The sequence below is a fragment of the Silene latifolia genome, chromosome 2 (genome assembly GCF_048544455.1).
Source record: "Silene latifolia isolate original U9 population chromosome 2, ASM4854445v1, whole genome shotgun sequence".
Classification (NCBI taxonomy): Eukaryota; Viridiplantae; Streptophyta; class Magnoliopsida; order Caryophyllales; family Caryophyllaceae; genus Silene; species Silene latifolia.
This window is the reverse complement of record NC_133527.1, coordinates 83,040,916-83,113,004: the sequence shown is the minus strand read 5'-3', so window position 1 is coordinate 83,113,004 and position 72,089 is coordinate 83,040,916. Positions and strand designations below refer to the sequence as shown.

Here is a 72,089-nt window from a genome sequence, read left to right as displayed (position 1 = left end):
CCACTCGAGGAGTAATGAACTGGAAATGCGTGGCCACGCTCGGAAGGTATCTATGGTAGATAACTCCGGTCAATCAGTTATTCTCCAGATCGAGGAACCCACTCTCGATATGATCACTTGCAAGTATGACCCGAAATACACCTTGCATTGAGTGGGAGATAGTAATAGGACAAAAGAATTGGTGACGCACACTTGTCGAGGACAAGTGGGAGATTGTTGGAATATGTGTCCTCCGACAATAGTGCGATCACAACTGTCGATCATGATGATCACATGTTTAAGTCTTATTTTAAGAATACATGTGGGATGTAATATTTTACAGTCAACTGGTCCACACATATCGGTAATGATTGGCTGACTAGAGTTTGACATTACTGTCGTGCGACGGTGGTGATCAGTTGATCCCCTTAGGTCATACCTAAAGGGTAATACTCTTAATTGAATATTTAATTGATCGTATGACGATACGGGTTAATTAAATTACTTAAAATTGACGGACGATTTTGGAGGTGATATTTACGTGTCTCATTATAATTTGATTAAATAAGATACGATCTAAGTAATCGAATTGTTTTATTGCTTAGATGAAATTATTGTTTACGGAAACAAATTGAAACGGAATGAATAAATTATTATAAATACAGAATATTGTAGTTTATAATTCGGAAACACTTTTTGGTACAAGTAATTATGAATTACTAGGTTAAATTTTATAAGTGACATATTTTATTAATATGTTGATTTTTAATTGTTAAAAATACATTTTATACACATAATGTCTTGGAACATGTTACATGTGACAAATTGACAAAATAATGTGTAAAATGGACTTTCCATTTTACACAATATGTACCGAAAATAAGGAGGAGTATTATACTTAATTATGTTAATTATGTTGAGTGGAAAGCATAATCATAATACCTAGCTAGTAGCCTTGCATACCTATGTTTTCTTGAGAAGAATATCTTGTCCATGCATTGGCTCTCTCTCCTTCTCCCAACCGGTTTTCAAGAGCCTTATGGAGAGTTTTTCTCCATCAATTATTCATTCATATTTTTACATAATATTTCTAGTGTAAGAAATATAAAAACTCTCTAGAAAACTAGAGAAATAAACACTCCAAAATTCACCTTCTCTGAAGCGAAATTATGAGACCAATATTAATATTTTGGGTCAATTTTTAGTAAGATTATTATTATTCTTGATCTAATAATATTAATCTATTAAGGGGTTATCTTGGGTATTCACTTTTGAAAAAGATTCTATACTTGAATCTATGTTCATCAATTTTAGGAGTGCTCAAGAACTAACAAGAAGGAGATCTTGTTGGTGCCCTTTTAATCCGAAAATCATATGGTGAAAAAACGATTTCTTCACTTATCTATTTTAGTTTGCATGCATAAGATTTGTAATTAATTTTATGACTAAATTGATTAGAACATATATGAATATGTTATGCAATGAGATATAGATTTCTAACACCGAGGTGGGCCAACGTCGGACGAGGCAGTCACCAGCTAGCGAGGGCACCCCAGTGTGCTGAGAAATGGGAAGGCCGACATCTCATTTGGGCAGCAGAGAGTCACCTGTCTTATAGGACGATGAAGAGCATGGTAAATGTCAAACTCGTCACTCTCTCATCATCTTTCTTTACTCATTTATTTGTCGTTTCATTTCTCTTTCACTTCGAGCTAAAGATAGCTTTGCGTCGAATCGATATAGGAGGCTGGGAACATGAGGTCCTTTTCTTGCTACACGACGATGATGGAGGCTTACAGGAGACTGTCAGAGGAGGAGCAGGCCATCATCGAGCTTGGAGCTTTCGGAGGCTTGGTGGGAGCGTGGAGGGAGATCACGGGAAGGAATCTTCGGGCTAACCTTTGCCTGATTCGAGCCTTCCTTGATCGGTACAGGGACACGACCTCGACCTTTCACATGACTTTTGGCGAGGTCGGGGTCACGTTGGAGGACTACGGCATGATTTCTGGTCTTCCGTGTGGAGTGGAGGCTGTGGTGTGGCCATCGACGACCATGAGGGTGGACTCGGCCGAGGCCAAGAGGCTGATCGGCTGGAACCTAGTGGCGAGTGCTGCTACGGTTCCCGGGTTAGTACCGAGCTCCTACGTCAGGGATTACTTTGCGGGTAAGACCCCGACGGTGGTGACGATGGATGGGAGGGAGGTGGCTCCTCCTCCTTGTACTGCAGAGCAGAGGGCTCGTATGTGGCTCTGGTGGTTCTTGTCTTTACGCTACCTTGGAGACAAGGGGGAGAGGCTGACGACGAAGCTTCTTCCCTTCGTTTTTGACCTGAGTGACCTAGGTCGTTGGAACTGGGTCACTCCTGGCTTTGCGGTCCTCACTCGCTACATGAGGGCCATGGTTCGTCCTGAGCTACTGGAGAAGGGGACTTCTCCTGCTACCGTCGGTCCTGGACTGCTGTTGGAGGTATGAACTTTCATTTCGTATTATGAAAGATCATTTATCCTTCTTATCAAATCGTGAAAGATCGTCATTTATTATCTTGTTTTGCAGGCGTAGGTGTACTCCTACTTTCCGGGCTTCGCCCCCAAGAGGACGGAGCCTGGGCCGAGAGCTTATCCGATTGTGAGGGATTGGGTGATGTGTCATAGGAAGAGCCAGCGCTCTTCTTACGATGTCTGTCAACGGGGCGTGAATGCCCTGAAGCTGAGTGACGTAAGTACTTTTTTTAATCACTTTTCATTCATTTGTTTATTCATTACTTCTTTTAGAAGCGATCATAATAATGACCTCCTGTTTACTTATCTTAGTGGGTGCCCAAGCGTTGGGTTGACTACCTTGACGCCCCTCCTTTCGTGGCTGAGGTCCTTCGACCTAGGAGTTCGAGTCGGTTGTTGTTGAGGACGTCGATGGATCCAGTGTGGTATTTGGGCTAGCGCTTGACATGTCAGTGCTCTCGTGGTGCTTTCACGGTTCCCATCGATCCTCCTCGGAAGATGTTTAGGGAGCCTTCTGACACTGAGAGGGAGGCTGACCAAGTAGATGTCGGTTGTGACGCTCTTCTTCTTCCTAGTGAGGAGTACTCCACATTCATTCGCCAGAGGCTGGCGCACTGGTCTGTCGTGGTAAGTGCTTCATTTTCCCTTTTTTTTGTTGACTTTGATAAAATGATGAATGATCATCTAATAAAGACTTCATTTGAATTTTCAGGAGGTTGAGGAGGCGGGCGTCGAGCCCCCAGCGTACCCCGAGACCCTCGAGTATACCGACGCAGCGGGGATGACGACGATCTCCGAGCTTCGCGACTTCGGCGAGGCGGTGACAAATGCTGGCCTAGAGGAGTGGCAGCACTTGGTTAGGAGGGTAAGCTCCCGATTCAGTTGGATTTTGCTGTTGTATAAGAATACATTTGTCCATCTTATTGAAAACCTTTGTTTATTGAAATGCAGGTGGCGCCATCTCGGTATGTGGCATTGTGGAGTGTGGCAAACCGGCTACGGGCTACTACCATTGAGGCACTTGCTGGTGGTCGAGGACGACAGGTATGAACCTTTCGTTTTACTTCATTTTAAATTTTTGTTGTTTTCTTGTATTTGAAATGATTGAAATGAGGCATTTCTTGGTCATTTGTAGAGGGAGCGTGACCTGGAACGTGAGCTAGCGCAGTCCCATGAGGAGACGACCCGCCTGCTGAGGGATTTGGAGGTTAGATACGCCGAGATTGCCGCTCTCGAGGCCAGGGTCACCGAGCGAGGTGGCGACCAGGAGTAGTTGCCTTTATTTTTGTTGTTTCTGTTGTTGGCGTCGGCTGTACTGTACACATTTTGTACATTTAGGACTAAATTTTGGACTTGTTTTGGACTTGTTTTGGGCAGGAGCCCCCAGTTTGATGTACATATAACATTTTGGTTTTATATATGATGGCCTGAGTGCCTTTACTGCTGGGTTGTATGTTCGTCCCTGCAGGTTAGCTTTGAACAGGTTTGGTAGATGACGGTTTACGCTGTCATGCTGCCGAAATTTACATAGAAACTGCACATAGAACACATATTGTAAATATGGCTTAAACTAGCGCAAAACAAAGAAAAAACCTAAAAAAATGCAAAGACTTGCCCAGAAACGAGCGAAAATTTAAAAAGAAATGACCGGACGGTCGGGAGGGCTACCCCCTAAAAAAACGAAAAAAAGGAAATGTACAAGTTTGAAATGAAATGTGAAACGAGAGTGAAATGATTCCCCCAAAAAAGAAAAGAAAATGAAATGGGTAAGTGTGCTTATTTGACAAAAATGTCGATTTCGTCTCAAAAAGCGTGCTCGGAAAATTAGGAAACATAAAATATGGTAATTTGACGGAATTACCAAAATAATAGTCTATTAGGTATAGGAAATTATATCAAGGGGAATTAGGAAAGATCCAACACGGAAAAATCACAGAAACCCTCTGAGGAAGAGGCGTAGCACGAGCTGCGATCCTTCGAAGAGGCGCATCAGGTGCTGCGCCATTTCCCCAGTTCGCGAGTTCTGACGGATTTTAGGAAACAACTTTTAGTATAAATATAGACGTCGAGGGAGCTTTTATTCACATAACTCTTCCGTCCTTCTTTCGTCTATTATATAAAACTCTCCTATTACATAGAAAAATTTACAAATCATGGATGCCTTGGAAAACCGTCTCAAATATTGAACAAATGAATTTACAAACGTCGAGAAGCATGATATGGGTGCTTTCAATTTGGGGTTAATATTGAGTTTGAAACTGGTGAAGGTTGTAAAACCATTCTTGGATGCTTGCCTCGAATATTGGGACCCTAATTTCCACGTCTTTGCCTTCCCTAGAGGCGATATCTGCCCTTTTCCCGAGGAAATTGCCGCAATCGGAGGATGGGACCCAGAAAATATGCCTGCTATACCCTCTAGCTCTCAAGGATATAAAAGAAAGTTTAGAGATTTACTTGGACTGACTAAAGCTGAGGTTGACCGTCTTGTAACGTCAAAAGGAGTCCGTATGCTCGATTTTATTGATCAATTTATAAATAGAGAAGACCCTTCTATCTCTTATGTGGCGAGGCGTAGGGCATTCGTGTTTTGTCTACTGCATGGTTATGTCCTCAAAGGGCATGTTGACAAGGAAATGAGAGGAGATCCTCGTTACTTGAGCTTAATTGAGCAAATGGAGCTCCGCAAGAGCCCAGCTTGTCTGTGCCTAGGAGAGATCATTTTGGGGCTGGATAACAGGAAAGCCAACCGTGAGCTTCCTATTTTGGGAAGTCCCATCATTTTGCAGGTAAGAATGCAACCTTTCTTTTTCCTTTGTTTTTTTCTTCTTTTTTTTTGGTTTCGTTTTTTTTTTTGGATATTAATTCCCGTCTTTGGTAGGTTTGGCTCATGGAGCGTCTACGGTTGATCGAGCCCCCAGCTAATGTACCCGGATATCATGCTAGGTCGATTGCAATGAGGACCAGGCTCTATATAGTTGACTTCACTCGGGTTTGCAACTATTGGGAGAACAAGCTGAAGAATGAAGGTGGTCCCCTGATCAGATGGGTTGTGCCATGGTGGCATCTCAAGTCAGTTACTGGAGTGTCATCTTTAGATCCTACTCGATCGGTACGCATTCCTGGCTTGGAATTCATGGTATGCATCTTCCTGGAGACACTGATGAGGCAGGTGGGCCTTAAACATAGGATTCCTAAGCTTGATAATGTTCCTCAGACTGCAGTGGCACATTTTGCCGAGAGTCGTAGAGAGTGGGCCCTCAAATGGGCTCAGAGAAACATGTGGTTCTTACATCCTTCTATTAGTTCATTGAGGGTATCAGATTCCTATTTGAAGTGGAGGAAGGCTACCACTCCCGAGGAGCGCGAGAAATTTAGGAAGCGTGAGCCTGTTGACTACAAGATCCGTGAGGTAGCAAAGGAGAACCAGAAACATTTGACTGAGGGGGAGGAAGTAGCCGGATTCCCAGTAGTTCATCCGTCGAAGAAACTGAAGACTTATCCTGCCGCAGAGATGGTTGTTGATCGAAATGGTAAAGCTAGACCGTGAGAGAGACCTTTGGTGATTAGGTCTGAGATAGCACAGGAGCGTCCGGCTCGTGGTCGAGCTAAAAAGTATGATAAAAACGACAAAGGCAAGGGAAAGATGGAAGAGTAGCCTAAGTCGTAGTATTATTTATTAATATTATAATTATTTGTAATAGATGGTGGGGTTTTTAGAATCCTAGCCTTTTTATTGTTAGCATTTTTATTTATGTGGCGTACTATTATTAAATGAATAAAAGGTTTATTAATTATGAAACTATTGTGATTTCCCTTTTATTATTCTTGTCGAATTTCAAATGCAAATGCAGATGTCCTTCTATTTACATTTAAAATAATGGGTTGTATCCTGTGAAGGATTGCCTACGTATTCATTTTAAAAATGAAATCAAACCCTTGCGCGTAGTTCGAGTAAATGTAAAAGAATAATTGTTCTAAGCAAGAGCTTATAGCGAACTAGAAATTGAGCATGAGCCTTACTTACTCCTAAAACACAATTCGATTAATTTGATGATATGAGGATGACAAATCGTCAAAATGCAAGAACAAGGTGACATGAGCTCTATTTCATCGGGCCAGGGGCCGTTTTTATTTTGTGTCGAATGAGCGACACGTGGGTGTTACGCGTGGCGCGTTCTTTTGTCCCATTCTAGGCATAATATCGTTTTAGTTGGTCGAGGTTTGTTGGGTTAGCAAATTCGTTCCCATCTAGGTCTGTGATTCGAACCGCACCCCCGGGAGAATGGACTTGACCAAGAACGGTCTGGCCTAGTTGGGTTTGAACTTTCTTCGTGGATGGACAGGTAGAAGAGCTCTAACTGATTTGAGGACTAAATCTCCTTCTTTGATGTTTCTAGGCTTAACCCTTTTGTTGAAGGCTCGTTTGATACATGCCTGATATGTTTGCACATTATGTAATGCGTGCAATCTTCGTTCATCCAAGAGGATGAGTTCTTCATATCTATCTTTCTTCCGATCGGCTTCTGGCATTTGACTTTCGAGTAGAATGCGTAAGGATGGGATTTCTAGCTCAACTGGTTGCACAACTTCCATGCCGTAAGTCAAATAGAAAGGAGTAGCCCAGTGGGCGTCCTAAAGGATGTGCGATATCCCCATAGGGCGAATGGTATCTTACTTGGCCAATCTCGATAATTATCGATCATTTTCTTGAGGATTATGACAACATTCTTGTTGGCTGCCTCCACTGCACCATTAGTTTTTGGTCTGTGTGGCGAGGAATGGTGGTGTTTGATTTTGTACTTGGCTAGCAATTGTTCAGTCTCAGCCTGGAAATGTGACCCATTATCACTGATGATCTCATGTGGACAACCATATCGACAAATGATATTGGTTTGTATGAACTTTGCCACATTTTTGGCTGTGAGACTAGTGTAAGATGCTGCTTCTACCCATTTGGTGAAATAGTCGATAGCCACCAAAATGAAACAGTGACCTCCCGTTCCGGCTGGGGTGATCTTCCTGATGATGTCGATTCCCCAAGCAGAAAATGGCCAAGGAGATGTCATGGTGTAGAGTAGTGAAGGAGGGACGTGTTGCACATTACCGAAGATTTGGCAGTTGTGACAATGTCTGACATATATGATGTAATCGAATTCCATTGTGGTCCAGTAATATCCCAGGCACGTGATTTTCTTTGCCATCATTGGTCCACTCATGTGAGGGCCACATTCTCCATCATGTACTTCTTCCATCACTTTCTGTGCCTGTGAATGATCAAGGCAACGCAAGACTACACTAAGAGGTGTTCTTTTATACAATTCTCCTTACATAAGGACATATTGAGAGGCGAGTAGGCGTATAGCACGTTGTCCTCTCATATCCATATCCGGCGAATAGGTGCCATTGAGCTTGAAGTTTAGAATAGCTTGAAACCAAGGTTCCCCTGGGCTATCTTCTTCATCTGTGATTTGGTGCACATAGGCTGGTTCTGACCGTCGTTTCGATGCATAAAGGCATTTCTACCATATCGTCTGGCATGTTAATCAGAGATGCAAGTTTTGCAAGAGCATCTGCAAACTGATTTTCTTCTCGAGGTAGGTGTAGATAAGTCACTTGATCGAAGAATTTGGCAACTTGATCTATCCTGGCCTGATAGGGTTCTATACTTTCACTTCGAATTTTCCAAGATCCCGTAATTTGGTTTATGATCAAAGATAAATCTCCGTGAACTCAGAGATTCTTGATGCCTAAGCCTACTGCTGCTTGTAGCCCAATGAGGCAAGCTTCGTATTCTGCTGGGTTATTTGTCACCTCGAAGTCGAGTTTGACAGAGAGTGGTGTATGCTCACCTTCCGGAGAAATGAGCAATACTCCTATTCCAAATCCCCTTTGATTGGATGCTCCATCAAAATAAAGGTCCCAAGAGTCTACATTGGTTTGGAGTATATCCTTATCTGGAAATGACCATGTGTCTACTGCTTGGGTGTCGTTGATGGGATTATTTGCAAAGAATTCGGCGACGACGCACCCTTTTATAACCTTCAGAGGTACGTATTTGAGATTGAACTCTAAGAGCATTAAGGCCCATCTTGCCAAGCGTCCGTTGAGAACGGGTTTTTCGAAGAGGTATTTGACAGGATCCACTTTGGAGTACACCTTGACGGAGTAGCTAAGCATGTAATGGCGTAGCTTCTTTGTTGCCCACACAAGAGTGAGGCATGTCTTTCCGAGTGGTGTGTATTTGCATTCATATTCCAAGAACTTCTTACTAAGGTAGTAGATAACTCTCTCTTCTTTTCCGACGGTTTGTGCTAGCATAGCCCCCATAGCTGTTTCAGTCACTGTGAGATATAAACTAAGAGGTTGATCTCGTTGAGGAGGCATGAGCACTGGTGGTTTGGCCAGTATCTCCTTGATTTTGTCGAACGCCTTTTGACAGTCGTCATCCTATATGGTGTGATCCGTTTTCTTTAATTTTTTGAGGATGGGTTCACAGATCATGGTAAGTTTCGATATGAATCGACTTATATATTGCACCTTGCCTAAAAATTTCCTAACCTCCTTTTCTGTCTGAGGTTGTGGCATTTCGATTAGAGCTTTGATTTTGGAAGGGTCGATTTTTATTCCTCGATGACTAACGAAATATCCCAGAAGCTTGCCTGATGTTACTCCGAATGCACATTTCTGAGGATTGAGCATTTTGTTGTACTTTCGTAGTCTTAGGAAGAATTTGCGAAGGTTATCAATGTGCCCACCTCTATCCTTGGACTTGACAATCATATCGTCTACGTACACCTCTACTTCTTTATGCATCATGTCATGTAGGAGCGTGGTTGCAGTGCGTTGATACGTAGCTTTAGCATTGATTAATCCGAATGGCATAACAGTGTAGCAATAGGTGCCCCATTGAGTAACAAAGGCAGTCTTATGCATGTCTTCTATCGCCATCTTGATCTGATTATATCCCGCGTACCCATCCATAAAGGATAACAACGCATGATATGCCGTATTGTCCACCAATATGTCGATATGTGGTAGAGGAAAGTCGTCCTTGGGACTCGCTTTGTTTAAGTCTCTGAAATCAACACAAAACGGATTCTCCCATCCTTTTTGGGTACGGGTACTATGTTGGCTACCCAGTCTGAATACTCGGAAACTTTGATGAACCCGGCTTTGAACTGTTTATCGACTTCTTATTTGATCTTAAGAGCCCATTCTGTCCTCATTCGACGAAGCTTCTGTTTTATAGGTTTGAAACCTGGTTTGATTGGAATTCTGTGTTCTGCAATATCCCTGTCGATCCCTGTCATGTCTTTGTAGGACCATGAAAAAACGTCTTTGAACTCGTGCAGGAGGTCTATGAAACTAGCCCTTTCGGTTGGGCTCAAGGTTGTCCCTATCCTAAGTTCTTGGGGTTCTAGTTCGGTTCCTACGTTAATGGGTTCAGTGTTCTCATAACTGGTGCCCTTTCCCCCTCTTGTAATATTTCTTTAGCTATGTAGGGAGGTAGTTCGATCGAATCTGGGTCTGGGTCATCCTCATCATCATCGTAAATAGAATTGCATTCAGAATAACACAAAGAGTAAGTAGAATCTGATTTATTCATATTAAATTTTGAAAAGAGTTGAAACAAAGAAGCCATCTGTTCAGTAGTCAGTGGCGGCAAAGGGACAGCTGTTGGGACATTTCCCAAACTACTGTTACTACTTGATACTATGCTAGGAGAAACAAGGGGATTTGGAGTAACGACAGGAGGAGACTCTCTAGGGACTTCTCTAGACTCCGACTCTGATTCCGACTCCGACTCCGACTCTGACTTGAATTCGTGGTCTTCTGGTTCTCCTTTGAATATCTCTCCTTCTCCAGTGGTGACCTTGAAGAGTCTTCCTTGGTTGGTTGTCCATTTGATCGATTTTCTCCATCCTTTTTGCTGATTTGAACGGGTTTCGGTGATTAACGCGGCAGGGTTGAAATGGTCGTCTTGAAGTATCATGGTAATGATCTAGTCATGCGCAGCTCTAACAACTCGATCTTCTCCAAACAGAAGGCTAACGGCCTGTTCGTCTAAGCAAGGTGCTTGACGAGTCTTGACGGTAGGAACCGTTTCTGAAGGAATGAAGTAGCAATCGTGAAAGATCTCGATTCTAGCTAGCTGCCTTCCTTTGTAGTGCCAAGGTTCGGGGAACCCATGAAAGTATTCTTGACTCCCTTCTCTAACGAAGTATCCATTTAGGGTAGGGAGGTAGGGTCGCATTTGGATTCACACTTTCTTACGGTTTTGAAACTGTGTGAGCATTTCTAGAGCTTCTTCTTTCGTGGGTTTGTATCCCAATCCTAATGGTATCCGTTGAGAGTTTTCTTCTTTGTAAGGTGCAAAGGTATTTCTATGGACAGGATTCAATGGCATTCCCGGGAAGTATCCCTGAGACTTGAGTATATGGTTGACCACTAGATTGGAGTAGGGATTGAAGTACAAGGGTGGCAGTTCACTTTCTACAAGGTTTATGCTATGGAAGTCCCCAACCTCGTATACTGGATCTGTAACTACTTGGTTGCTTGACATCTTTTCTATCACTGTCTTAATAGGTGACGAAGTGATCGTCACTACTTTGCCATCTATTGGAATCTTGATTTTCTGGTGGAGGGTGGATGTTACCGCTTTGGAAGCGTGAATCCAAGGCCTTCCCAGAAGTATGTTGAATGATGCTTCGATATCCACTATTTGAAAGTTAACCTTTCGCTCAATCGGTCCTGTGGCTATGGTGAGATTGACTAGTCCTACTACCTTATGTCGTGTACCGTCGTATGCGCGAACACCTTGGTTGGTAGGGGTCCAATCCGACTCTTTCATGCCCAACTTATATGCTGTTTTTAATGGTATGACGTTGACCGCAGAGCCATCATCTACCAAAGTCATCGGCACATTCTTCTTTAAACAAATGACAGTAATGTGTAGGGCCAGGTTATGAGTAGCGCCGAAAGGTGGCAAATCCTCATCCGAGAAAGTAACTGGGTTACTTAGCTTAGTTGAATCATGGAAAACCAAGTTGACTACGTCATCAGGTGTAGCGTTGTGTGCCACATTTAATTTAGCCAAGGCTTGCAGCAAAGCTTGGCGATGAGGGAATGAATTTGCAACTAGTTGCCAGACTGAAAGATCAGCCTTTGTCTTTTGTAATTGCTTTAGCAAGTGGTCAGTACACGTATCTTCGCCATTATTTGGTGTGACGACGTTGGTGTTAGTAACTGGACCATTAGCTTTGGGACCATTCTGAGAGACATTTTGATACGGACGTCCTGAACGAGTAAGGTGGTCTATATCTTAATCTTCACCATTTTTGACTATGTCCTCACTAATCTTGACTTGGTAGTGCTCGGTGAGGTATTCATCCTCATCGTCATCGGCCCATATTCCGTTGATAGTAGCAAACTCCCTCAACCTGATGATTTCGGCTTCTAAGTGGATTATTTGATCGATTAGGCCATCAACCACAGTTACCACTTCTTGCATCATAGAACTTCGGGAAAGATTTAGTGGCTGGTCGGTCCGCTTTGAGCTTAGATTTCGGTTACTTGTGATTAGAAGCACCTAAACCAAAACAATATTTATAACTTCACAAACAACTCTACTACTAGTAAAGAGGCAAGTAAAGGTCGGATCCCAAGGGACGGGTATTGATGTAGGATTTTCGATTGCAAGTAGTGGTGTTTAGGGGTGTCTCAATTTGGGTTGAGATAAGAAGATCACTAAACTAAATAACAATAAAAGTAAACAAGCAAGATGACTAAAATGAGATGTAAACAATTGATTAAAAGCACTAAGGTGTCATGGGTTCATAGAGGATTCATGGGAATTGATCATACAAACATATTCTCAAATTATAAGCAAACAATTATTGTTGTGATAGGATCGAGTTGGTTTATATCTTACAATCCTAGGAAGGTTTGGGTCCCGGAGCCGAATCGATTAGATTGTACAACACCTACAAGTCGAATTAATCCTCCCTACTCAACTATATGCATGGTCTAATGAGACTCAAGTTGGTTTATGTCTTACAAGTCTCATTGAAAAGGTAAGTGATGGGTAAAAAATGCGAGGGTTCATAGGCTCGCATTTCATCAAATATAACATGTGCATATTTTGAGATCACAACAAGCAAGCAAATAAATTATGTGAACATATTAAATTAAGCATGAATCATCCCCCATGTTGGTTTCCCCTATTTCCCCATTAACCATAGTTAAGGAAACTACTCACTCATTATCAAGTTTGACATGTTAACAAGGTTGTCAATGATATTAACAAAGCAAAACATGATGAATAAATGAACATGATTAACAATAATTAAAAAGGGATTAAGAAAATTATACCTAATGATGATTCGAAAATAATAATGCAAAGAATAATAGAAGTACTTGATGATTGATGGAAGGTTGTCAATCTCCCAATAAACCAAAATAATCTTCAATTACCCAAAATAAAAGATGAACAATAGAGAAATTAAGGAAATGAGATTTGTATTAATACTTGATTAGAAGTTATTACAAGATTAAAGAGAGATTAGAATAATATAAACTACACTAAAGATTGATAAGAAGAACATGATAATCTAATTAGACTAATGGGGTATTTATAGTGGGGATTAGTTGCACAAATTAGAGTTACTAAGGGCTTAAATGACGATTAAGTCCTTGAGGAATTGCTCCCCTCAAGAAAAGATGCGGGTCTCCTTTTAGCTAGTTTTCCAAAAATATGCGCATCTCGAATGAAGAAAGAAGGGGACGTGTTGCTCTGGAGGACAATCCGAGCGTCCAAAAGGTCGCGACGAGCGGATTGTGTAGCTTCTGGATGAGCGGCTTGGCAGCTTGGACGAGCGGCCTGTGGAGCTTCTAGACGAGCGGCCTGTCAGCTTGGACGAGCGGCCTGTGGAGCTTCTGGACGAGCGTCCTGATAGGTGAGATGCTCAGATCTTAGTTCAGCTTGCCATTTCTTCTTTTCTTCTTTTCTTTTTCCAACAATCCTCCGGGATTTTGTCGGGGATGCAAGATCTTCTTCATCATTGCCCATCTACTACATTATGTACAAAGGCCTTCTAGTCTTGTCTTCTCTTTGATGCTTGGTCATTAGATTCGATCAATTTAGCTCTATTTTGCCATAAAATGCAAGGTTTGCACTCCTCTCCTACCAAGGAAACAAAACCTCAAAGAATATGCAAAACAAAGGACTAAAGATAGTAAATGACCCAAATATGCACTAAAAAGCATAGGAACGAAGCGAATTCGGGGACTAAATATGCTCAAATATTGATCACATCAAATATCCCCAAACCGAACCTTTGATCGTCCCGAGTAAAGAGGTGACAAAACTAGGACCCTTATTTAAACTATCCTACTAATATAACCGATATGAGACAATTAGCGGGTCTCACTCCGCCCCTTCAACTCATAACAAGACAACCATGAGGTAGGATGCCTTCTTGCAAGGCAAGGTGGGTTTTGCCAAAATGGCGACACATCCAATCATTAAAGCACACAAAATAAGTAATGGATGCATCTACAAAAGAATAGCCACTTTCCTCATCTAAGTGGCGGAAATTATCTAAAGGGGAAGCAATTCAAGGGTACACACTCCTTCATAGATATGGTTTCTTTAAACTACTAAGCCTAGAAGGATACCAATAAATCACCTCCAAGTTGTGTCAAGCTAGGGTACCTTTGTCCTCAATCGTTAAATGCTTTTGTCAAGAATAGACTCCCTATGGTGTTAGAAACATTGGAGGATCGCGGAATTCCCCTTCTTGCCTAGACAAGAAGAAGGGTCGTCCCCTCTCTACCATGCACAAAAATGAATACGATGGATAAAAGGATCAATAGTATTTGAGTTTCATGTGGGAGTTTGCTTTTGTTGTTGTTTTTCCCCCAAATTGTTTTTGGCATTTGACATTTGAGAACGCTTTCTTTTTGCCATTTCTTTTGATTTTTGGCATTTCAATACTTGACAATTTTCAACTTTTGCATTTTCTTTTGAACATTTTCAAAGTCACCCAATTAGTAACGAGGGTGCCTTATATTTGAAGCATAGGAGTCTATTTTTGCTTCTCTTTCCTTTTGATGCATTTGCAAACTTTTTGGCTTTTCATTTCATTTCTCAAATTTGAACAATTTTTGTTCCCATTCCCTTTGATGACAAAATGTATGGTAGAACATGGATGAATGATGGTTCCATGGTTTCAAGAGTCACCTTGGAATAAACGGTAGCCAAGGAGTTATCACACCACAAGGTACTCTTGACTAGGCCTTAATCCATTGGTCAAAGGATAATAGCATGACACATCCTAGGGTGTTTTACAAGTATTCTAACAAGAAAAGTCTTAAGAATAAAAAGCATCTACTAGGGCCTATGTACACTTGTCAAGCTTCCCAAATAGACGGTTTCACAAAATTTTTCCTAAATGCAACTATATGCCATGATGGAACTAACATATATACATTCTAATGCATATGCTTCTACCAACTAGTATGCTAAATAATCTAAATGCAAGTCCTAAATTCACATTGTTTATACCGCATCAATCAAAATGAAGGCACATAGTCATTAACATAAAGAGGAAAAAGGAGATTGGAAAGATCATACCATGCGGTCTTCAATATCCTCATGTCTCGGATGTGGCGTAGTCAATCAATGTAAACAAGGATGAACAAACACAATATATACAAAACAATATATACAAGACTATACTACAAAGGAAATGAACTTGTTTTTGGATTTTCAATTTTTCAAATTTTTTGGATTTTTCTAAATTTTGGATTTTTTTAGATTTTGAATAAAAGTCAATTTAGAATTTCCCATCCCCACACTAGTATGGGCATTGTCCTCAATGGCCAATACGATAGGAAATTATGGAATGAAAATGCATGATTTCTAAACTAAATGCAAACTATACTAAGCTACACTACATGATGCATGTGTTTTTGTTATGGCGGAGAGCATAATTTAAATTAGCTCCTAATGCATATGCATGGACTTCTCCAAACCAAAATAGACATTATTGTTGGAGTAAGTGTCCTCCGACAATAATGCGATCACAATTGTCGATCATATTGATCGCATATTTAAATCTCATTAAAAGAATACGGAAGGGATGATACATTATGTATATAGTCAACTGGTCCACACATATCGATAATGATTGGATGGCTAGAGTTTGACATTACTGTCGTGCGACGGTGGTGATCAGTTGATCCCTTGAGGTCACACCTAAAGGACGATTCCCTTAATTGAAAAGGTTAATTAATTGTATGACGATACAGATTAATTAAGTCCTTCAAATTGAACAAATTATTATAAGAGAGAAAAATGACATCTTATTATAATGTGATTAAATGAGATTTTATTTAGTAATTTAAGAAGTTATATTACAAAAATTAATCGTTGTTTGCGAAACACGCGAGATGAGAATGATAAGTTAGTTATAATTACAAGATGTTGTGAATTACGCTAACTAGTAATTAAATGACCATTTTATGAGAAAGTAATTTTAAATTACTAGTCAATTTGTTAAATATGATTTATTTAATTTGTAAATGATATTTAATTTGTTAAATATGCATTTTAAATTAAAACATGACATAAGACATGTCACATGTCATATGACATACAATTGTACAATTGGCAAAAATAAAATGGACTCCATATTACAACATATAAACCGAAATTAGGTGGCATGCTTAGAAGTTTTGTCTTTTTTCATTTGTCTTATTCATTTGTCCATGACACTTGATAGTGACATGACTATGGAAAAAGACTTACACATTTGTCTTGTGAAGACAAAAAGAAAAAAAAAAAAAATGGTCATAAGACCATACAATGCCACCGGTTTTAGGAGGGGATTTTGAGAGAGTTTTTCTCAATTTTTATCATTCTTCTTATGTTTAATAAAAACAATACCTTCTCTCTCTTGTTCATCATAAAATCAAGTTTGATGAATCTAATTTGTATGAATCAATTAATAATAATACTAGTAGTAGTATATGAGTATTAGTAATTAATTTTAAGGTAAACCACATTACAAATATCTAGTACATGTTAGTTTGTGGGATTAAGGGATAGTCTTGGGTGCTACTAATTGGAGGGCTTCTATTTTGAAGTCATGAATGTTCATCCAATATTGGAAAGCTCAAGAACTAACAAGAAGGAGATCTTGTAGGTGCCCATTTGACCGAAATTTTAATGGTGAGAAATTGATTTTCTTATCTCTTCTTATTTAGTTTGCATGCATAAGATTTAAGTTAATTTTATGACTAAATTAATTTGAAACATATATGAATATGTACAGAAAAGAGATATAGATTTCCAACAAGCGGTATCAAGAGCTTTGGTTGTTTGCATGCAAATCGGCTATAGTTTTTCCGAGTTATACGATTAACATATAAAACTCATAAATTTGTGTTATTATGATATATCACGAAATAATTTATGCATGTTAAAGTTTCTGATCCTAAAATGTATTTAGGATATTTTGGTTAATTTATGGATTTTTATTGTTCATTTTATTTAATATTGGCATTAAAATGTGATTTTTATGATAAAAATGTCATTTTTGGACGAAAATTAGCTAAACTTTGAATTTTCCAGTGGTTTTTGGATATGTTTTCACATATATTATTTTTAGATGATCTGGAAATTTTCAGAATTTTTGGAGTTCTTATGCTCGAAATATGGATTTTTCATGATAAAAATCGGATTTAGATGAAAAATAGGAATATGAGATAAATTTCGAATCTGGTCATAGAAATTTAGTATGTTATCACATGGAATTTTACAAGATGTGTGTAAAATAATAGGCTATATTGAAGTCTTCATGCATGATTTATAGATTTTTGATGAAAATAGCATAAATAGTGACTTAATTAGTGAACAATTGCTAAGACATACTTCATGACTAAGGAAAAACGTCACATGTTGCATTTTATTATCTTTTTCAGATCTAAAATTGAAAAGTTGATGAATATAATTTTTCTCATGTTTTTATGATTATAATTGATAAATTCGATAAACCGCAACATAGTTTTTCCGATAATTTTACGAAATTTTAACCTAAGTTTTTGAATATTATGAGTGTCATGGTATTTTTACAGAATTCTCATAAGTTTAAATTTTGAATTTTGAATTTATTTGAAATTTTTGTGATTTATTTGAAGTTTATAGCATTTTATTGTAATTTTTGGTCCATTAATGAACAATTTTAAGAAATATCAGTTCATTATAGTCAAATAGTTAGTGGAGACTAATTTTGAGTCCTAAGTTGGTTAGGGTAATTAACTTGTGCATAAATATGATTTTATGTAATTTATTGTGATTCTAAAAGGTTGAATCACGCAAATCCGTAATAACCGTTTAATATATGATATTGGCTCCTTAAAGGTGATTTAGCATAACATTGGGCATGTTCATACATATTATAATGCTGCATTTTATATATGATTGTCATAATTTTATTTTATGTAATTTTTGAATTATGTAATTTTACTTAGTATGACCTTAGTTTTTAATTGATATTACCCGAAATGTATGGGAATATCGATTCGGTTGTAATTTATTGTGATCTCGTATCACCGTTTTGTAATTTAATAGATTTATTTTATTTTAATTACAAGTGTATAATAGGAAATTATGCAATTTGTTATATAATTTAATTATTTCGGAGTTCCTTGAAGACGGTGTCACTCAAGAAGGCGATTCATAAAGACGTTGTTACCTCGAGATGTGTGCCAAAAACCGAAGTTCAAGGGACCAATGGAGTTGGTTTCCGAATATGTAATAGTTAATTAGATTTTCTATTTTAGGAAGGCCATACTAGGATTTATTTTATGTTTGCATTTTATTTATATGTTGCATGCATCGCTAAATCGCAATAACTAACACATGCATTATCTTTTTAATCGAGTTTATCGACCGTGTCAATTAGAATTATTGTAGTTCACCGCTTTAGTTCACTTAAAACGTGATAGATAATAAATTGACATGACCTCTCGCTAAAACAATTAATTGAGACATAGCCTTACCAAATAGTAGAAACCATGAAAACCTATTTCGCGAGGGAGTGCACTCGGCCCTACCGGGGTACAAACCTTGTTACGTAGGGGAAGTGGGTGATAAATGTCTATCCACCGAATTCATGTTGATAAGGGATGAATCGGCCCTACCGTGCGCAAGGTGATGTGGATTTGGATCATGGACACATTTATTCGAAATTTGGATTGAGCTCAACGGAAGTATTCGTGACCGTAGTCGCATGTGTTCCGGGCTAAAGATAAATGTTAATGTAATTTTATCGACCAAGAGTTCTAAAAGTAGAATCGATTAAAGAGTTAATCCACCGAGTTATATTGATAAGGGATGAATCGGCCCTACCGTGCCCAAGTTAATATGAATTTGGATCTTGGAATCATTTATAATAGTTGGGTAGAGGTCACTATATAAATGTTTTACTTGTTAAATTATTTACAAGTATTATTAAAACGATAAATGTTAGTTTTCATCATTCCGTTGTCGTATTGTTCTATTTCTTTACCTCAATTCATATACGATATCATTTCGTTTTTGATTCAAATCTCCATTAAACATCATAACTAAAGACAAATATGAATTTGCTTCTAAAACCTCAAATGAACCATTGCTAAGGATCTCTTGTAAAGAGTATAGGTTAAATTTATTCATTATCAAACAAGTTTTTGATTCTTGACTAACACATCTACTTGCAATGGATTGTTTTTCATATACTTAATTGAATTAAGTACCTTGAAGCGATAAATTATTTTGGTAATTAGATTTGTTAGAATTCGTAATTAACCAAAATAACGCAACCACTTCAATGAAAGTTTTAAGACTAAAACGATAAATTGAAGAGTAGTCTTCATAGAATTAAATTTTTGCTTCTCTAAGCAAAGATTCATTGAAATAAGTGGGAGCATTCTCTTAAACCGTTAAGAAAAGGGTGAGGTTTAAAGAGGTAAAATTAGAATGGAATTGATACAAGGTTATGATAAAAGTAAAGTTATTGAGAATAACGATACTAAACCTATCAATCCCGACCGATAAAGTTTCCATTGTCTTAAATGTTGGACACAAGAAAGGAAACTACCCCAAATTATTGAAGAATCAACAAGTTAGTTGTGGGACATCTAATGGGATCTTCTTCTTTAAATGTTTATTTGATTGACATAAATTTTGCTAGAACTACTTCGTCAATATTAGAAACCAGTGGAGGTTTTCATCATTGTGTTCGATACATAAGATGATTATAATATGACGACTAGCATCAAATAATATCGAGAGATAGAGTCATTAAGTAATCAATCTAGTTTTGGGTTTATAGTTGTACTTAATTATGACTATTAAGTACATAAACTCTAAATAAGAATATATACTTGTTAAGATACAAAAGAGGTTTCACTTTTGTGACCCTATACACCACGATTTGATGTATGGCTAGCCCATTATCAAGGTGAGCATATTCTAAACCAAACTAGAATGATATATCATGTAGATGATGCAAGACTCAAATTAGTAACCCAAGATTGAACCTTAGATTCTGGAATGATGAACGCAAAGAGTTATCGAGTACTCTTGAAACCATTAGATCTTATGGTATATGCGTATCTTGTATTCAAAGCAAGATGTCTCGTGCCTTTTGGTTGAAAAGGAGATCGAGGTTGTAAATCATTGATCCAAAATAGGTTGATCATTTTCTTTTACCAACGATTTAGGTTGACACTAATGTGTTCACTTAATAAGGTAAATAGAGAAATCTTTGAAGAAGTTCAAAAGTTCAAAGAAGCACGATTTAGTGGTGATGGGATTATCAAAGTGAAGACTTTGATATAAGCCAAAGGAAATGTGATATAGTATCAGAAGTTAATCTCTCTTAGCACGCATTATGGAATAATGTGTGGTTGGATAAGAAATCAAACGCTATTCGATATGGTTTGGACTTCAATCAAGTTACTTTGAGTTACTTGATCCTTTTGGGGATTTTATCATTTTGTCTAAATTATATTTCCCACTAAATCTAAAACGAATCATATGAGATATGAAATGGTAGGGTATCATACTTGTAAGTTTTCAAAAGAAACAAATGCTCATTTTTCCTTATTATAATCACGAGTACAACGGGGTTGTGGCTCGTGAAGTTGTCTTTCTAAAATACTAGTTTATTTCTAGAAGACAGAGTGGGAGAAATTATTCAAAGAGCCACAAAAAAGAGCCACAAAGAATGTTATGTCACAAGAAACTGGTCTTTCTTGGCTACATGAGACGTTTTGTATAAAACGTTGTTTCTTCAAAACCTAGGAGGTTAAAGTCATCACTTGTTGAAGATGATGAATTAGTGTTACTTTTAGAAAGTAAAGAGCTTATAACTTACAAAAGAAATCGTTTGATTCAAGTTGATTACTTCTGGAAAGTAATGAACATATGACTTACATGAGAGTGTTTAAGTCACAACTCAATACAAGGCTTAGAGCCATGAAAATCCAAAATAAAAAGGCTTGATTAGTGACAAAGGGTTTTTGCACTAATAAAGAGAGATTTCAAAGCAAGATTGGTGGCAAAGATTTTTGCACTGGTTGAAATGCTTAAGTCTATTTGGATTTTCTTAGGGATTGTGTTTCATTATTATGAAATACATAGCGAGTGAATCTAAAACCCACTTCTTCAATTAGAAGGAATGTATTCAATACATGTCTTGAGTTTTGTAGATTCTTGCAATCCTAAGATAATGTGAAACTTAAGAGAGGGTCATAAGTATGACATCAATGAGTTGGAATCAATGATTTGATCATGGTATAAAAATTTTCCCGATAAGTCGAGAAGTTGTGTTTATACATGAAGTTTAGTGGGAGTTACGGAATTTTTAATTAGTCTTATATGTGGATGACATATTGATCATTGAGAATGATTTAAGACTTTTGGAGTATTATAATACATCTTTAATATCCGGATTTATGAAGATAAATCTACATGATATTAGCGTCAAATAAGAAGTCTTATGTTAATACGATTCATGATTAGTTCAATCAAATTGAACATATTTGATTGATTCCATTTGCTTCCGCTGCCGAATCAATTAAATAGGAAATGATGTATAACACTTCATATACTTTGAGTATGATGAATTGTTTCAAAATCGAATTCAAGTAATAATTACCTAGTAGCCATATAGATTACCCTTAAGTGCTTACAGAAGCATTAAGGATGTAAAGCAAAGTGTTTTTGATGCAATTTTGTGTAAGGGTGTTACACAAGTGACAATTGACAATTGAGATTGCGCATGGTTTCCGACAAAACCATAATCAAAACACATTAGGATGGTTAAGATACCATTGTCGCTATGTTATTTAAGAAATAGATTTTCTAGAATCGTTCTAGGCAATAAAGAACAATGAGAAATGTTTACAACGGAAATTGAGTACACTTGCAATCATGAGATGTGCAAGAGGATGAGTCCTGCACACTGTGAAAACTGTGGGAGCTATTCTTAGGCTAAAGTGCCTATGTCTTGATTGGATCTCGACACGTACACAGAAAGTTTTGTAATACAAATGTATACATTACAAAGGAAAACGAGTATGTAGTAAGGTTGAGTAAGGTACAAGAAGTTGATAAAACCTACTAACCAAAGCCTTCTCATAGGCTTAACATGATGAGTCATGTCATTTCAATTGAATTGAAATGAACAACTACATACAAGATCAAATTTGATTATAGAACATGAAATAGTAATTAGGCATTGACTATTCATATGTGATAATCGAGATTGTCGTTCAAGTTTTATTTTAAAACTCTTTTATTATACTTTTTTACATCCAAACGGGTTGTAAAGAGAACATTGAACCCCGTAAAAGTGAACCCGGATTAACATAGTATTCGCCCATAGTCACTTATATGAGGTGACGTCTTGAAGTGACTAGAGTGTGATGCGATTGATAGCAAGTTCAAGTGCCATAGAGTCATGTGAGATGACTAGTCGATCACATAGGCAGACTATATGGGACACTCTATCGGGCAGTGACCGCTTATAAAGTTCTGGTAATTTTTATATAGCCTGCTCGTGGCGAGAGCTACTATAATATTCTAATGAGTCGATTCTTTTGACTAAAGACTGTTCGCCTAAGATGTCACAGTTTCAGATTAGCTTTGATTTATGTTACTACGACCTTCGTAAATGGGGTCAAATGGGCATATTTTGGGTTATGATGGTTGTGGCTAGTCGAAGGGAATAAGTGCGATAGGAATTGTCCACCCCTTTGTCAGGGTTAAAACAATATCTCAGGGCCACTCGAGGAGTAATGAACTGGAAATGCGTGGCCACGCTCGGATGGTATCTATGGTATATAACTCCGGTCAATCAGTTATTCTCCATATCGAGGAAACCACTCTCGATATGATCACTTGCAAGTACGACCCGAAAGACACCTTGTATTGAGTGGGAGATAGTAATAGGACAAGAGAATTGGTGACGCACACTTGTCGAGGACAAGTGGGAGATTGTTGGAGTAAGTGTCCTCCGATAATAATGCGATCACAATTGTCGATCATATTGATCGCATATTTAAATCTCAATTAAAGAATACGGAAGGGATGATACGTTATATATATATATAGTCAACTGGTCCACACATATCGGTAATGATTGGCTGGCTAGAGTTTGACATTACTGTCGTGCGACGGTGGTGATCAGTTGATTCCTTGAGGTCACACCTAAAGGACAATTCCCTTAATTGAAAAGGTTAATTAATTGTATGACGATACAGATTAATTAATTCCTTAAAATTGAACAAATTATAATAAGCACTACTACAAATGAGCACTTGGGCCACGGCTAAATTCGTGGCGCAAGTACTAAATTTCCGTGGCTAAATCATTTTGCCACGGGAATACCTTCCGTGGCGCAAGTGGCCATGGCAAAGGGATAGCCACTGGAAAAACAAGAACGTGGCTATTATTGAATTTTTGGCCACGGATTCTCTCGTGGCTAATAACTCCCATGGCCAAAGAAATTTCCCGTGGCGAAAAAATAATTCCCGTGGCAAACAATATATATGAAAATTAAATAAATAAAACGTAAAATAATTTTTTTATTTTTCACAATGGGTATTTTATCATATACGGAACCGTGACAATCTAGGTAATTGTTTCGCTAGTTAACTTGATTCATTTGAACGTTATTTCGTTTGACGAGTCATGCATTTGTGAGCATCGGAGAGGCTTCCCAGGAGGTCACCCATCCCAACACTACTCTCACCTGAGCACGCTTAACCGTAGAGTTATTTTGATGTGTCACCGAAATTGAATGTTACCTTTGTTGATATAATTAGCACTTTGAATCCTTTTAAATTTATTTTTTTTCTTTCAAATCTTACCTTTAGTACTATTTAATTACATAAATGTTAAATGTTTTACAATTTTTGCGGGAAAAACATTATTTTGGCTGAAACAATTAAATTTTCGACATTAACCTCCTGATTAATGATTTTGACATCATTTTTTTTGCCCAAGTCAGTAAACCATTTTCTCCAAAAAGTAAAATTAATTGTGTTTCCCTAACATTTTTTATTTCTTTTCGTTATCGACATACTTATTTTCATTTCTCATGTACTCATTTTTTCGTATATTTTTCTTCGCAAATTCTATTGTATAACCGTTGTACCTGCGATATGAAAAATGAGACCATTTTTTGGTAAAATAATGACCGCTTTTTATAATTAAAGGTCTTTTTTCCCCAAAGTGATCACTATTAACCAAAAAATGGTCACTTTTTTAACCAAAAACCACGAAAAAGATTATTGTACAAAAGAATCGCTTATTTTCCCAAACTGATTTCTCTTTGTTATGATTTATCGTTTCTTTTCTTTCACATTATTTGCACATGTGAATTTAAATTATTATAATTTATATTTTTTTCCATGTGATGCGCTCATTTTCAATGAAAAAAAATTTCCAAATTTTTTTTCTCAGCAAGTTAAATTTTATGTAAATTTTTCACGGTACCCTCGAATTTTGACAGATTACGTATAGTACCCTTTTTTTAAAGTTTTTACATATGCTACCTCTGTATTTACGTTTTTCAGTCTCAGAATACCCTTTGACAAACTTTCTGTATTTACGTTTTTCAGTCTCAGAATACCCTTTGACAAACTTCCTTCATAACGCCGCTACTCATATGCCTTGTGACGCCTTTTTTTGTTATCTAATACACTATCAATTCATCATCTAATAATACCTAAATCCTTATTTTGTCTAATAAACTAACATTTAGTACCTAAATAATATAACAATAACAACATAACATGCACAATTACTCATCAAATTACTAATAAGAGTAAAGACGTTATGACGAAATTTCCCCAAAGAGTATTCTGAGAATGAAAAAGGTAAACACAAGGGCAATATATGTAGAAACTTAAAATAAGGGGTACCATGCGTAATCTGGCAAAGTTCGAGGGTACCATGGGAAATTTCCGTAAATTTTATATCAAATTCAAATTTTTCTATAAATATCTTATAAATAAAGTTGGAAATAAAATTTTGAATGAAATAGTTTAACAATATATTAATTTTGGATTTTCAAAGATAGATGGTAAATAACTTTTTTATTCAATTTGATATGCTATATCTTTAAATGTGATACGATCATTTAAGATTGTTATTCAATATTATAAAGTTTAATTTAAAAAAGTAAAAGAAATTCACGACTTTAATAAATAGAGTATATATTAAAACAATTTTTTTAAAATTATCAATAATTTGAAAAACCTACAAAACATAAATGTGATCTGTAAAAAATCAAAAAAAGAGACGATAAACTTTTCTTTGCTTGCATATAAGTTTATAAAATTTTAAAATTTCTTATTAAATTAAATAAAACAATAAAAAATATTAATTAAATAAATCAAAGTGTTTCTAAATTTTTATATTCAAATGTATTTTCATATTATTATATTTGATTAAATTTCATTCAGATTTAAGTCGGAAAAGATACTCGCCACGGGTTTTGTTGTTCGTGGCTAAAAAAATATTTGCCACGGAACAATTCGTGACTAAATAAAATTTCGCCACGGGTGTGACATATGCCGTGACTAAAATGATTATTTGCCATGGGTGTAGTCTAATTCGTGGCGGAAGTGACTTTTTGCCACGGGAAAAGTTATCCCGTGGCATAAATTTTTTTCCAAAATAATGAATAAGTTTTTCCCGTGGCTAACCAACATTTAGCCACGAATTATGAGTTCCCGTGGCATAATTCGTGGCGCAAGTGATGATTTGTTGTAGTGAAGAGAGAAAAATGACATCTTATTATAATGTGATTAAATGAGATTTTATTTAGTAATTTAAGAAGTTATATTACTAAAATTAATCGTTGTTTGCGAAACACGCGAGATGAGAATGATAAGTTAGTTATAATTACAAGATGTTGTGAATTATGCTAACTAGTAATTAAATGACCATTTTATGAGAAAGTAATTTTAAATTACTAGTCAATTTGTTAAATATGATTTATTTAATTTGTAAATGATATTTAATTTGTTAAATATGCATTTTAAATTAAAACATGACATAAGACATGTCACATGTCACATGACATACAATTGTACAATTGACAAAAATAAAATGGACTCCATATTACAACATATAAACCGAAATTAGGTGGCATGCTTAGAAGTTTTGTCTTTTTCCATTTGTCTTATTCATTTGTCCATGACACTTGATAGTGACATGACTATGGAAAAAGACATACACATTTGTCTTGTGAAGACAAAAAGAAAATAAAAAAAATGGTCATAAGACCATACAATGCCACCGGTTTTAGGAGGGGATTTTGAGAGAGTTTTTCTCAATTTTTATCATTCTTCTTATGTTTAATAAAAACAATACCTTCTCTCTCTTGTTCATCATAAAATCAAGTTTGATGAATCTAATTTGTATGAATCAATTACTAATAATACTAGTAGTAGTATATGAGTATTAGTAATCAATTTTAAGGTAAACCACATTACAAATATCTAGTACATTTTAGTTTGTGGGATTAAGGGATAGTCTTGGGTGCTACTAATTGGAGGGCTTCTATTTTGAAGTCATGAATGTTCATCCAATAATGGAAAGCTCAAGAACTAACAAGAAGGAGATCTTGTTGGTGCCCATTTGACCAAAATTTTAATGGTGAGAAATTGATTTTCTTATCTCTTCTTATTTAGTTTTCATGCATAAGATTTAAGTTAATTTTATGACTAAATTAATTTGAAACATATATGAATATGTAAAGAAAAGAGATATAGATTTCCAATAATTATTTCGAATGTCATGAATTTTGGGGGAGTTTATGCACATGGAATACAATGCATGAAACTAAAGATTGTCATTTTGGATTTTACAACTCGGGAACAATAATAATGAACACCTTAATGAAGCCAAGGTGCTAGTCCTCCAATGTTGCTAGGACTCCACAAAATGATCAAGATAAAATTAAAAACAAGAGAGGTAGACAAACCATAAGGGAGGTGTAAGAATGTAGGAACCTCCAAAGTTTGCTAATCCTCACCCATCGTATCATCATCATCATCATCATCATCTCTTGAGGCATCATCAACCTCCATAGATGTGGAATCATGTCCACTCTCACTTTCACTTGCTTGTTCTTCCTCACTTTCCTCTTCCTCTTCTTGGACTTCTTCTTCTTGAACCTCTTCTTCTTCTCCTTCTTGTTCACCACCCTCTTCAACAACCATCTCCTCTCCACCCGGTCTACCACTACTAGGAATGCTAGGAAAGAATACTTCCTTATCCGCCAAACTAGGCAAAGGATACGACGGATCAAGAAGTCCTTGCCTAGCTAGATGTAGGAGGGACGGATATTGGGCCTTGTAAGCATCCACTCTATCATTGTAAGCTTGGTTATGCATTTCCTTTATGAGTAGAGTCAAGTAATCATTTCCCACTTCGACATCTTTGGGTTTGAACTCGTGGTATTCAAATGGGTAAGGTGAGGTGATAATGGAGGAGGAGGGCTCGGCAATTTTGCCCCTTTGTTGTTGAATGATATACTCGGTCTCTTCGGAGAGTGGGAGAAGGTAGTTCGGCCGTTGAACATTCAATCGACAAATTTTGGAAGGCAAGGTGAAGGATCTAGCTTCATTTGTTAACCACCCATATTTGTTGTCAAGAGTGTCGTGCTTGACCCACTTAAACTTGTGAATCATGGTGTCCATATCAACAAGATGGCCTCCTTTAACCGACACATAAGTGTTGTTTTTATTAAAATCCCGGTTAAAATGCTTACCCAAATGGGTAACTAGTCCTCCATTGACAATAAAGGCGGTGCCTTCTTTGCCACAATCGACATTAAGCCATCGTTCAACCAAAAGTCTTAGAGCATTGTATGGCTTGGTAAATTCCCTCCCAGTATTCAAGGCCGACTCAAGAAGAATACAATCGAGTTTGGTAAGATGATTTGTGCCATTTCTAGCTATCAAAATATTCCCAGTGACCTTATGCCATGCTCTAATGCCCGGATGGTGGACTAAGAGAGCACGACAATCATGAAAGCATATGAATTTCTTTCCGGAAATTGCCATCCAAAGAGGAGTGGGGTCATACATGATAGGAGTCTTTGTATATTCCGGGTTATCACTAAGGCCTAATATCTTACCCAATTCACCATAAGTTATGCGTCTATCAACATTTTCAAGACGAAACTCAATGTTGCTTCGAGTCTCCACCCTTGTGACTTTCAAAGAACTTAAAAATTCCAAGGTGAGGGAGGGGTATGTCAATTATTTCATTGTAAACAATTTACCCGACCCCATAGACTCAAAGAAGGTTTTGGTTTGTTCAAGAACACCCAACTTTGACAATGCATCTTCACAAATAAACTTAGTAGGCATGATGGTTTTCTTAGCAAAGAGAATAAATTTCTCCCTATGAGAGTCGGAAGTGAAAATTACCTCCGGATAATTGGATAATTGTTTAATGACCGGAGTTGTTGATGTTGTTCCATAGGGGGATATTGTTGTTGAACCTCCAACCTTGCCTCATGGACTACCAAAGCCTTTGACAATTGTTTTGCTTGAAGAGCTAGTTGCCTTTTGGAAAGTGTCTTCTTTTGGGGTGCCTTGTTGCCTCCTTTAGTTCTTGCCATTCTCCTTTGCTTGATTACACCAATGAAAGATTGAAATCTTCAATTTTTAGTGATACCCAAATCGATTTAGGATGAAAAGAATGTTGCTTTGTATCCTAAAAATCGACTCAAAACTTGAAGATTTTTGTGTTTGAATCACTTGTTGTTGCAAAAGGAGTGATTAATTTTTATTTTGAGGAAGTTTGGATTTGATTTGGTTGAGTTTGGTTGAGGAAATTTGATTTTGTTGATGGAGAGGATGAGGGTTTTGAGGTTTTTGGGTTTTGGGTAGTGTTTGTATGTTTGAAGAAATGAGAATGAATGGGAGAAGAGGGCTTTAAAAGACCCGTTATATTTGAAAAGGCAGTGGAAGACGAGCGGACCAGGTGTCGGGACGCTCGAATTCTTCAAAATTTGGCTCAGGAAAAGACGCCACAGGACGAACGTCTTTCTGGAAAGACGAGCGGATTCTTTGTGGAGGGACGAGCGTCTTTCTTGCTGGACGCTCGGATTCCTTTACAGAGGAAATCCCAAAATTTTTGCAGCAAAAAGACGAGCGTCTTTCTTGGAGGATGACCGTCCAGAATAAGACGAGCGGATTCTCTGCTGAGATGCTCAGATTCATTGTCAGACCAGCTTTTTTATTTCTGCAGCTCTACCAGACGAGCGTCTGGTGACTTGGACGCTCGGGTTTCTTCAGGACGAGCGGATTGTCCTTTTGGCCGCTCGGATTCTTCCCTGACCACATGGATTCAGGTCCATCCGTGGGTACTTCATAACCCATGTCATTTTTATTCTTCAATTCTGGTCGGGAGTAAAATATTTTCGGTAACTTGTCGTTAGGAGCACCTAGACCAAAACAAAATTTATAGCTTCACAAACAACTCTACAATTAGTAAAGAGGCAAGTAAAGGCTGGATCCCAAGGGACGGGAATTGAGATGAGATTTCTATTGCAACTAGTGGTGTCTTAGGGGTGTCACAATTTAGGTTGATGTAGAAGGTCACTAAACTAAATAGCAATAAAAGTAAACAAGCAAGATGAATTAAAAAGGGTTGTAAACAATTGATAAAAAGCACTAGGGTATCATGGGGTCATAGGGGATTCATGGGAATTGATCATACAAACATGTTCTCAAATTATAAGCAATCAATTATTGTTGTGATGGATTGAGTTGGGTTATATCTTACAATCCTAGGAAAGTTTGGGTCCCGGAGCCGAATCGATTAGATTGTACAACACCTACAAGTCGACTTAGTCTTCCCTACTCAACAACATGCATGGTCTAATGAGACTCGAGTTGGTTTATGTCTTACAAGTCTCATTGAAAAGATAGGTGATGGGTAAAAAATGCAAGGATTCATAGGCTCGCATTTCATCAAACATAACATGTGCATGAGTTGAGATCATAACAAGCAAGCAAATAAACCATGAAAGCATATTAATTTAAGCATGAATCATTCCCCATGTTGGTTTCCCCTAATTACCCATTAACCCTAGCTATGGAACTACTCACTCATTATCATATTGAACATGCTAGCAAGGTTGTCAATCATACCAACAAAGTGAAACATGATGAACAAATGAAAGTAATTAGCAATAATTAAAAAGGGATTAAGAGAATTATACCTACTAATGATTCCAATAATAAAGCAAAGAATAAAAGAAGTACTTGATGCTTGATTGAGAGGTTGTCAATCTCCCAATAATAACCCAAATAATCTTCAATTACCCAAAATAAAGGATGAACAAAAGAGAGATTAAGGAAATAAAACTTGTATTAAAACTTGATTAATTGTTGATTACAAAACTAAAGAGAGATTTGATTGATATTAACTACTCTAAGAAATTGATAAGAAGAACATGCTCTTCTAATTAGACTAATGGGGTATTTATAGTGGGGATTAGGTGTAGGAATTAGGGTTAACTAAGGGCTTAAATGACGATTAAGTCCCTACTTAGGGAAACGCCGGTATTTTTGGAAGGATGGGCATCTTTCTTTGAAGCTTGAAAAACGAAGTTGTGCTGCCTTGGAATCCGTGCGTCTTAGGCTCGGGACGGCCGGATTCGTGAGTTGCTGCCCGAGCGTCTTTGGGAGAAGACGGGCGTCTTCTGGTTGCTGCTGCCCGGGCGTCTTTGGGAGAAGATGCGCGGATTGTGGCTTGGCGGACGGGCGTCTTCTTGAGAAGACGCACGGATTGTCATGCAGCGTGCTTTCTTCTTCTTTTTTTCCCTTTTCTTCATAAAATCCTTAGGGATTTCCTCGGGGAGGCAAGGATCTTTTCTCATCATTGCCCATCTACTAAAGTATGTATAAAGGCCTTCTAATCTTGTCTCTCCTTGATGCTTGGTCATTGAATTCAATCAATTTAGTCTCGTTTTGCCACGAAAATGCAAGGTTTGCACTCCTTTCCTACCAAGGACACAAAACCTCAAAGAATATGCAAAACAAAGAACTAAAGACAATAAATGACCCAAATATGCACTAAAAAGCATGGGAACAAGGCTAATTCGGGGACTAAATATGCTCTAATTATGGTCACATCAAATATCCCCAAACCGAACCTTTGCTCGTCCCGAGTAAAGAAGTGACAAAGACTAGGACCATTATTTAAACTAACCTAATAACATAGCCGATATGAGACAATTAGCAGGTCTCACTCCGCCCCCTTCAACTCACAACAAGACAACCATGAGGTAGGATGCCTTCTTGCAAGGCAAGGTGGTGCTTGCCAAAATGGCGACACATCGAAACATTAAGCACACAAAAACAAATAATGGATGCATCTACAAAAGAATAGCCACTTTCCTCATCTAAGTGGCGAAAATTATCTACACGAGAAGCAATTCAAGGGTACATACTCCTTCATAGATGCAATTTGTTCAAACTACTAAGCCTAGAAGGATACCAATAAATCACCTCCAAATTGTGTCAAGCTAGGGTACCTTTGTCCTCAATCGTTAAATTCTTTTGTCAAGAATAGACTCCTTATGGTGTTAGAAACACTGGAGGATCGCGGAATTCCCCCTCTTGCCTAGACAAGAAGAAGGGTCGTCCCCTCTCTACCATGCACAAAAATGGATACGATGGATAAAGGGATCAATAGACATTTGAGTTTTACTTTGGGAGTTTGCTTTCATTTTTGTTCCCCCCCCCCAATTTCATGTGGCATATAACATTTGAGAACACTTTCTTTTGCCATTTCTTTTGATTTTTGGCATTTCAACACTTGACAACTTTGTTTGCATTTCTTTTGAACATTTTCAAAGTCACCCCATATGTAGTGAGGGTGGCTTATATTTGAAGCTTTAGGAGTTCTATTTTTGCTCCTTTTTTCATTTGATGCATTTTTGCAAACTTTCTTTCACTTTTCATTTCATTGAACTCAAATTGATTTCTTTTTGTGCCCATTCCCTTTGATGACAAAAATATGGTAGAACATGGATGATGGATGGATTGATGCATGGTTTCAAGGGTAACCTTGGAATAAACGGTAGCCAAAGAGTTATGACACCACAAGGTACTCTTGACTAGGCCTTAATCCATGGGTCAAAGGATACTAGCATGACACATCCTAGGGTGTTTTACAAGTATTCTAACAAGCAAAGTCTTAAGAAGAAAAAGAATCTACTAGGGCCTATATACACTTGTCAAGCTTCCCAAGTAAACGGTTTCATAAAATTTTTCTAACATGCAAACTACATGCCATGATGCAACTAACATATAAACATCCTAATGCAAATGATTCTACCAACTAATATGGCATATAAACTAGATGCAAGTCCTAAGTTCACATTGTTATACCGCATCAATCAAAATAAAGCCACATAGTCATTAACATAAAGAGGAAAAAGGAGATTGGAAAGGTCATACCATGCGGTCTTCAATATCCTCATGTCTCGGATGTGGCGTAGTCGATCAATGTGAACAAGGGTAAAACAAACACAATATATACAACAATATATACACGACTACACTACAAAGGAAATGAACTTGTTTTTGGTTTTTCAATTTTTCAAATTTTTATGGTTTTTTTGAAATTTTCAATTTTTTTAGATTTTTGAATAGAAGTTAAGTTAGAATTCCCCATCCCCACACTAATATGGGCATTGTCCTCAATGGCCAAAATGATGGGAAATCATGCAAGCATGATGCATGAATTCTACACTAAATGCAAGCTATACTAATCTACACTACATGATGCATGGGTATTTGTTTATGACGGAGAGGATAATTTAGATTACCTCCCGTTGTGTATGTATGTACTTCCCCAAACCGAGTTAGACATTATTGCTAATGTCCTAAGGTTGGGTGTAGTTCATGCACACACAATGCAATGCATGAAACTAAATTTGTCATTTTGGATTTTCAAAAGTGGGAACAATGAAATAAGAACACCTCAATGGGACCGAGGTGTTAGTCCACTATGTTGCTAGGACTACTCCAATCATGATCAAGATTAAATAATATACAAGTTAACAAAACACAAACTTCTTTTCACGAAAATTGAAACTTAAAGAGAGGAGATGAAGAAACTTCAGTTAAGCTTGTGATGGGTGCCTCTCGCCCGCTCCACCTAGCTATGAAGTAATCCTCTAGAGATCGGCATCATCTCCTTCTAGATCACTATCCCATATCTCCTTTGATGCATCACTCATATTCGGGTCCATGAACTCGTCCTCTTCACTTTCAAGCTCCACCGTGTCCCCTCCGCAAGAATTGTTGCTCCCCTCCTCTTGTCTCCCGTTTGCCCCTTCATTTGCCCTCTCCGAATTGGGGAAAAGTAAGTCTATTTGTGCCCATGAGGGAAATGCTCCCTCATCACTAATCTTTTCCTTTTGAACCATATCGTGGTATTGAGGATAGAGTGCATAGTAATTATCCACGGTGGTTTCGTATTGGCGGAAGTGCAAATCTTGTGGAATTCCCGTGACAAAGTCGTCACGAGGGAGGATGAAGGGGTTGGGATGGTTATATGGTTGATAGGGAAATGGGTAGGGAGCCACTTTGATCTTCTCATCTTGAGATTGTTGCTTTTGTTGTTGTTGTTGATTTGGAGGTGGTGGTGCTTGTCTTGTTTGAGTTGGGTTTGGAGGGATGAGGTAAGATGGGATTGGTGATAAGGGTCCTCTTCTTGGGGAAATCCGTGGTAGGCCGGTCATTGGTAGAAAAATCGGATCACTTCCTTTCATTATCCATTTAATCCGCTTTTCAACCCCCTCAAGGGTTATCCAATGGTGATGAATGAGAAGAAGATATTAATTTATCCTCGTGTTTCCCGAAAGAGGAGCATACTCATTATTCTCATTGAATCTCGGATTGAAATGCTTCGCAAGCCTAGTAATGAGTCCTCCATTTACAATGTGTTTCATCCCATCATCATCACCATTCCTAAACTTTACCCATTTCTCGATTAGCACTAGAGGTGCATTGAAGTGGTACACATTTCTTCCTTGAATATTGAGGTAGGATTCCATAAACACAAGGTCTAGTTGGTTCACGATCGCTGGATCTCGGCGAGCAAAGAGGGTGCCCGAGAGGAATCGATAAGTAAGTCTCAAGATCGGATTTTGAATATGAAAAGCGAGACATTCCTTGTTGTGTATGAAATCCCGGCCGGTCATGGCCCTCCACAAAGGTTCAACACTGTATTTCTTTGGCTTCGATGTCCGGGTAGGCGAAACATCGAGTCCAAGCACATTTGCGAATTCTACAAGGGTCATCATCCTTGAAACATTTTCCAACCTAAATTCTATGCAAATTGTTTTGTTCAAGGTTGTAATCTTCAAAAAGCTCAAAAACTCAAGCACAAGGGATCGATAAGTTTTCTCATACATGTGGAAGAGGGTATAGAGATCAAATACTTCAAAGAGAGCTTCCACTTGGTGATAAATCCCAAGTTTCCTCAAGTTATCATGACATAAAAGCTTAGTAGGGAGAATGTTCTTACTTAGAAGCCGGTGGAAGACTAGTCTTTGCACATCATTGATAAACTCAACATTTGAGAAGTCATCAACTCTTGTAAGATCCACTATTTCTTCATGCTCCCTTCTTAATGTGTTGACATGGGAGGTAGAAGAACTTCCCCTCATCCTTGGTCTCCTCCCATTCCTAAAAGAAGATCTCCTTGGTGCCATTCCTCGATTATTGAGCTAGGAGTTTTGATTTGTTAAAGAATAAAGATGCTCCTTGTGGATTGAGTGTTGCCTTTGAAACCCTAGCAATTTGGGGCTTTTTGAGTTTGTGGGGTAAAAGAGTGATTTGGATGTGCTTTGGAGTCATAAGGAGGTGGGTTTTTATAATACAAGTGGAATGAAGGGTGATGTGTCACAAATTGTGTGGTGGGGTGTAATTAAATTAAGAAAATTCGGGCCGAATTACCGCAGGAAGACGGGCGGATTCGAGGTAAGATGCTCGGATTCCAGCTTATCGGGACGGGCGACTTCAAGTGAAGACGGCCGGATTCTGTCACAGTCATCTTTCCAAAAATTGACGCCACAAAGACGGGCGTCCCGACCGCAAGACGCTCGGATTCTCTGAAGACGAGACAAGCGTCTTTTCTCAAAGACCGACGGATTCTTAGGCAGTGAAATTTCTTGAAATGCACAGGTAGAAAGACAGCCGTCTTTCTGCAAACACGGGCGGATTCTTCAGGACGGGCGTCTTCCCTTCTGAGACGCTCGGATTCTTCTACAGTCCCAAAATTTTCAATTTCTCAGTTTATAAGAATGAACGGATTCTTCCCAGAATGGCCGGATTCTAGCAAGACGGTCGGATTCCAAGGAACACGCACGTGTTCAGAATTCTTCCTTTTACTTCCTTTCCTTTCAAAAAGGCTTCCCCACACTTGAAGATTAGTTCCTTCCTTCATTTAAAATTCGTTAGTGACCCTCCCTCACTTACTCTCGTGAAAAGAGTTTATGTTTATTATTAAAGAAATGCAATAAGATTATAAATACAAGTTAGAGGGTTAGTATATTTACTAGTGGTGGTTTAGGGAGGACTCCACCAAACTCTCCCTTTGATGGTTCTTTCAAGGATGAGGAGGCCCGAGGTAGGTGACCTCGACCTCTCCAATAAACGCTCCTTCATGGTATGGCTTCAACATTTGACCATTGACTTTGAACTTGCTTCCATCTTCCGCCTTTAGTTCAAAATCTCCATATTTTCCAACTTCGGTTATCACTTAGAGACCCATCCATCTAGAGTTCAACTTTCCCGGAAAAAGTCGGTAGCGGGAATTGAATAGAAGGACTTTGTCTCCATTATGCAAGGCCTTTTGTCTAATCCTTTTGTCATGGAGCAATTCCGTCTTTTCTTTGTAGATCTTGGCATTCTCATAGGATTGTAGTCGGAATTCCTCCAACTCTTGAATTTGAATCATCCTCTTTTGACCACTCAATTTGAGATCGAGATTAAGAGCTCGGATTGCCCAAAAAGCTTTGTACTCCAATTCGATTGGCAAGTGACATGCTTTTCCATAGACAAGCTTGTAAGGGGAGGCTCCTATGGGAGTCTTATAGGCCGTCCTATAAGCCCAAAGAGCATCATCAAGCTTTGTGCTCCAATCTTTTCGGGTCTTGTTCACAACTTTCTCAAGGATTTGCTTGATCTCTCTATTTGAAACTTCAACTTGACCGCTTGTTTGAGGATGATATCCCAAGCCGGTTCTATGTTGAACACCATACTTTGTCAAAAGGGATGCAAGTTTCTTCTTATGAAAATGCGTTCCTCCATCACTTATGATTGCTCTAGGAACTCCAAATCTTGGGAAGATTATTTTCTTGAAGAGCTTGGTGACCGTTTTTGCATCATCATTTGGAGTGGCAATTGCCTCCACCCATTTTGAGACGTAGTCTACGGCCACAAGGATGTACTTATTCCCATTGGATGTCACAAAGGGACCTTGGTAATCGATCCCCCAAACATCGAAGATCTCCACCTCTAGAATGCCCCTTTGTGGCATTTCGTTCCTCCAAGAGATATTCCCCGTTCTTTGATAAGCATCGCAATGAATGATGAATTCTCTTGTGTCTTGAAACATTGTAGGCCAATAGAAGCCCGATTGAAGAATTTTTGCAATGGTCCTTCTTGCTCCATGGTGCCCACCGTAGGGTGATGAGTGACACCCTTCCAAGATTCCTTGGACTTCCCATTGAGGGATGCATCTCCGGTAGAGCCCATTACTACACTCCTTGTAGAGGTTTGGGTCATCCCAAAAGTACCTCTTCACTTCGAATAGGAACCTTTTTTTATTGGTTGTGGTTCAAATTTGGAGGGAGTACTCTTCCAACAATATAGTTAGCATAATCGGCAAACCATGGGGTGATGTGCCTTTCAAGTTGTGTTTGAATGGCCATCAAAATATCGTCGGGAAATGAGTCATTGATCGGGGTTTCTCCTTGTTCATCATGAAACCGGATCCTTGGCAAGTGATCCGCCACTACATTCACGGATCCTTTCTTGTCTCTTATTTCCAAGTTAAATTCTTGAAGAAGCAAAATCCATCTCAATAACCTCGGTTTTGCCTCCTTCTTTATCAAGAGATGTCGGAGAGCACGGTGATCCGAAAAGACAATCACCTTGGATCCAAGTAAGTAGGAACGGAATTTGTCTAAAGAATAGACAATGGCAAGAAGCTCCTTCTCGGTGGTATCATAATTCACTTGGGAGGGATCAAGAGTCTTGCTTATATAATAGATGGCATGAAGCGCTCTTCCTACCCGTTGGCCAAGAACCGCTCCAACGGCGTAGTTACTAGCATCACACATAATCTCGAACGGTAGTTCCCAATTTGGAGGTTGAATGATCGGTGCCGAGATTAGTGCTTCCTTGATTCTATTAAAGGCTTCAACACATTCATCAGTGAATTGGAATTGGGCATCTTTAAGCAAGAGTTGAGTGAGGGGTTTTGCTATTTTTGAAAAATCCTTTATGAAACGGCGATAGAAACCCGCGTGACCGAGAAAATTTCTCACCCCTCTAACATTCACGGGAGGTGGGATTTTCTCTATCACCTCAACTTTAGCTTTATCGACCTCGATGCCCTTTTCCGAAATTAAGTGACCCAAAACAATTCCTTCATTGACCATGAAGTGACACTTTTCCCAATTTAAAACAAGACTAACATCTTCACATTTTTGCAACACAAGAGAGAGATTATGCAAACATGAGTCAAAGTCCTTTCCATAAACACTAAAATCATCCATAAAAACTTCCATTATGGTCTCTAGATAATCGGAGAAGACACTCATCATGCATCTTTGGAAAGTGGCGGGGGCATTACATAAACCAAAAGGCATCCTCCTATATGCAAAAGTACCATAAGGGCATGTGAAGGTGGTCTTATGTTGGTCATCCGGGTGTATAGGGATTTGGAAGAATCCCGAGTACCCGTCAAGGTAACAAAAGAATTTGTTGGAGGCTAACCTCTCAAGCATTTGGTCAATGAATGGTTGGGGGAACTGATCCTTTCTTGTTGCGGAATTAAATTTTCGATAGTCAATACACATACGCCAACCGGTGACCATCCTTGTGGGTATTAGCTCATTCTTTTCATTTGTCACTACCATGGTACCTCCTTTCTTAGGTACCACTTGGACGGGGCTAACCCATAAAGAATCCGATATGGGATATATGATTTCCGCATCAAGTAATTTCATAACATCTCCTTTGACAACTTCTTGCATGTGGGGGTTCAATCTTCTTTGAGGTTGAATGGTAGGTCTATGGTCTTCCTCTAGATGAATTCTATGCATGCAAAAATTGGGACTTATCCCCTTAAGGTCATCTAGACTATAACCTATAGCCTTCTCATCTTGTTTCAACACATCAAGCAATTTTCCCAATTGGTTCTCATCAAGTCTATCATTAAAAATCACGGGTTTGGTCTTTGATTCATCAAGGTAAGCATATTTCAAAATTGGGGGAAGGAGTTTTAAAGTAGGAGTTTGTACCTCACTTTCCTCCTTTGGAGTTTCATTGAGAATTTGCTCCATCTCCATTAGGCATTCCATTCTCATAGCATATTCAAATTGTTCTTCATTCTCATCAACCTCATCACATACGAATTCCATGATGGATTCCTCTTGCTCTTGAGCTCGTAAGATGTCTTCTAGGATGGATTGCTCATCTTGTATAGGTTGATATGCTTCCACTAGGATGTTATGCACCAATACGGATTGTGCATGAGTGAGTTCTTTGTTAGCTAGAGCGGCCTCAAAAAGATATACCTCCAATTCCCAATACATATTTTTAGCCTCACTTGCATCCAAGGCTTCCAATGCTTGGATGGGATCTTTGAAGAAAGGTATACTTAAGTGGTCCTCTACAAAACAATCTATAAGGTCCATCTTGCAAAATATCAAACAACTTGAAAGCAATTAGAACAAACCTTGAGGAGTTTTACTTCCCCAAGGCAAAGAAAGACACAACTAATAACAATATAAGAAAATCTAAATCAAGTTAACACCGTCCCTGGCAACGGCGCCATTTTTGGTCGGGAGTAAAATATTTTCGGTAACTTGTCGTTAGGAGCACCTTGACCAAAACACAATTTATAGCTTCACAAACAACTCTACAATTAGTAAAGAGGCAAGTAAAGGTCGGATCCCAAGGGACGGGAATTGAGATGAGATTTCTATTGCAACTAGTGGTGTCTTAGGGGTGTCACAATTTGGGTTGATGTAGAAGGTCACTAAACTAAATAGCAATAAAAGTAAACAAGCAAGATGAATTAAAAAGGGTTGTAAACAATTGATAAAAAGCACTAGGGTATCATGGGGTCATAGGGGATTCATGGGAATTGATCATACAAACATGTTCTCAAATTATAAGCAAGCAATTATTATTGTGATGGATTGAGTTGGGTTATTTCTTACAATCCTAGGAAAGTTTGGGTCCCGGAGCCGAATCGATTAGATTGTACAACACCTACAAGTCGACTTAGTCTTCCCTACTCAACAACATGCATGGTCTAATGAGACTCGATTTAGTTTATGTCTTACAAGTCTCATTGAAAAGATAGGTGATGGGTAAAAAATGCAAGGATTCATAGGCTCGCATTTCATCAAACATAACATGTGCATGAGTTGAGATCATAACAAGCAAGCAAATAAACTATGAAAGCATATTAATTTAAGCATGAATCATTCTCCATGTTGGTTTCCCCTAATTACCCATTAACCCTAGCTATGGAACTACTCACTCATTATCATGTTGAACACGCTAGCAAGGTTGTCAATCATACCAATAAAGTGAAACATGATGAACAAATGAAAGTAATTAGCAATAATTAAAAAGGGATTAAGAGAATTATACCTACTAATGATTCCAATAATAAAGCAAAGAATAAAAGAAGTACTTGATGCTTGATTGAGAGGTTGTCAATCTCCCAATAATAACCCAAATAATCTTCAATTACCCAAAATAAAGGATGAACAAAAGAGAGATTAAGGAAATAAAACTTGTATTAAAACTTGATTAATTATTGATTACAAAACTAAAGAGAGATTTGATTGATATTAACTACTCTAAGAAATTGATAAGAAGAACATGCTCTTCTAATTAGACTAATGGGGTATTTATAGTGGGGATTAGGTGTAGGAATTAAGGTTAACTAAGGGCTTAAATGACGATTAAGTCTCTACTTAGGGAAACGCCGGTATTTTTGGAAGGATGGGCATCTTTCTTTGAAGCTTGAAAAACGAAGTTGTGCTGCCTTGGAATCCGTGCGTCTTAGGCTCGAGACGGCCGGATTCGTGAGTTGCTGCCCGGGCGTCTTTGGGAGAAGACGGGCGTCTTCTGGTTGCTGCTGCCCGGGCGTCTTTGGGAGAAGACGCACGGATTGTGTAACACCCCCATATACAGAGGAGCCTTAACTAGGCCTTCCTTAGCATATAAAGGCGTTACCATCTCGGTTTCCCGAGGATAGTAATAATCAAGTGCCGATAAAAGAACTATTAAATTATATAACAAGACATCTATCCAACTAATGATATAAAAGATACAACTCAAAGACTACTTGCTATAATTATTAAATCTCGTGACAACTCATCCCTGCCCGGACTCCAGCCAGCAACCACATCAACACCTGCTAAGACTGACTGCTCACCATAAGGGATCACGGCAGACACATAAACAAACAAGACAACCACACAAGGTCAGTACTGAGATAAGACACAACCAAGTTAACCACAACTAACAAACCAACATAACACAATCAATCACAAACAGGTACTCCACTCCATCTTCGCCACCGACTGTCCACTAGACCAGCCCTGCCAGTGGGGGACCGCAGCCGTTCCTACCTAAGCCCCGCTCATCATACCGAGCGATAACCCTGTCCTATTAATGTGAACATCCCCTTCCGTGGCGGGTTCCACGAAGGGCGAAACTAGGGCGTGAAGCCACTCCCGCAAGTGACTCCACTCAGCCGAGAACGCATCTCGAGAACCACAGACAAACAATCACAATCACAATCACTACATCGTCTGAACCAACCAATTATACTAATACAGCACAACAACAACGATACAACGATCGACACACTAGACTATCTACAGAAACTGAGTAGGCGAACCTACCTTTACGCAACCGCAACCAATCCACGCCGACACATGTCATAACCAGCAACCAAGCACGGCCTATAAGGGCAAAACAACTATCTATTACTAACAAGCAAACCCTAATCATAACCATGGGAAAAGTGATGACGATTATGACATACCTATAAGGAGAAACCCGGCAAAAGACCACTACCCGACTCAAGCTACGCTCTCCTAAGGCACAAGGACCTTCAAAGGGCATCCATGGAGGTTTTGTGGTGAGGGGAAGGGAAAGGGGCGACTGATGGATGGAAGAAATGAGGCGGAAATGATTTGCGGATTTAACAAAACGCGATATAAAGCCCTCGCTGTAAACTCGATACTCGATCGAGTACCCAACCTACTCGATCGAGTAACCCCCTACTCGATCGAGTAACTAAGCTACTCGATCGAGTAGCCTCTACTCTATCGAGTACCACTCCCAACTCGTAACCCAAGATAACTTTGGTACGTCTTTCTAGGACTATTCTCGCTCCCCAAGGTCGGTCAACACTGGTCAAAGTATCTCCAAAAGGGCGGGTATTACAGATTGTGGCTTGGTGGACGGGCGTCTTCTTGAGAAGACGCACGGATTGTCATGCAGCGTGCTTTCTTCTTCTTTTCTTCCCTTTTCTTCGTAAAATCCTTGGGGATTTCCTCGGGGATGCAAGGAACTTTCCTCATCATTGCCCATCTACTAAAGTATGTACAAAGTCCTTCTAATCTTGTATCTCCTTGATGCTTGGTCATTAAATTCAATCAATTTAGTCTCGTTTTGCCATGAAAATGCAAGGTTTGCACTACTTTCCTACCAAGGACACAAAACCTCAAAGAATATGCAAAACAAAGAACTATAGACAATAAATGACCCAAATATGCACTAAAAAGCATGGGAACAAGGCTAATTCGGGGACTAAATATGCTCTAATTATGGTCACATCAAATTCTCGTGTTCTTCATTGTGGGGGCACTACAAAGGCATGAATAGCCTAAGCAATTGCTATCCCCACATTAAGGTAAAGCACTACACATAAATAAAATCATAAGTCCCTCCCTCACTTCTCTCAAAATGATGAATATCTTGATCAAGGCACAAAAATATAAATCCAAAAATGATAAAAATGCATTTTAATAATTGAAATGCAAGTTAGGGAGTTAGAATATTTACTAATGGTGGTTTAGGGAGGACTCCACCAAACTCTCATCCAATGTGAGATGTCAAGGGGGCATGTTCAAGGTGTTTTTGATGTTACTCAACACCTTGAAGAAGTAGTCGAAAGCTTGCTCATTATCATGATAAAGGTCCTCAATAGATTTTTGCACTTGTTGTTCTCCATGATGGTCTTGGTTCATAGCATTACCAATATAGGGATTGAATATCCCTTCAAACTCATCATCCCAAAGACCACAAACTTCGTCTACTTGATCATTAAAAATTTCTTGAATTGATAGAGACAACTCTCCTTCTTTCTTGTCTTGGCCAATGAGGCCATCTTCTTCACTTGTCATGGGTGAGCTTTTCAAGCTCTCATTGTTGCTATTTCCTTGTTCTTTTGATGAAGCGTCATCCACTTTCTCTTTCCATTGAAATTCCAACTTTTTCCTATCATCCTTCCGGCTAGCGTGATCAACCATAAAACATGGCTCGTGGAATCGTGGAGCTCTCATGGTCTTATCAAGATTGAAAGTGATGGTTTCATCTCCCACTTCAAGGGTGAGCTCTCCATGCTTCACATCGATCACCGCTCCCGCGGTGTGCAAGAAAGGTCTTCCTAAGATAATAGGAATGTTGGAGTCTTCTTCCATGTCAACAATAACGAAATCTACCGGGATGAAGAATTTTCCAATTCTCACAGGAACATCTTCCCATGCCCCTAAAGGTGTATTTGTTGATCTATCCGCCATTTGAAGCGTGATGTTGGTACATTTGAGTTCTCCCATTCCTAGCCTCTTGCTAACCGAATATGGCATGACACTAACACTTGCCCCAAGGTCACATAAAACTTTGTTGATTGTAGTGTCACCAATAGTTCATGGAATGGAGAAACTTCCCGGAACCTTGAGTTTTGGAGGTGAACTCCCTTGAAGGATGGCACTACTCACCTTAGTGAAGGCAATAGTCTCAAGCTTCCGGATTGATTTCTTCTTCGTAAGGATGTCCTTCATGTACTTTGCATAGGCCGAATCGTGATTGATCAATTCCGTGAAAGGAATCGAGACTTCCAAATTCTTTACAATTTCCATGAATTTTTCTAGTTGGTCATCAAACTTAGGCTTAGGTTGACGACTCGAGAATGGAAGTCTAATCACAATGGGCTCCTTCTCTTTGGCTTTTTCTTCACTTTTCTTTGAAACTTCTTGATTGGTGGGCTGTTCTTCCCTAAAGTTTTGCACAACTCTTTCCTTGTCACTAGCTTCCACAACTTCATCCTCAACTTGCTTCTTTGGCCCTTCATATCTCGTACCACTCCTCAAGTGAATGGCACTAACCGTTTCATGTCTTGGGGGATTACTTTGAAGTGGTAATTGCCCCTTTTGTCTTTGAGAGCTTGAAGATGCTAGTTGGGTCATTTGAGTTTCCAACATTTTTGTATGGGCTAGGATGTTGTTGATGGTGATGTCTTTTGCTTGGCTATCTTTTTGCATTTGAGTGAAAAGTTCTTGTTGATTCTTTTGCATTTGGAGGACCGCTTTTTGAACATCAAAACCTTGGTCATTTTTTTGATTGTATGGAGTTTGATTTTGATAACCTTGGTTTTGGTTGTAAAAGGGTCTTCGATTTTGGTTTCTCATGGGAGGTGGGGTGTATGTTGGTTGAGGGTTTTGAACATTTTGGATTTTGTATGAGAGATTTGGATGGAATTTGGTGTTTTCATTGTAATAGTTGGAATAAGGGGTACCACTTTTGTATGCTTGAAAAGCATTCACTTGCTCATTTGTTCCCCTACATTCACTTTGGTCATGTCCCAAAGTTCTACAATTCTCATATATCCCACTTGGGATTGATGAAGATGCCATCATGGCATTAACATGATGCTTTGGTGATTTTGAGGCTTCTTCAAGCTTAGCCATAACCTTGTCAAACTTCAAGTTGATGGTATCAATATGAGCACTAAGTTGAGCACCCAATTGAGTAATAGAATCCACTTCATGCTTTCCTCCTCTAGTAGCCTTGCGAGGTCTACTATATTGTGAATTATGGACCGCCATTTCTTCAATCTTGTTCCAAGTTTGATTATCGTCAACTTTGGTAAACACACCATTTGATCCCATGCTGACAATGTTTCTTGAGTCTTCATAAAGACCATTCCAAAATTGTTGTACCAAGAACCACTCGCTAAGTCCATGATGAGGACATGAGCGACAAGTTCCTTTGAATCTCTCCCAAGCTTCATACAAAGATTCTTCGTCACTTTGCTTAAAACCCGTGATTTGAGCTCTTAGCATGTTAGTCTTTTCCGGAGGGTAGAATTTTTTGTAGAAAGCTAGAGCCAACTTCTTCCAAGAGTCAATTCCAAGAGCGGCCTTATCAAGGCTCTTAACCCATTATTTCACGGTATCAATTAGAGAAAAAGGAAATAAGACCCATCGAATTTGGTCTTGAGTCACTCCGGTTTATGAAATCGCATCACAATAGTCACAAAAAGTCTCCATGTGAGAATGAGGGTCTTCACTAGGCATCCCCCCAAATTGGCTTCTTTCGACTAATTGGATAAATGCGGATTTTGCAATGAAATTTCCGGTTACGTGTTGTGGTGTGGGAGTTCCATTGGGTAGGTTCTCCTCGGTTGGTACGGAATGTGATGAAAAGTTAGGCATTGTGGGGTGATTGTGTGGTTGATTTTGTATTGGATTCTCCTCACCTTCTCTTGCAAAAGGGTTGATGAACTCAATAGTATTTGGTTGAATATCTACAACCTTACCAATACCTCTCATAGTATTTCTAGCAAGTCTTCTATTGGTTGTCAAAGTCCTTTCAATTTCGTGATCAATGGGTAATAAGTTACCTTGTGATCTTCTAGACATGCAAAATATCAAACAACTCGAAAACAATTAGAACAAACCTTTTGGAGTTTTACTTCCCAAGGCAAAGAAAGACACAACTAATAACAATCAAAGAAAATCAAATCAAGTTAACACCGTCCCCGGCAACGGCGCCATTTTTGGTCGGTCCGCTTTGAGCTTAGATTTCGGTTACTTGTCGTTAGGAGCACCTAGACTAAAATAATATTTATAACTTCACAAACAACTCTACTACGAGTAAAAAGTCAAGTAAAGGTCGGATCCCAAGGGACGGGTATTGATGTAGGATTTTCGATTGCAAGTAGTGGTGTCTAGGGGTGTCACAATTTGGGTTGAGATAAGAAGATCACTAAACTAAATAAAAATAAAAGAAAACAAGAAAGATGACTAAAATGAGATGTAAACACTTGATTAAAAGTACTAGGGTGTCATGGGTTCATAGGGGATTCATGGAAGGTTTGGGTCCCGGAGCCGAATTACAATCCTAGGAAGGTTTATATCTTACAATCCTACAATCCTAGGAAGGTTTGGGTCCCGGAGCCGAATCAATTAGATTGTACAACACCTACAAGTCGACTTAATCCTCCATATTGAACTATATGCATGGTCTAATGAGACTCGAGTTGGTTTATGTCTTACAAGTCTCATTGAAAAGGTAAGTGATGGGTAAAAAATGCAAGGATTCATAGGCTCGCATTTCATCAAACATAACATGTGCATAAGTTGAAATCACAACAAGCAAGCAAATAAATTATGTGAACATATTAAATTAAGCATGAATCATCCCCCATGTTGGTTTCCCCTATTTCCCCATTAACCCTAGTTAAGGAAACTACTCACTCATTATCAAGTTTGACACGTTAACAAGGTTGTCAATCATATTAACAAAGCAAAACATGATGAATAAATGAAGATGATTAAATATAATTAAAAAGGGATTAAGAGAATTATACCTAATGATGATTCCAAAATAATAATGCAAAGAATAATAGAAGTACTTGATGATTGATGGAAGGTTGTCAATCTCCCAATAAACCTAAATAATCTTCAATTACCCAAAATAAAAGATGAACAATAGAGAAATTAAGGAAATGAGATTTGTATTAATACTTGATTAGAAGTTTATTACAAGATTAAAGAGAGATTAGAATAATATAAACTACACTAAAGATTGATAAGAAGAACATGATAATCTAATTAGACTAATGGGGTATTTATAGTGGGGATTAGGTGCACAAATAAGGGTTACTAAGGGTTTAAATGACGATTAAGTCCTTGAGGAATCGCTCCTCTTAAGAAAAGATGCGGGTCTCCTTTTAGCTAGTCTTCCAAAAATATGCGCATCTCGAATGAAGACAAAATGGGACGTGTTGCTCTGGAGGACAATCCGAGCGTACAAAAGGTCGGGACGAGCGGATTGTATAGCTTCTGGATGAGTGGCCTGTCAGCTTGGACGAGCAGCCTGTGGAGCTTCTGGACCAGCGTCCCGATAGGTGAGACGCTCGGATCTTAGTTCAGCTTGCCATTTCTTCTTTTCTTCTTTTCTTCTTCCAACAATCCTCCGGGATTTTGTCGGGGATGCAAGGATCTTCTTCATCATTGCCCATCTGCTACATTATGTACAAAGGCCTTCTAGTCTTGTCTTCTCTTTGATGCTTGGTCATTAGATTCGATCAATTTTGCTCTATTTTTCCATGAAAATGCAAGGTTTGCACTCCTCTCCTACCAAGCAAACAACACCTCGAAGAATATGCAAAACAAAGGACTAAAGATAGTAAATGACCTAAATATGCACTAAAAAGCATAGGAACGAAGCTAATTCGGAGACTAAATATGCTCAAATATTGATCACATCAGTGGCGTACTTTCCTTAGGTGTAGTGCTTGGATTGCGGAGGGATGCCACTACATTTTCTAGTTCTGAGACTTGTCTATTCACACTCCTTGCCCATGCAATGAAGTCGGTGATGGTAGGTGAAATGGTGGAGTAACTCCCTTCACCTTCTAATGCATGGATCTCATCTTCGACTGGAGAAATGAGGTGTGAACAATCTAAGGTAGATTCTTTATTTGTAATCATCAGAACTACAAGAGGATTATGAGTATTGTTAGGTTTACCTCCAGGAGGTATGGGTAGGCGACCGTCTTCGATCATATCTTGAAGGAAATGCTTTAGCTTGTAACATTTCTCTGTATCGCGTCCCTTACTTCTATGATATTCGCAGTATGAATTTTCGTCCCAGAACTTGGACTTCTTTTCTGGATCAGGGGTAGGCGCTATGGGTTAGAGCTTACCTTGTTTCATTAACCTCTTCAAAGCATTAGAGTACGTCTCACCAATGTTTCTGAATTTCCTTTGGGGGTTATTCTTCTTTGATGATTCAAGAAGATTAACCCCATCAGTCTTGCTAGTAGAGCCATAAGAACGACTTGTTGAGCCTTGATATCCATGACCTACCGTTTTGGACAAGAGTCCTTTAAGGATTTCATCCTCAATTCTTGTTCCTAGCACAGTTAAGTCTTTGAAGGGCTTAATGTTTTGGTATCTCAAGTGATTTGCATAAATGGACCTTAAATTATCCACGAACGTTTCCACAAGGGTAGCTTCATCTAGACGCTCGACAAGTTGTGTACTACTCTTCCTCCACCTACTTAGGAAGTCGGTGAAGCCTTCTTTCTCATTTTGGGTAAGAACCTTTAAAGTCCGCATATTGACTTGGATTTCAGCATTATCCGCGTATTGCTTAGCGAACTCGATTGCGGCATCATCCCAGGTGGCAATCTTCTTGTGCTCTAGGGAATATAACCATTGCTTAGGAATGGTGTCGAGAGATGAAGGAAATATCCTTAAGAACATCTCGGGTTTGATGCCTTTGATAGACATGTAGTTTTTGAACGCACGAATGTGGTTCAAAGGGTTTTCATGTCCCTTCAATTTCGGGATATCAGTCATGTTGAAGTTGGTTGGTAATTTGGCACTCACGGCCTCATACTTGCGATTGTTTTCCCTATAGATATCGTCTCCTTTTAGGTACATTAATTGCTCCTCCAAGTATTGGAGTCGCTTTTCAGCTTCAGTAAGACCTACTGGAGGGTTGGTTTCTGGTTGTCCAACATAGGGTGGAAGGTTGTCATTCACAACTTCATTAGGAATTTCATCTTCTGCAGGAGGTAGCCTAGTTTCTACCGCAACAATCCGGTTGTCAATAGCATTAAGGCGTTCATAAGCTTGTTCTTGACTTGTTTGGAGACGAGCGAGCGCAACTAGGATTTGATCATTACCATTTTGTGATTGTCCATTGACACTTGCGTGACTAGTTCCAGACATCTTGGAAACTGGATAAGAGATAGATGACGAATCAAAACATGATCAACCATTCTAGCACACTTACTCAAAGAAAAAACTCAAATTGTGAAGTGGGAGTGTGCCACTTGTGTCAAGTGAGGTTTGAAAATGACAAAGTTTTGAAATGTTTGTCCCGATCAACTGTAGTGTATTTGTAGGAGTGTTGACTCGAAGTGAGGTTTTGAAATGGGCTTTTGAGGCCCGACTTTTGACTCGATATTTGGACAGAGTTTCGACTCGTTTTGCGCTAATTTGGGCATTCCTAAAAAATATTTACATTTAGAAAGAGGTTTTTGATTTTACAAAATTCATCATGGTTTTGTTTAGAAAATGGTGATCACATATGATACAAGCATTCAAACAGGCATTATAACGGTATGTTGAGTGCATTTAAAAGGGTTTTTGGTTTAAAGGGTGGGTTGCCATACCGAGCAATCAAACCCGGGTCTGTGGAGAGGTCCGCGCCAAATAAGAGTAAGGCCGATTCCTAGTCCATTCCCTCGTGTAGTGAAGGCCCTTGATACAAATAGGAGTAAGCATCATGGTATGGTTGAAGTCAATCGCTATCCATCCTTAGGCCCAGATAAGAATTTGGACCGTCCAAACGGGACGATTAGTCGAATGGGTTGGGTTGGGCCTAGGAAGGCCGAATAAAATGATCTAGGAAGATCGAGTAATGAAAATCGACAACTGTCTCATATAAATTATTCCTTAACCTTGTTAAACTTTCACCATTGGCAACACGTACTTGTATTACTCCCCAGCGGAGTCGCCAAACTGTGGACACGGGGGGCTCACGGGGTCGCTTAGGAAAACAAGCGTTTGCATTTGTGGAGTCGCCACCAATTTATTATGGAAAATTGGAAACCGTTCTAATACTTCACGTCATGTTAAGACACAAAGTAGTGCCATAGACACCAAGAACTCATCACCCTTAGCATTCTATTTCTAGAATGACTCTCGTGGATGCCAATGAACACGGATGTTCACAGAGATCTGGAGTAAGGGGTGAGCATACGTATTAAGAAGCTCTTTTAATGAACACCTAATCCCGCCCGCCTCGATAGCGGCCTCTACTAATGATTAGGGAAAATCATCTATACTTGATATGTTGTCGATTATATGCATGCAATGCAACATCCATCGTTTTAATCCTAGCATGTGAGAATTAAACTATGTCGGTGAACACGTAATTTAGCACTCATTAATGTCGAAGTAAGGATTTAAGGTTGATTACATGTGAGAACAAGCAAACAATACGATAATAAAGAGTATAATAAATGAAATTCGATAATTAAAATTACAATAATTACAATGATTTGATGATTTACGTCGAAAATACATTTAAAACGGATAATTCGAGAAAAGAAAAAGAAATAAATAAGGTTAGAAAACGGACAGATTAGTAGTGATATTACGGGTAATAGTTGATTAATACGAAAACTAATAAACTAGGTCAAAGCAGAAACGGAAGTTCGGGGACAGAAATCACCCAGGAATAGCCGCAGCAGAGCTGCGTCCCTTGGACGAGGCGCAGTGGTCACTGCGTCTATTCCTGAGGTGAGTTTTGGCTGTGAAGCCAGAACTGCATATCGTTAATGTTCATTGGTGAATTTAATGATCGATTATTGGTGCTCGACTCAAGTGGAAATGATTTAACAGGTTATTTACATATAAATTGGTCATAAAAGCGATAACGAACGAACTTAAATGAATTAGAACTAATTATAGACTAATTATGAGTGAATTAAAGGTTAATAAGAGGCTAATTACAACTAACTTAGGTCAAATTATTCAGACGAAAACGAATTTAAGACGCGATAAACTGATGAAAATATATAAAAGTCGAATCCCAGAGATTTGATATTAATGACTCGAATCTCTAAAATCTGGATTTGATTTTAATGACGAAAACCCGCAAGTATTGATTATAAGGGATTTAAGTCGGGATTTAAAGATGAAAATTATAAATGTTATAATTATAATAATTATGTACGAATGAAAAAGAAGGAAAATAAGAAAGAAGAACGAAAGAAGACGAATTAACAGAAAGGCGAGGACGAAGAAGAAAAGCAGGAACTGCGGCAACCTTAGGAAGAGGTGCAACAGATGATGCGACTCTTCGAAGAGGTGCATCAGTTACTGGGTTTCTTCTCGACGTCTGTCTTCTGTTAATCCGTAAAAATAGGTTTGATAAAAGGGTTCTGTAAATCGGTTTTAAACATGCTTTCGACGTAAACCTTACAATAATTTCTACAATAATAAAACATGAGATTTACACCCTCAGACATACATGTTTGACGAATCGAGATTGACTAAGCTAACGATTAGTGATTGCTCGACTCGAATGTATGATGAAAGTCCCCTCGTAAGAGGAATTAAATTAAATTGATTAAGTTGATTGAGTGGAGTGGGTCAAATTAATCGGTCATGCAAAACGAGGCTGGTACTCAGAAGGATCCGAGCTTACGTGGTCGAAAGTTCAAGCACGTAGACGCCAATAAGCAAAGGGCACGGTCTTCGAATGCAAAGGGAGAAGAGAAGGGCGAACACTCGCGTGAGAAATATGAGGAGCGAAGGTCTCTATTTATACTAATCACACGGAGGAATTAGGGTTACGGTAAAACTGGAAACAAATCTCGAAAAGATTTGAAAATATGTAGAAAAGAGCTGGGGAATAGGCGCATCAGCCACTGCGGCTCTTGGAAGAGGCGCAGCAGGTGCTGCGTCCTTTCCCCAGGAGTTTCCTCCTGCGGAAGAAACATTTTTCGCGTTTCTGTTGTGGAATTGCGGTAGATCTCAACTTCCTTATTGTTTAAAATATAATTTCGGGATATATTTTGTCAAAACATTAAAAGATTAAAATATGGAATAGAAATATCCGGAATATTCCGACTCGCCATTTTAAACGGTTTATTAGAAAAGAAAGACAGTTTTTTACCCGGACTCCAAATGTACTCTAATTACTGTCAAAACGACCGTAACGGTGCGTAGATGACGACCAAGGGGTAGATACAAGTATTTGAGCTATCACTTGACGATAAACTTACGAATTGTGATAAATCGTTCCGTGTACCAAACATGCGGCCCAATCATCACCGGGTGGCTTGCGGGAGGTGCAGAAATGAGGTATCTACACATAGTATTGGCCCCTAGTTGCTTATATGAGGTGACGTCTCCAAGTGACTAGAGTGTGAAGAGATTGATGGCAAGTTCAAGTGCCATAGAGTCATAAGAGATGACTAGTCGATCACATAGGCAGACTGTATGAGACACTCTATCGTGCAGTGACCGCTTATAGAGTTCTGGTAATTCATAAAGCCTGGTCGTGGCAAGAGCTACTATAGTATTCTTATGAGTCAATTCTTTGACTAGAGACTGTTCGCCCAAGGTGGCACTATTTTTGAGTGACTTTGATTTATGCTCTACGACTTTCGTAACTGCGGTCAGATGGACATCTTTTGGGTCATGATGAGCTGTGGCTATTCAAAGGGAATAGTGCGATGGAAATTGTCCACCCCTTTGTTAGGGTTATCTAAAATCTCAGGGCCACTCGAGGAGAAGTGAACTGAAAATGCGTGGCCACGCTCGGAAGGTATCTACGGTAGATTATTCCGGTCAACAGTTATTCTCCAGATCGAGGAAACCACTCTAGATATGATCAAATGCAAGTACGACCTGCAAGATACCTTGCATTGAGTGGGAGATTGTAGTAGGATAAGAGAATTGGTGACGCACACTTGTCTCGGACAAGTGGGAGATTGTTGGAGTAAGTGTCCTCAACAATAGTGCGATCACATTAATAAATCTTATAATAAGAATATGTAAGGGATGATTCAATTATATAGTCAACTGATCAACATTAATCAGTAATGATTGGCTAACTAAAGTTTAACATTACTGTCGTTTGACGGTGGTGATCAGTTGATCCCTTAAGGTTACACCTATAGGACAATTCCCTTAATAGATAAGTTGATTAATTGTATATCGATACAAGTTAATCAATTCCTTAAAATTGAACAATTCATTTGTGAGTGATAATTTTTGTAACTTATTGTAATTTGATTAAATAAGATTTATTTTAGTAATTAAAAGATTTCATTACTAAAAATTCATTGTTGTTTGTGAAACAATTAAATTAAGAATGATTGAATAATTATAATTGCAAAATGTTGTGAATTATATTTATATGACCCATTTTAATAATTTTTTTTTTTTGCAAGAAAAACAAGCCGTATATTCATCCATATAGGGACTAAAGGCAAATCTTACAAAAGTAAAACCAATATGCTTATACTACTTAGACATTTAGAGACCCAACTATGTCATCCTCAAATGAGGAATGAGTAGCAAACAATAACCTTTCTCTAACTAAATACTGGACCCTTCTAATAATATAGTCAATACCATGCTCCAGGTCTTGAAAAGTTCGTAAATTCCTCTCTTCCCAAAGGCTGTAAACTACCGCACTGAGACAGCTGACAAACCATTTGGCCTTCCAATGCCTACTATGCCTCCTAGCAACAATCCAATGTAGTTCCTTTCTGAGATTCATGGTTCTACCAGTTAAGTTCATCCAAGCTAGTATCCCCTGCCAAACTGAAGCAGAGAACCTGCATTTGAAAAACAAATGCTGATGGGTCTCACACTCTTCCTTGCAGAGAACACAACGGTTCACAATCAGTATGTGTCTCCTCTGAAGCTGATCCACAGTAGCAAGTCTCTGCTGCATAGCAAGCCCTGTAAAAACACTATGCTTAGGTAGCACTTCACGAGTCCAAACAGTCCTTGCCCAGCTAGCAAACCTCCCCCTGCACCTGAACTTATCATACACAAATGAAGTTTAAGCTTATATTCTGCTGCAAACACTATGCTGACCCATTTTAATAATTGTAATCATGTATTACTAGTTATTTCGTCACAAGTAATTTATTTGTTGTAAAATGATATTTAAGGGATTAAATATGCATTAAAATACATGTAGGCATGGTGTGTGACACATGACCTACCTTATTACAAATGACAAATTGACAAACATAAAATGGATGTCCATTTTATCTATGGACCAAAAAATAGAGGGATTTATAGGTTAGTGGGTGTATTATTTAATTGTTAAATACACAATGATGACCTATTTTGTAAGTAGTCTTACATCTATTTTATTCTGAAGAACAAAAGGAAAAGTAAAGGCCACGCATTGGCCTTCTCTTGGCCTCCAAAAACAGGCACCCTCCCTCTAAAATAAGAGCTTGGCTCTTATTTTTCCATTCAACCAGTCTCACAATATTGTCTTGTGTATTTTTCCTTTCTCACTCTAAAATTGGTTTTACATCTTATAAATTGTTCAACTCTATTTCTAATATCACTTCATATTATTACTAGTGTAGTAATACTTATATATTATTAGAAATATTAAGGAATCTAATAATAACATCTAGTTAATATTATTATTAGATTTAAGGGATTGTTTTGGGTGCAATCAAGAGGATATTTTCTAATTTGAAAGTTTGAGTTTATGGAGGATCATTCCAATGTATTAAGCTCAAGAACAAGTGAAGGTAGGAGACCTTACTTGTGCCCAAAATCCGGTACATTTACTATGTAAGGAAACTCGATTTTCTTACGTATTTCATTATTTGTTGTTCATGCAACTAGATCCACATAAATATAAATTACAAGTAATTTATAAAATGATTAGATGAGTCTAATAGGGGTATATGAACCTAACATTAATCCGGCTGAGGACATATAATGGAGGGCGCAATTGCTAGTTTTGTTATAGGTAATGTTGTATGTTTCTGAAAATTGAAATTATCTAGGAAACATTGGTGAAGAAGGTTGTTAGTTGAACAAATACGAATAAACAATCACCAACATCAGTCCCGAAGAGGACTAGTGAACCAATGCCAAAATCGACAATGTTGTCAACTCCTAAATCATCAAAGCCTGATCTGATTAAAGGTGCTAAGTCTGCTGGCCGTATCTTGAATAAGAAGGGAAATGGTTTCATCCCTCCGATTGTAAAGAGGACTACTGGACCTCAGAGCAGGAGGCTAATTCCTACATCTCTGCACATGTCTCTTTAAGACCAATGAATTCAGCTCAAGCATCACATACAATGAGAAAGTCATTGATTATGGAGAGGATGGGAGACAAAGATATTGTAAAACGAGCGTTTGAAGGATGCGGATTCAACTGGAGGGCTTTAATCCGACTGAGTTTGGGGTAGATTGAAAGGGTTCTTTAATTTTGGGGATTTGCGAGGAACTATTAATAGTGAACCCATAAATTGAACCCAGATTGTTAGTGAACCCATAAATTGAAGAACATACCTAGAATAATTGATTGTGGGGGAACCCAGAAATTGAAGAGCAAAACCAAAAATTGAAGAGGAAACCCAAAATAATCAAAGAATTAGTAAGGAGCAGTAGAAGGAAGAAGAAAAAAAGGAAGTAAGAAGAAGGTGAGTGAAGAAGAAGAAGTAGTGGGAAACCTAATAATAACAGACATTCATAGGTTGCAACCGGTCAAAATTAAGGCGGGTGTAAAATAAGTTAAATGATAGGAAAGATCAGATTAATATGGGATAATAAATAGGTTGGACTAAATAGGGAATTGGAGGCTTAGGTTGGATTATTATGATAAGGTAGCATAAATGAATCATATAGATGCAATCAATTATTATTGTTGGAATCAAGTTAATGTATCTCTTACAATTCCTAGAGGGAACTTAGGTCTCGGAGCCAAGTCGGTCAAGACTTTACAACACCTACAAGTCGACTTGGTTTTCCCTATTTATGGTTATATAACATAAATGAGTCCTAGGAAGGTTTGGGTCCCAGAGCTGAGTCGGTCAAGACTGTACAACATCTACAAGTCGACTTAATTCTTCCTAATCAACTATATGTATGGTCTAACAAGCCTTGAGTTGGTTTATGTCTTACAAGTCTTGTTGAAAGGATAAGAGGAACATGCTAGGTTTTCAATCAAGCAATTCATCAAACATGACATTTGCATAAGTTGGAAAACAATAAGCAAGCATTCAAATGGTCTCATGAAGCATAAATCTTTCACATGATTAACTCCTCTACTCCCCCACTAATCCCTAGTTAGGAAACTATTCACTCATTATCATGGAAGTCATGTTATCAATGGTGTCAATCATCTTAACAAGCATAAACATGATGAAAGAGTGAAGAAAAAAGCAATAAAGAGTAAGGAGTAAAGAGATTATACCAATATTAAGATGGAAAGCAAAGAATAATAGTACATAAGTTGATTGATTGATGAAGATTTGTCAATTCTCCTATATTAACCAAATAATCTTCAATTACCCAAAAATAAATCTTGAACAATAATTAAGGAAAGATTAATGTGTAATTTGTGGAAATATTAAATGCTATTATATTCTAATCTACTCCTAATGAGAGCTTGCCTCCACTAAGAGGGCTTAATCTTTTGATTATTACTAATAGGATATATATAGTAGTACAAAGACTAGGTTAACTAAGGGCTTAAATGACGATTAGACCCTTTCAAAAGAATATTAGAGCCTTGCAAGTTTCAGGAGGAGGCTCACGTCTTGACTTTGTTTAGATTCTTAAACTGCAGGGAGAGACGCTCGTCCTATGCTCAGGATGCCGGGTTGACCATTGAGATGCCCAGTCTGAGCTTGTGACGCTCGGATTGTGAGCCAGCATGGTTTCTCCTTCTTTGACTGCCTCAAGATCCGTGGGGATCGTTGAGTGGCCGTGGGGGTCTTCATCATTGCCCCTTTTCTTTGCTTTATTAACTTGGGCCTTAAGTATTAGCTTCCTCTTCGGTGCTTGATCGTTTGATGTTATCAATTTAACTCCGTTTCACTCCGTTTAGGCAAGGTTAGTGCTCTTCTCCTACAAAGGACACCAAACGTCATAAAATATGCATAATAGGAAGCTAAAGACAAGAAACGACCCTACTACATACTAAAAAGTATAGGAACTACGCTAGTTAGGGGACTAAATGTGCGTAAATAGGAGTCACATCAAATATCCCCAAACCGAACCTTTGCTCGTCCTGAGTAAAGAGGTGACTAGAACTAGACCTTTACTTAAACTATCCTAATAATAATATAGCCGATGTGAGACAATTAACGGGTCTTACTCCGCCCCTTCAGCTCACAACAAGACATCCATGAGGTAAGATGCCTTCTTGTAAAGCAAGGTGGGGCTTGCCAAAATGGCAATACATCCAAGTATTAAGCACACAAAACAAGTAATGGATGCATGTATAAAAGAATAGCCACTTTCCTCATCTAACTAGAGGAAATCACCTACAAGGGAAGCAATTTAAGGGCACACACTCCATTGTCGATATCATTTCTCCAAGTTACTAAGTCTAAAAGGATACCAATAAATCACCTCCAAATTGTGTCAAACTAGGGTACCTTTGTCCACAATCGCTAAATGCTTTCATTAAGAGTAGACTCCTTATGGTGTTAGAAAACACTGTAGGATCGCGGAATTGCCCCTCTTGCCTAGACAAGAAGAAGGGTCGTCTCCTTTCCACCATGCAACAAAGTAGGATCATCAAAGGATAGAAAGGGTTTCAAGATGCATGAGTTTCACAATGGTAGTTTGCTTTTGATTTATTTTTCCCCCCAAATTGTTGTGGCATTTGATTTTATGTGATCATTTCTTTGCCATTTTTTATGCTTGGCATTTTGATACTTGACAAATTTTTCAATCTTTGCATTTTTGAACATTTTTCAAAGTAACCCCATTTTGTAGCAAGGGTACTTTTATTGAAGCATAGGAGTCTATTTTTTCTCCTCTTTTCATTTGATGCAATTTGCAAACATTTTATTTCGATTTGGTACTTGAACTCAATTTGACATTTTTGTGCCCATTCCTTTTTGTTGACAAAATATGATGATAGAAGTGTAAGAACGGTTGCATGGCTTCAAAGTTCACCTTGGAATAAACAGCCAAGGAGTTATCACACCACAAGGTATTCTTGACTAGGCCTTAGTCCATGGGTCAAAAGATACTAGTATGACACATCCTAGGGTGTCTTGAGGGTATTCTAGCAAACAAAGTCTCAAGAAAAAAAATTATCTACAAGGGCCTTATATACACTTGTCAAGCTTCCTAAATAGGCATTTTCACAAAAAGTTTTCTAACCATGTAAACTATATGCCATGATGCAACTAACATATATACAACTCTAATGCATATGCTTCTACCAATTAGAATGCCATATAATATAGATGCAACTCCTAACAACGCATCGGTACACAAACCGCAACAACAAAATACACCACATCCTCCTTGACATGTAAGCCCATCCTCCTCATATGAATAATAACGAGAAATGGAAGGGAAATAGGGATTAGAACGATCATACCAAGTGGTCTTCACATTCCCTTGCCAATAATGCCTCAAATGTAGTGTTGTATCTATGTGAGAAGAGAATAAAAACCCAAGTATATACAATTCTACACTACTAAATTAAAGAACAAGTTTTTGGTTTTTGATATTTTCAACTTTTTATGGATTTTGTTTTTATGAAATTAAAGAACATATTTTTGGGATTTTTCAAAAAATTTCAAATTTTTATGTATTTTGGAATATAAATTCCCATCCCCCACTTTATTTTGGACATTGTCCTCGATGTACATGTAGGAGTAGGAATGAAAAAGATATACATGTTTTTGGATTTTTAAAGTTTTATGGAAATTGAAGTACAAATGCAATGATATGATATGAATGAATGTATGCTCAAACTAAATGTAATTCTATATGACGTATATAGCAAATGAATGCAATCTAAACTACACTAGATGGTGCATGTCTTCTAGTATACTATGGTCACCTATGATCAAACCTCCCCAAACCGATTTAAGCACTATTTCTAGTGTAGAAAGGAATAGGTTTGGTCATTAGTGACTATGCATGAATTCTAGTCTATATTCAACTAACTATATGAAACATGTGAGATATATTACAATGCAACTATACAAAAGAGATAGAGAGAGAGAAGAGTATCATACAAATGGAGGTGGTGTGGCTAAGCACCTCTAGCCGTCTCACTCGTCATCATCATCATTCTTGCGTCCTCCATGTCCGATATGTCCTCCTTGGTCATAGCCTCCTCCTTGGACTTATAATCCCTCGCTTGGGCCGCCAAAGTTCCCTCCTTGGTTGCCATAGTTAGGCAACAAGAGATGCGGTTGAGCCCAAGACGGATGGGGGCCTCTAAGGTTGATGTACCGTTGTTGTGCCATGTTGTAGTAGGAGGGGTATTGGGCCAAGTAGTTGTCAACCCTCCCATCGTGCACTCTAAGATCAATATTTTGCATGAGCTTCATCAATTCATCCATGGATGGAGCTCCCGGATCTTGAGGAGTGAATGGTACATGTGTTGTGGGGTAGGGTGGAATGGGTACATATGATAGTAGTGCATCACCCCATTCCGGCAACTCACGAGGTCGATGAGGTACTTCTTCCCTTGGTAGTGGGTGGTCAAGGATTTCAATGGGAAGGAGGTATCTTGGCCTTGGTGAGAATCGACTCAAGCAGGGCTCGGTGGGTGGTATGTTCCACCCCATGAGAACAAGTGGTGTGCATCCCCTAGTGAACCATTCTACACTCCCGACATCATTGTATCTACACCACCAGTGGTGTTTGAAGATAGCATGCTCATCGATCAAAGTGCTCCCTTGAGCTTTTCATACCTCCCATCATAGTTGAACTCAGGGCAAAGTTCATTGGCCAAAATTGTGATTAGGCCTCCCATCACAAAGGTTTTAATTGGAGAATTCCAATTCGCAATGTCATTAAATCTTGTAATTATCTCAAGGGGCGTGTTGAAGTTGCAGGGCCTTGTCCCTTGCACATTCAAGTAAGACTCTAGGAAGGTCAAGTCGACAAGGGTGCACTTCTCTTGTTCTAGTCTTCCGTTTATAGTTTCGGCCACGAACCGCTCACTAATCCTAATCATCGGATGTTGGATTGCAAAAGTATAGCATTGTTTGTAAGAATTGAATTCTCTCCCGGAAATAGCCCTCCAAAGGTGGTTAACAATAAATTCGGAAGGCTTGTCGGTGTCACTCCTTGGTACCTCAAGACAAAAGATCCTTGCAAAGTGGTGTAAGGTTATCCTATGATCCGTATTGCAAAGACGGAACTCCATACTGACATTCTTTTGCCGGTTAGTGACAACACGGAGGCTACACAAAAACTCTAGTGTGAGGCTCAAGTAAGTGTCCTCATGAGCGTAGAACATCTTTTCAAGACACAAACTAACGAAAAACAACTCCGTTTGATGCCTTATACCAAGTATTTATAACACACTAAGATCCATGGATTGAGTAGGTTCATAGGCCTTACCTAGCAATTGCTCAAATAGTTGACGGTGTTCATCTTTGACGAAGTGTACTTCCGGAAAGTACTCAAGTTGTGTAACATCCGGTATCATCTCAATCTCTTGGCCCCTTGCCTCCCGTGAGGCGGTTGAAGTAGCACCCATTCGGCGCTTGGGTGCGGCTTCGGCGGCTTTCTTGCTCTTCCTCCTTAGATTCATTCTTGCTTGATGTGGTTGGTAGCGACGTTGATTCAAAAACCTTGGATTTATGATTGTGATGGGGTTTTTGTGATGGATATTGTAAGGAGGATGATGAGATGTGGTTGTAATGTTGATAAGATAAGGGAATACGGATGGTGAGGGAAGTTTATATTGAAGAAAAGGCATTGGACGAGAGGGTTGGGGTCGGGTTCGGGCGTCCAGCAATAGAGCTCTACAATTTTCTTGTTGTGACCCGGGCGTCTTGAAGTCGGTTCGAGCGACCCGTGGCTTGGGTCGGGCGTCCTGAGGAAGAACCGCGTAGATTCCCATCTAGTGAATTTCCTTACTTTGAGTTTGGGCTCAGGTCGAGCGTCCTGGTGTCTATCCGGGCGACTCAGATATTGAGCCGGGCGGCTCAAGCATAAACAGTGCGGATTTTAGTCCAACAAGCGGTTCTCTATTTCTCCTAGGTACGGGCCCAGCGTCTTGCTCTGGGGACGGGCGTCCTGACCTATTTTTGTCGAATTTGAAGGCTTTGAGTCAAGCCTTTCCCTTGCACCCTTTTGTGATCCCTTCTTAACTTTTCTTTCCTTAAAAAATTAGGTCAAAGAGTAGATAAGAACTCTCCCTCACATCTCTCAAGTAAAGACTAAAGGATAAATGTACAATGCAACTATTATGATACAATGTGGAAATTGGAAAGAATATATTACAAATGGTGGTTTGAGATAGGACTCCACTAAACTAAGTTGAGATGACGAATTTTATTATCCATAGAGCTTAATGCTCTCAATATTTGATCAAAAGCTTGTGAATGGTCCTCAAGTAAGCATGAGTAAGTTTTGAACCATTTCAAAATAGAGTAGGGCCAATCCATGAGGGACCTCCCTTTGAACTCCTTACCCTTCTTATTTGCTTTGTCATGATGGCCTTCCCGGCTCTTGTAACTAGAAAACTTGAGATTCTTGTCATAGGGGGTTTTCCGGTTGCTCATATTTCTTCCAAAGTTGATGACGAAAATACTTGGATCAATCGACCCTTCAAGGATAAAAGGTAAACTTTCATGGTATGGATGATGGGGTGTCTTGAGAGTTGGGATTATGGGTGCCAAGTCTTTATGAGTGGGCTCCCTCTTAGATTTGTCTTTGAGCTTCTCCACCAAGTAATTCTTGTATGACGATTTGACTTTCGTGATAAGGTCAATCATGTCATCTCCACTATCATGAGCTCCATAGTGGGTGTGAGAAGGTCCTCATGTTCAATAAGAAAGAGGCATTCTTCCTCTTCATTGAAATAATCTTCAAACTTCTCAAGGATTGGTTCCTCAAGCAAGCTAATCCTATAACTCCATTCATCATTTGAGTCCATCTTTCCCTCATCATCTTCTTCCATAGATGCGTCATCATCGCTTTCTCCATATGAATCATAGATAAAGGCTTCACTTTTCCTTAATAAATCTTCCTCCACCACCTCAATGCACATCAAATGACACACCCTCATACTCACAAAGGCTAAGAGTATTTGGCTTACACAACCTCATGTCTTCTTATCAAATACCACACTTTCATACTCACAAGAGCTCAAGGAGATTGGCTCTTCCCACTTAACATCTTCTTCATCAAAGGTCTTTACCTTAATTCACATTCATGGTAAATGCTCAAGGATTGGTGAGGAGTGGTTGCTTGGGTTGCCTTATTTTGGGCAATTCGAATTGCCAACTCCTCACCATAGGTAGCAATGCTTTGAAGAACATTGTCCCTATGTTGGCTCTCTTCTAGCACTTGTTTTAAGAAGTTTTGTTGATCTCCAATCATTTGGAGAACCACATTTTGAATGTTAAAGTTTGGGTCATCTTCTTGTTGTGTGTGGGTGTAAAAGTGGTTATATTGTGGCATTTGGAATTGCTTGTAAAGTGGGTATTGGGAGGGTGATTGTTGTGGATATTGGATGTGGTGATTTTAGCGGGGAATGTTGGGGTAGTAGTTAGGATTTTCATTGTATGATTTGTAAGGTAGGTTTGTATTGACTTGCTCCTCAAACTCCCCATACCCATTGTAGTCATACTCAAAAGATCCACTACATACTCCATGTACCAAGTCTTGGGTCATCATCATAGCCAAGAAAAAGATACAATTACAAACATAGAACTATAATAAAACGGTAAAAACGATCTTGAGGAACAAGTTCTTCAAGGTTAAAGCAAAATTAAAAATAGTCAAACAAGTAAGAACTTAATCACAAAACACCGTCCCCGGCAACGGCGCCATTTTGATGGTGAGCGTGTCGTTGTGAAGGGTTTTGAACACCCTATAAGCCCGGATCTAATCGCAAGTATTATACAAATTCACATAGGAAATAAGATAAATCACATACCTCTTAGCGCAGCGGAATAATAACGATAATAAGAAGTATATTTGATGTAGAAATCTGAAACCCAACGAATAATTGGCACCCCAGTTGTGATGCCTCTAGCGGTATCCACACATGTACGATTCTTCGCCTAGTATGCTAGTACTTGAAGGGAAGAAATCTAACTTGGAGAAAACTCATTTTCTCTCTCTTAGTGTATCTCTCTTTTTGTCAGACAAAAGAATAAAAAACCCTTATTAGGTTTGTCACACAAACCCTCTTTATATTGATGAGATACATAGGTTAGTTTCCTAAACCCTATCAGATAAGTGCAGCTGGTCCTAATCATTATTAGAGCCCGGTTAGTATTAATTATAAGTCCGCGACTTATAATTATACTAATCCCGTACCTGTTGTGTGTGACCCAATAGGCCCATTTAAGCCGACAAGATACGTAAACCACCTTATGCGTCAAACCGACATTGGCCTCTTGCAAGGCATATCGATTACATACACTTATGTGAGTTAATTTGTATAGGACATTGGACATAACTCCTTCAGTCTCCCACTTATACATGTCCTTATAAGAACCATTATAAGTCTTTTTGCTACTATTGTCTCCAACTGAAAATGAGGTAGGAAAAGTGTCAACCTCATATATCCCAATTATTTTTCTTGAATCCCTAAGTTGACTCGTAAAAGAGAAGATGGATGACAATCATCCCATCTAAGCGCGGCCACGTATTTACATAAGTCACACTCTTCGAGAGGCCAAGAAACAATAAACTCCCTTCACAAGGGAGGAGAAAATCCCCTCTTGTCTAAGCACATCCTATCACACGCTCCATGCACACCCAATGATCAGCCATGATCCCCTTTTACAGCAGACTAGGAATGATGTGAAAGTATACAGTTCACAAGTACAGAATAGTCAAAGACTCAAGTCTAAAGACCAAAACAAGTCAACTGCTTGCAAAAAGCTTTACTGACACTAAGCGAAGCCTTAATAAAGTCCTCTTAGGCGGGTCTGTTTAATGTGTATTCTCCAACACACATCCATGCACCTGGCTTAGTATCCCCATACCTATGACTTATGGAGCATAGCCATCAACCAGCGTACATACTAGTCATTTATGAGTATTCAAATGTCCCAATATAATACTTTGACTAGAGACAAAATAACAACATCATCCAAATGGAGTTCCACAACCAAGTCACGCACTTGGCGATCCATTTCATCAATGTATGTTATTTAGGGATAAATAATCCAATTAATATTGAATAAAATGCACTTATATTAAATAAATGCGATATGTCAACATATATATAAATCATCGGAAATAACTCCCACTAAAGCAAACAGCTTTAGGTAGTACTAAGACCACTCCCCAATGCGTCTTATACAAATTGCAACAACATAACTCTTCATGTTCTAGATGCAATAGAGATTTTGTACGGGATATGAAACTATTGCTTCAGTTATAATCTTACAAATACACAATTTACCTCATCAATAAGATAAACTGTTAAATGATTCATAAGCACAAAAAATGCTTCATAATCATCAAAGTCAAGTGTGTGTTTGATTCTTAACCAAACACTTTCTTTTGCTTCACAAGCAATAAGTCACTTACTTTAGTTATAATATTGGTCTTGTCATTGTGCTTGGCACTATTCCAACTCACAACTTCATTGATATAAACAAAATGTATCTAGATAAGAATCATGAACCAACCTTGTCTATTTGAAAATCATAATCGATGCAACTTGTTTACAACGATCACTTAATCACATCTTCCATCTCATAAATGATTCTCAATGCTCCTCAAGCATACGTGATCATTTCCTAGATGGTTGTATAGTGACAATCACTAGAACTATATCGGTATTTAATCGTCATATGAGCACACAATAAACAATTTTATTATTAAGTGTCATAGACTAAAACAAAATGTATTGTTGCATAAGAGAAAATATATCATCTACAAACTAAACCATAAAGTGTATTGCACTCCTACTAGTCTTCTTGTACATATTACATTTGAATCTTTGTTTCAAAGGATATCAAACCATTTGAGTTACCTTATTGAGAACAAATATTTCAACTCCAAGATACTCGTTTCAACCAATTTGAAACTTTCACATCTTCCTAGCGCACTCTGATGGCGTGAAATTCACATGATGTGTCAAACACTCCATCTTACACAATTCCAATAAGAAAAAGTGTTTTTCACAATCATCTGCCAAAACTCATCATATGAGTGACAATATTTTGCTAGGTTAATCCTATTTAACTTAAGCATATTGCTGTAATTAGATTTTGTCATAGTCAATAATATGATATCAATCTATAGTTGTTGCCATCCATGCTATATAAATATCTATATATCTTTCCATGTCATCACCACATTGAAGGCCCATTTTTACAAACTCTATACTTTGATATGGTACATGGAGTTCTTTAGAATTTTGTGATTTTATACCACTTTTTGGAGTTGCGGTCCATCACTTCTTCCATATAGGTCAAACCTATGTAGGACTTTCAGGTAGAACATCCATGACTCTTCATGGATAAGACCTAAATCTTCTTCAACATTTGTAGAGCATTTTTGTTAATCTTGAACACTTGAACATTTACTCTACTCCCACTGTTTCTTTTAGAGACCGAATCTCTTTAATAGAAACCATAACATTCCACATAACAAAACGTCTTTTGTTCATGAGATGAGTTGTTGAATAAAATTCCTTCTTAAGGATAGCCCACAAAAAACATATGTCAGAATCGAAACTAAGTTTCAAGAAACATTTTCTTAAAACTTTCAAAGTCCAAAATCTTAAGAAAAGGCAGTTTAGGAACACTTCCAATGCATATCAGATATGCTATCTTTTCTATGACTTTATTTGATGGACACTTTTATTAATCATGTACGCAAACATTATAGTGCAACATTAGCCTCTAAAAGAATCAATAAGATCTGTGTGACTCATGATAGACTGAACTAAATCACATAGCGTTCGAGATAGTTTGAACGATTTCATTTATCTCTAAGATGATCACATGCATTAAGTCCAAATTCTCTCAGTCTCCTTCAGATTAAACGGTACTAAATCAACTTCTCAAGTTGATCTTATACTTTCAACTGAAATTCTCCCTTAGCAAAATAACTTATTGAACCCACATATATCTGTATATGTGTGATCAAACAAGTAGACATACTCCAACTGAAATCAGCAGGAGACCTCTTATGTCTCTTCATCATCTAAACAAAAGTGACATACCTTATGTTTTCATGTTTAATGATTTAAGGACAATGCCATAAATGGGTAAGAACTGAGCCATAACACTTGAACTCTAATCATTATGTTATGGATAAAGTTGTTCATTAGTAAGAATAACAACTTGGCTAGCCTCATTGTACCTCATCTTCTGACATGGTCTTAGAACAACATTTGTTCTTCATAAAATCAGTCCATGTCCAAACATGAACTAGAATAACCAACCTTGAATATGACATGTACATGCATAACCTTTATTCAATTCTAGTATGAAGCAATAAGGTAAGCTTAAGTAAACCATTTCTACTTATCAAATAACAACAATTGTTAATATCATAGTTAAAACATTTCCCTTCCGATATTGTTCTACCCTTCTGGACAAATTACATTTATAATGTAAAAGTTACATTTGGTATCTTATACCAAAATAGCAGAACAATAGTAACGCTTACCTCCATAACATACACACTTGAAGTCATACTTTAATTGTATTTGCAGATCTTCTAGACACTTCTAGGAGTTACCTTTCCAATGATATCATTACATTAATGCTCTAAATTATTTACGTACCCTTTTCAGACTTGGCCTCAGGTTTGGGCCTGACAACGATTGTCATTTCACTCACCTTTACCACCGGCTAAGTCAATATCTCAAGTCTTCTTCTTAATAAACTCAAAAATTATTAATATTAGACTTTCTTGATACAACATTCAATCGTCTTCAACATCTCATGTTATTTGGTGAGAAAGCTAATGGTCAAGTTACATCATAATGAACTCAATTTAACTTGAGGCATAACTGAAACAATTTCAGTTGCTAATTTTATCTAGCACAAGAAGTATCAAATCATTCCAGATTATCAGTATAATTATGTCATCAAATGACATATGGACTAATCGGACCACCTTAGCTTTACCTTTCTCACTTAACGGGAATGTTTCCCTTAATTTAGACGGTTTAAATACTTGGTACATCTAGTTATCTTCATGACTCTAACCATACAACTTAAATTGTATGTTAGCATTGGTTCTAGTTTGTAAGAGATTCCCTTCATAAGGAAAAAAATATTTCTCTAGTACTAAGAACAATTCTCAAGATACCAATATATGAATTTGAACAATTTAAAATCATCTTTATAAGAATGTGATAATGTAGACAAAATATAACCAAAATGTATATGCAAAATGAAACAATAATTAATAATTAATCTTAAACAATTTAAGATGATAAATTGAACATATAACCCTCATACATGAACAATATTCCAAGATCCCAAACACTTTGTGACTTAAGTGAGCTTTGGCTCATCGCTCAAACCGCAAATGTCTAGGTAGACATCACCATGTCAATTACATCTCCATGTAACTCTCGGTTTGTCGGTTAGTCATCATATGGCACCAACTCCTTGCCTTAAAGCCCAAGTCCGACTTGATAGCCATGTTAAGCGAACTAAATTGTACCGTATGAGTAACAACTCAATTTACATAATTGACAAAGCACTACTTTGGCTGTCACTTTAACCAACGATGCAAACTGTTACCCATCTACTCAATTCACATAATTGGCAAAGCACTGCTTTGGCAGTCACTTTAACCAACGATGCAAACTTATTGTAGTGGTCAATAATGGAAAGGCTATGCTTAATATTTATGAGGGATAAAATGCAATATGGGTCATAACCTTGGCGCTTGGTCAACTGCATTAGTCCAATGTTGCACTAGCTTTAGCTATAACATTGACATGTCACTTAAGTTGTATTTGTTTCAGCTATAACATTGAGCCATAATCTCAAAATTATACCAGCTTCAACTATAACTTTTTCACTAGCTCAGAGTTTGTACCAATTCCAGCTATAACATCGAGCTATAATCTCAAGGTTATACTAGTTTTAGACATAACTCTTTCCATATTTGTCAAACAATTTGGACTAACACATAACCAAAACTAAGTTAAACCAAATCATTTTCTTACAAATCAATAGGGTTTTGAAATTATAAAAGGCCCATAATATGATTTATAATCAAGAGACAATTCATAATTACTATTTAGTTGAGAATTTTTCTCATTTTCCCGACTCAAAAGAACATTTTCCGACCCGAGGAACTGAGAAGAATCATATCTCAATTTAATTCATAATCAATAAGCAATTCATAATTGTAATATAGATAAACGATTCATCAAAATACACAAAACATGATATTTAAGAGGCATGACAACATTATCCCGACCAAAGAAATGATTTTTTTAATTCGAGATACAAAAGTAAATGCCCAAAATGATTCATAATTGTAAAACATTTCTCAATCATAACCAACTCATTTTGCAATTCATAATTGTAATTTAATTGAACAATTCATCCAAAACAAATGAGACTTGATATCTTAAAGGATTGCTTTAATATCCCAACCAAAGAAACCATTTCCATTACTAGAGATATAAAGCAAGTGTCCAAAATGATTTGTAATTATAAAACAATTCATAATCATAATCAATTCAATGGTGTGACAAAATACAACAAAACCAAGGCCAAACAAATCGATTTTCAGTAAAATCAATATGTTTTGATGGAAAACAGGCGGACACGACCATAATATGACCGGTTCCTGACTGTTATTGGCCTGCCCAACTCGGAATCGGAAAGAACACAGTCAAACCATTCCTTTTAAATCGAAATTCGAGCTAAAACATGCTAAACGTGTTATAATGTTAAACAGAGCGGTTCACATTGAAATAAACCGGTTTTCAAAAACCTTAAACAGGTTCCCTGACAATTTCGGTCCAATTAACTTGTAACTGGTCCGTTTAACATAAAAAACAGAACAAAACTGGTCGAAACAATTTCGACAATTGTTATCATGCTAAACCGATTTGTTCAACTTTTTAAACCAATCAATTAAGCCATGTTTTTCGCCTTTTAGCTTATGCTATTGGCCTCCCTTCATCTTATTTCATTCGAGTATTGCCTTAATAATATTAGGGCTCATCATTAATAATGAAATAGCATCTTAAGGTTCTAGAAAAAACGATTTTAGGGCAAAATATACTCTAATTCAAAATTAGGGTTTATATAAAATCCAATTTCATAATTTAAAGTATTAAATTCGCAAATTGAAACTACCCTAAACATGTTTCTAATAGATCTATAAATATTCATATTCATCATATCAATTGAATCTCCCATATCCAATTATGGGGCAAGATTCAAGTCGATTTGAATAATACTACGCGAAAAAACCTGTGATACCACTGAAGGGTTTTGAACACCCTATGAGCCTGGATCTAATCGCAAGTATTATACAAATTAACATAGGAAATAAGATGAATCGCATACCTCTTAGCGCAGCGGAATAATAACGATAATAAGAAGTATATTTGATGTAGAAATCCGAAATCCTAACGAATAATTAGCACCCCAGTTGTGATGCCTCTAGCGGTATCCACACAGGTACGATTCTCCGCCTAGTATGCTAGCACTTGAAAGGAAGAAATCTAACTTTGGAAAAACTCCTTTTCTCTCTCTTAGTGTATCTCTCTTTTTGTCAGACAAAAGAATAAAAAACCCTTATTAGGTTTGTCACACAAACCCTCTTTATATAGATGAGATACATAGGTTAGTTTCCTAAACCCTATCAGATAAGCGCAACTGGGCCTAATCATTATTAGAGCCCGGTTAATATTAATTATAAGTCTGCGACTTATAATTATACTAATCCCGTACCTTTTGTGTGTAACCCAATAGGCCCATTTAAGACTACCAGATACGTAAACCACCTTACGCATTAAACTGACATTGGCCTCTAGCAAGGCATATCGATTAAATAGACTTAAGTGAGTTAATTCGTATAGGATAGTGGACATAATTCCTTCACGTTGTTCACTCAATCGAACACATTTATAATCTCAACAACAACTAGATAGTGGTTAAATCGAGGCCGATCCACGGGACGGTGTGCTTTGGGTTCTAAGTCTATCTATCTCAATTTATGCTAGTGTCACAATTGATTTGAGTTGGAGTTGGTGAGTCTAAACTAATGAAGGTAATAAAGTAAAACAAGCAATAAATTAAAAGATGTAAAAAATTGATTAAAGGTACTAGGGTGTCATGGGATCGTAGGGAAATCATGATAAGGTAACATAAATGAGTCATATAGATGCAAGCAATTATTATTGTTGGAATCAAGTTAATGTATCTCTTACAATTCCTAGAGGAAACTTAGGCCTCGGAGCCGAGTCGGTCAAGACTTTACAACACCTACAAGTCGACTGGGTTCCTATTCATGGTGAGATAACATACATGAGTCATAGGAAGGTTTGGGTCCCAGAGCCGAGTTGGTCAAGACTGTACAACACCTACAAGTCGACTTAATTCTTCCTAACCAACTATATGCATGGTCTAACAAGTCTTGAGTTGTTTTACGTCTTACAAGTCTTATTGAAAGGATAAGAGGAACATGCTTGGTTGTCAATCAAGCAATTCATCAAACATGACATATGCATAAGTAGGAAAACAATAAGAAAGCATTCAAATGGTCTCATTAAGCATAAATCTTTCACATGATTAACTCCCCTACTCCCCCACTAATCCCTTGTTAGGAAACTATTAACTCATTATCATGGAAGTCATGTTATCAATGGTGTCAATTATCTTAACAAGCATAAACATGATGAAAGAGTTAATAAATAAGCAATCAAGAGTAAGGAGTAAAGAGATTATACCAATATTAAGATGGAAAGTAAAGAATAATAGAAGAGAACTTGATTGATTGATGAAGAGTTGTCAATTCTCCAATATTAACCCAATAATCTTCAATTACCCAATAATAAATCTTGAACAATAATTAAGGAAAGATTAATGTGTAATTTGTGGAAAGATTAAATGCTAATCTATTCTAATCTACTCCTAATGAGAGTTTTGCCTCCACTAAGAGGGCTTAATCTTTTGATTATTACCAATAGGGTATATATAGTAGTACAAAGATTAGGTTAACTAAGGGCTTAAATGACGATTAGACCCTTTCAAAAGAAGATTAGAGCCTTGCAAGTCTAAGGAGGAGCTCCACGTCTTGACTTTGTTTAGTTGCTTAAACTGCGGGGAGAGATGCTCGTGTTATGCTCGAGATGCCCGGGTTGACCTTTGAGACGCCCGGTCTGAGCTTGGGACGCTCGGATCGTGAGCCAGCATAGTTTCTCCTTCTTTGACCGCCTCAAGATCCATGAGGATCGTTAGGGATCGTGGGGGTCTTCATCATTGCCCCTTTTCTTTGCTTTATTGACTTGGGCCTTGAGTATTAGCTTCATCTTCGGTACTTGATCGTTAGATGTTATCAATTTAGCTCTGTTTCACTCCGTTTGGGCAAGGTTAATGCTCTTCTCCTACAAAGGACTCCAAATCTCTTAGAATATGAATAATAGGAAGCTAAAGAGAAGAAACGACCCTACTACATACTATAAAGCATAGGAACTAGGCTAGTTAGGGGACTAAATGTGCGTAAATAGGAGTCACATTATCTAGTAGTATAAATGGGGAGTCAGTTGTATTATTTTATTTATCGATTGAGAATTAATAAAAATTGAAGCAGAAGTTTTTCGTGTTTGGAAGTTCTGGAACATAGGATCGACGCGTTTTCGTTCCGAAACTGTTATTGTTTGACGCGTTTCAAACTCTAACCCGATTGATAGCAATATGTCTTGCGATTCAATCACCATTGTTCGACCTATAGGTCTAGATCGCGCAAATATCCCATTGTTTCGATTTCTAGACAGATTTCGAAACAAATATCCTATTTTCATTCTTGTTCGTTATTCTATTAAACCGCTTCCGCGCAATTTTCGTATCATAAGTATGATACAAAATAAAGGTTTTCCATAAATCGTTAGGACTAGTTAATTTCTTAATTAGATTATTACTAGTTTAATTATTTCCTAATTCTAGTTAGAATAAGTAAGGTAATCGTATTAGCTTTAGGAAAGACAATTAGAGTCGGTTTAGGCATGTGTTTAGGTGAAATTTAGCTAGTGTTTTAGGTAGGTTTGGCTTGTTTAGCAAGTCGATCTATTAGTATAAATAGAGAGTCAGTTGTAGTGTTTTATTTATCGATGGAGAATTAATAAAAATTAAAGCAGAAACTTTTTCGTGTTTGCAAGTTCTGTAAACATAGGATCGACACGTTTTCATTCCAAAACTATTATTGTTTGAAGCGTTTCAAACTCTAACCTAATTGATAGCAATAGGTCTTGTGATTCAATCACCATTGTTCGATCCATAGGTCTAGATGGCGCAATTATCCCATTGTTTCAAGATCTTACCAGATTTTGA

At 38.0% G+C, this 72,089-nt stretch overlaps 1 protein-coding gene and 1 non-coding gene across 2 annotated transcripts; one reads left to right on the top strand and one right to left on the bottom strand.

The window, feature by feature from the left end:
* The first annotated feature begins 44,576 nt into the window (after nt 1-44,576).
* On the top strand, nt 44,577-44,683 carry LOC141644675 (small nucleolar RNA R71). The gene has a single exon (XR_012544287.1). It is a non-coding gene; the product is annotated as a small nucleolar RNA R71 (small nucleolar RNA).
* Nucleotides 44,684-52,904: 8,221 nt separating this feature from the next.
* Nucleotides 52,905-53,657, bottom strand: LOC141641014 (uncharacterized). The gene is made up of 2 exons (XM_074449692.1): nt 53,641-53,657; nt 52,905-53,421 (listed from the first exon to the last, which is right to left on the bottom strand). Exons 1-2 carry the CDS (start codon nt 53,655-53,657, stop codon nt 52,905-52,907), a joined length of 534 nt encoding a protein of 177 aa, XP_074305793.1.
* Between the last annotated feature and the right edge of the window lie 18,432 nt (nt 53,658-72,089).